This window comes from Lathyrus oleraceus, chromosome 1 (assembly GCF_024323335.1).
Source record: "Lathyrus oleraceus cultivar Zhongwan6 chromosome 1, CAAS_Psat_ZW6_1.0, whole genome shotgun sequence".
NCBI classification, from domain to species: Eukaryota; Viridiplantae; Streptophyta; class Magnoliopsida; order Fabales; family Fabaceae; genus Lathyrus; species Lathyrus oleraceus.
Window position 1 is genome coordinate 59,549,192 of NC_066579.1, and position 72,089 is coordinate 59,621,280.

At 39.0% G+C, this 72,089-nt stretch overlaps 2 protein-coding genes, 2 long non-coding RNA genes and 1 other non-coding gene across 5 annotated transcripts; 2 read left to right on the plus strand and 3 right to left on the minus strand.

Annotated features, from left to right (window-relative positions):
* Positions 1 to 17,283: 17,283 nt before the first annotated feature.
* On the minus strand, positions 17,284 to 17,937 carry LOC127115429 (uncharacterized). Its single transcript, XR_007800727.1, has 2 exons — positions 17,737 to 17,937; positions 17,284 to 17,648 (listed from the first exon to the last, which is right to left on the minus strand). It is a non-coding gene; the product is annotated as an uncharacterized LOC127115429 (long non-coding RNA).
* Positions 17,938 to 50,423: 32,486 nt separating this feature from the next.
* Positions 50,424 to 52,207, plus strand: LOC127114051 (uncharacterized). Its single transcript, XM_051046518.1, has 2 exons — positions 50,424 to 50,742; positions 51,662 to 52,207. The coding sequence occupies exons 1-2, from the start codon at positions 50,532 to 50,534 to the stop codon at positions 51,961 to 51,963; spliced, it is 513 nt and encodes a 170-aa protein (XP_050902475.1). The 5' UTR covers positions 50,424 to 50,531; the 3' UTR covers positions 51,964 to 52,207.
* A 162-nt stretch (positions 52,208 to 52,369) lies between these two features.
* LOC127114189 (uncharacterized) lies at positions 52,370 to 54,408 on the plus strand. Its single transcript, XR_007800163.1, has 2 exons — positions 52,370 to 52,926; positions 53,840 to 54,408. It is a non-coding gene; the product is annotated as an uncharacterized LOC127114189 (long non-coding RNA).
* On the minus strand, positions 53,144 to 53,224 carry TRNAL-CAG (transfer RNA leucine (anticodon CAG)). The gene has a single exon. It is a non-coding gene; the product is annotated as a tRNA-Leu (tRNA).
* Positions 53,350 to 54,906, minus strand: LOC127113895 (reticulon-like protein B9). Its single transcript, XM_051046512.1, has 5 exons — positions 54,769 to 54,906; positions 54,378 to 54,558; positions 54,149 to 54,290; positions 54,006 to 54,075; positions 53,350 to 53,901 (listed from the first exon to the last, which is right to left on the minus strand). Exons 1-5 carry the CDS (start codon positions 54,869 to 54,871, stop codon positions 53,732 to 53,734), a joined length of 666 nt encoding a protein of 221 aa, XP_050902469.1. The 5' UTR covers positions 54,872 to 54,906; the 3' UTR covers positions 53,350 to 53,731.
* Positions 54,907 to 72,089: the final 17,183 nt, after the last annotated feature.

The window sequence follows — 72,089 nt, forward strand, 5'->3', positions numbered from 1 at the left end:
ATTGAATTAGGGTTTCCTTGGGATACAATCCTCAAGCCCTTTGGGTTATCCTGATCACATTGGCAAATTGAGATATTTGGGAGACATATATGAGTATTAGGAGCTTTTTGGACCCTTGTCATGCTTTTTCTCATCTTCATCTAGCCATTGTATTGAGCTTAGGGGCCTCCTAGGAGCATTGGAGCACATGATCACTTAAGCTTCAAAACAAAAAGAGTTAGTGACATATTTTTGTGCTGTTGGTTAGTAATAAAAAATAAGAAAAGCAATAATATACAATGTAAGCATGCTTGGTGGTCTCAAACCACTCACACAAGTCCCAACCCTAGGGTTAAGGAACCAAACATGCTATGATCCTTGAGGCAATGCACTTGTGCAATGATATGATGCCATGAGGGATCTTAGGGTCAAAATTAGGGTCTTACAGATGCCCCTATTTAAGGTCATTCTAGTCGGAGAAATGAAGGTTAAAATCTTCGTCTCGACGAGGTAGAATGGGCTTAAATAATAACAAAGAGACGGATTTTGGTCCCTAAGAGACCTCATGATGCAGATGTATGCAAAATAAAATCTTTCTGGTGAATAATTGCCATGAAGGAAAAGAAATCAGGAGAAACTGAAAAATCCATAGGAGTAACACACTCACTAGGGAAACAGAGACTCTTGGGGGGAAACAAGATAAAATGCGTGAGCAGGTCACGTCTTGAAAACTTGCTGGGAGACACGAAGGGATTCCACGAAAATGAATCGATGGAAAGACTCGAGCTGACGCAAAGATGCATGTATTGGGGAATATGCCATTACAGCGCAATTATCCACAATGGATACATCGGATAAAAATCTGGATTCAGACGGGGATGTCCACAAAGGACTCAACTGAGGAAGAAACAACGAGATATTACCGGTTACTAGGTAATAAACTCAAAGGGAGACATATTGTCAAAGCACCGGTTACTGGGTGAGAACAACACGCTCAGGGAGAAAGAATATCTAAGACCGGTATAAGGGTGAGAAATATCAATCATCCGAAACATCTGAGGAGAACCCAAAAGGCACATCTCAACTCAGGAAAATCTGACTCCATAGGGGACAAAAAGTCATAATAGGGAGCAGAAGGAAGAAACACCAAGGATACCGGTTACTGGGCATATAATAGGTGACTAACCAGGCGTGAATTGGGAGCATATCCAAGACACTCATCATCCGAAAGGAGGGCTGGAAAAGCAAACTCGACTTACAGGATGGGCATTCGATTCCACAAGGAAATGCGAATCTTACTCAACTGGGGAAGAAAAAGACTTCAACCGAAGAGCGCATGAGACATATTATCTATTACCGTTATAACATAGATAACATACTCGCATGGAAGATTATCCACAACCGGTTACTGGGTTAATAAAGGATAAATCAACTGACAAGAAAGGACATCGGGATACCAGTTACTAGGTATAAAATGATGACCAATCAGAAGGAGAAACAATCATTACCAAACAAGGGTAAATGAAAGATAACTCACAAGGGATAAATTGCCTGACAAAAGCAATTATCATGGAGATATATCATCGGTTACTGGGTGGTATACTCAAAAACAAAGGAATATCAATACCGGTTACTGGGTAAGGATAACCAACAAAGAGGGGATTACATCTACCGGTAATTGGGTAGAAAACCACAGAAATCCGCTGGGGAAGAAGATAAACAATTACTGGTTACTAAGCAATTGAACAACTGAACCACAGGGAGCTGCAGGGTATAACAAGAAAAGAAAGTCAATCCAGGAACAAACTAGAAAGACACAATCAACAAAACTCAACCCGATGAGGACATAACTCAGGGGAGTAATTCCATCCCAGTACATAATTGGGGTGGAAACTGAAACAATAATCATCCACGAGGACATAACTCAGTGGGGAATAAAGAAGGAAAGATAGACACTTTCTACCTATGGGGCTGACTCTATATAGAGAGATCAGACACGAGCATCTGCATGGGGAATAACATTTCACCAACAACAGGAGATAACAAGCAAAGATATATGGCAAAGAATGCAATCATGAATATCTGAATGCTATGATTATGCATGGTTTGTGTATGATTAATGCTGACAGACAAACATATCTAACATAAACAAGCTCAAGAGCCACAAACGGACATCCGACGCAACATCTCAAAAAGAAGGGCAAGGCCTACAGGAGAACTCAGTTCTGGTGAGGGTGCATCAAATACTGGAAGACACTGATCACCGTTGGGGACAAGCAAAGTCACAGTTGCCAACCGCAGGGAATTCAATTCTCGGGAACAGGTGGCTGAATATCAATAAGATCCGTCGGAGAAGAAACTCTAATGGGGAACTTATCAAGGAAAGATGTGAAATTCCATGGGGAAACAAATGCCAAACAGATACCCATCAATCAAAATACTCCCTTCTAACTGTTGGAGAGACATCTCTGCTAAGGGGAGAAAGAACAATTTGCTCCGCTGGGGAAGGAAACAACACATCTTCCTCATCATCTTTCAATACTTAGAAGAAATCTTTAAACACGGAGGGGAAACAAATTATCAAACTCGGGTCAGGCAACCCTGTATGGGATAAACTGTAGGCAACCCTCAAAGGAAACTGCCTCTGCTGAGGGAATCGAGAATGAATCCTCTGTCAACACGTGACATGCTAGGGATGAAAAGGGAAACAAGCCCTTCACCAATTGCTCTAGACAACTTCTTGCCGAGGAGACAAGAGGATATAAACATGCCAAAATATGAACAAATGTCTTACCTTTTGGAAATCGTACTATCCTTGGGAAAGCACTGAGGATATTCCATTTATCCTTTCTGAAATTCTGGTGTAGTCAAATTTCAGATGTTCTATTCCAAGTCATGACATCTGATCTAACATTGTAACTAATACAGCAAGATAGTTATTAACCACTGTACTAATATGCACACGTTCACAGATGTCACGACATCTCATTCTATGTCACCCTAGAATGGATGAACACCTGGTTCTGTGCATCAGGAAGAAAGACTCAACAGAGATCAATCCTAGCACTCACTTCTGTTGTTTTCTTATACAGTTATCAGCATGATATCGTACTGTTGATTTTGGACATCATCTGTTACATTGTTCCAGTGTGTTTGTTTTTTACTTGTATTTCCTGAATTAAAGGTTGAACACGTTAATCTAATTTCCACTTATTAGATTGCTAACAAATAGGCTATTTGTTAGGTTCATTAATTGTAGGTTAGTAGTTGGTTTTCTGGATTTTAGCTCAGCTGTTGAATCCCTGAAGAATAGCCTGAGAAAAATACTGAACCAGAAAAACCAATCATCCTACACTTTAGCACCTGCTGTTGGGAATGAATGTCACAACATTCAGTTCGACATCTAGAACATATGTTGATTCTGTTATGTTCCTGGAAACATGCTGTGCTAAGTTTGCAGTACTGTAAAAGACCAACTAGTCTCTACTTCAGTATCAACTGTCAAAACATCCAGTTTAACAGTTTCACAATGATCCTTCGGCCAGGTCTGTTATCCTGGAAGAGAACAGACTTAAATAAATATTGAACTGAACCTAACCTGCTTATTGTTCAGTATACACTGTCACTGATGAACGTTACAACATTCTGATTGACATTCAAACAGAAGGCTATATACCAGGTCTGTTATCATCTTGATAAGCTGACTGGAATACCAGCTGAGTTATGACAGTAACAAAAACACATGCAGAAGGAAAACAAACACAGGAAATTGTTAACCCAGTTCAGTCCAACATGACCTACATCTGGGGGCTACCAAGCCAGGAAGAAGATCCACTATCAGCAGTATTAATTCAGAGTTAAACTCCCCCGTTTACAACTCTTCACTTAATCCCTACCCAATGCAATCTATACCTAGGAACTTCTAGATAGAAACCTCCAGTTTCCATTCCTATTGTAACACCCTTCTAAATACCCCAAATTTATAATTAAAATACACATATATTCATCAGAGTAATTATGCCCCGAAGGGTGTCACACAATCATTTCACTACATTCATCAAATATCCTGTCATGCTCATTTATTTAAATCAAAATAAGGTCTTTTGCATAATTCGCAGCGGAATCAAATTCAACATCAAGGTAAAACATGTAACACTATACATGTAAATCATCCAACAACCAATATCAAATTAATTAAAACATTCCCTCCCGATGTTACATCTATCAGAGCATGACCCATAAGAAACTACTCTAGACTCCAAGCATAAACTTCTACTCAACTTATTTCTCGATACCTGAAAAATAGGCGTAAGGGTGAGTTCCTCAATCAATATAATAAGCATTATAGAACAACATGTAATGCCAAGTAATTAACACATTAATTCACCCTAATCAGACTACGCATTCAGCAACAGCAACCTCCATTCAAGCATCATATTCAACGGTAGAATCTCAATCACATTCAACCTTAACAGCACAACATACAACACACATATAATACTGGAATACATCCATTCATATTATATGCCATACATTCATTATGCAATGAGACTCTATGCATGCGGTACCGACTATTTGTGAACATATAGTTCAACCTCACCGTCCAAATCCAGGCACGGCTACCAAGCTCACTAGTCTCACTCATTTGAGACATAGTGACTCACTCACTAATTCCTCACCATGGGAATTAGCTACCACCCCAAATGGGCCATGAAATGCACGCTAATCACCTAGCATGCAAACATCAACAACAACAATCAAATGATATACTCACTAATTCCTCACCATGGGAATTAGCTACCACCCCAAATGGGCCACAACATGCATGCTAATCACCTAGCAATGCAACATCAACAACAATCAAGAATAGACACATGCTCACACTCTAAGCCATAATACAGTCTATTCACAAACGTATACATTCACCTCATCATGTATACCATCACACATTATCAACATAATTAATCACAAAAGCATATCATATCATGCCACAAAATCAAACACAGTACTAGCCCGCTCTACTAATACCTATACCACTCAAAACAACGGGAAATGATCCCTACAACATCATATCTCAGCTAAGTACATCACTCAGCCTAAACAACCAAAAACTGCACAACAACAGTTCAGGAAAATCCCAACTCTGCCCATACGCGTACTGTCCATGCCATACGCGTATTGCCCAAACCTGGCCAACTCCATACGCGTAATGCCCACTCTCTTACGCGTATTGCGCATTTCCTCGCCCAACTCATACGCGTATCACCTGTCTCATACGCGTATGCTACGCGTAACAATCTCCCATTACGCGTACCAACAGAGACCAATTTACGTTCAAAATGTCATCTTTTTCTCCCATACGCGTAAGGCTTCCCCCCATACGCGTACCAACGTCTCATACGCGTATTGCCTAGTGCCATACGCGTATGACCAGAGACCAGAGCTCCCAGATCTGCAATGGCTTTCTCTGCTACGAGATCTACCCAATTCAACCTTCTACAGTCCAAATTTTACACACAATTCATTCCTATCATCTATCACTAATCATACACTTTCGATTTTCACAATTTGCTAACCTTTCCATCTCAAATTCCTACGAATTTCGTCAATTATAATCAATTTTCGTTCATCTCAAAAGTTTCACAATTCAGCATATATCATCCAATCAGAGGTAAAACAAATGGTCTATTACTACCCAGTACATATCATCCCATAATACCCGTTAATTGATGATAAACCCCCCTTACCTGAGTTAATCCGGCAAATTCTGCAGCTTCAAGCTTTTCCTCCCTTCAACCCTTGTTCTCTGGTTCTCTTTTTGCCCTTTTCCACGTTCTGCCTCTTTTCCCTTTTCACGTGAAACAATAAACCTTTTTACCAAATGGGACCTTTTCACTGATTTCCACTTTTATTCCAATTATAAAATAATAATCCACTAATAATAATCCCAATAATTATTATTCCAAAAATAATAATATTAATCCAAACTTCCAATTATTCAATTAAATTAATAAATAAAATATTAATTTAAATTAAATAATTAGCTTATTTTAATTGGGGTGTTACAACTCTCCCCCACTAAAAGAGTTTTCGTCCTCGAAAACATACCTCAAGCAAACAACTCTGGATAAGACTCCTTCATCTGACTCTCAAGTTCCCAAGTCACATTGCCACCTGCTGGTCCTCCCCAAGCTACCTTCACCAAGGCAATCTCTTTACCCCGCAACTGCTTCAACTCTCGATCCTCGATCCTCATAGGTGATGCTTCCACAGTCAGGTTATCTCTCACCTGTACATCATCTACTTGGACGACATGCGACGGATCATGAATGTATCTCCTCAACTGAGACACATGAAAAACATCATGCAAATTCGCAAGCGACGGCGGTAAAGCGATACGATAGGCTACCTCTCCTATCCTCTCCAAAATCTGATAAGGACCAATAAATCGAGGTGTCAACTTCTTCGACTTCAAAGCTCGACCAACACCGGTTATCGGAGTAACACGAAGAAACACATGGTCTCCCTCTTGGAACTCAAGGGACTTCCTTCTCTTATCATGATAACTCTTCTGACGACTCTGAGAAATTCTCATCTTCTCCTGAATCATCTTAATCTTTTCTGTAGTTTGTTGAACAATCTCCGGTCCAACCACAGCACTCTCACCGGACTCATACCAACATAAAGGTGTCCGACATCTCCTACCATACAAAGCTTCAAACGGTGCCATACCAATGCTCGAATGAAAACTATTGTTGTAGGTAAACTCAATCAAAGGCAAATAACAATCCCAAGCACCTCCCTTTTCCAAAACACAAGCTCTCAAAAGATCCTCTAGTGACTGAATCGTCCTCTCCGTCTGACCATCAGTCTGCGGATGATATGCAGAACTTAATCTCAGCTTAGTTCCCAAAGCCTTCTGCAAACCTTCCCAAAACTTCGATGTAAATCTAGGATCTCTGTCCGAAACAATACTCGACGGAATACCATGCAAACTTACAATCTTCTCAATATACAACTCAGCCAACCTCTCTAACGGATAATCCATTCTGATCGGAATGAAATGAGCCGACTTCGTCAATCTATCAACAATCACCCAAATAGCCTCAAAATTCTTACTTGTCCTCGGTAAACCAGAAACAAAATCCATACTGATACTATCCCACTTCCACTCTGGAATAGCCAACGGTTGCATTAGCCCAGACGGCTTCTGATGCTCAATCTTCGACTTCTGACAAGTCAAACAGGAATACACAAAACTTGCAATTTCTCTTTTCATTCCCGGCCACCAAAATAACCTTTTCAAATCATGATACATCTTCGTAGCTCCAGGATGAATACTCAAGCCACTACGATGTCCTTCTTCAAGAATACTCTTCTTAAGCTCGGCAACATCCGGAATACACACCCGGTCACCAAATCGCAAAACACCATTCTCATCAACTCGGAATTCACCACCTTGACCTTGATTCACTAAAGTCAACTTATCAACCAAAAGCATGTCGGATTTCTGACCCTCTCTGATCTCATCCAGAATACCACTCGTTAACTTCAACATTCCCAATTTAACACTATTGTGAGTACTCTCACACACCAAACTCAAGTCTCTAAACTGCTCAATTAAATCCAATTCCCTAACCATTAACATAGACATATGTAATGATTTCCGACTCAACGCATCAGCCACTACATTTGCTTTACCCGGATGGTAATTCAAACCAAAGTCATAATCCTTTAGAAATTCTAACCATCTTCTCTGTCTCATATTCAGCTCTTTCTGATCGAACAAATACTTTAAACTCTTATGGTCACTGAAAACTTCAAATCTCGACCCATACAAATAATGCCTCCATAACTTTAGAACAAATACCACAGCTGCCAACTCTAAATCATGCGTCGGATAGTTCCTCTCATGAACCCTTAGTTGTCTCGAAGCATAAGCTATAACCTGCTTATTCTGCATCAACACACCACCTAAACCCAACAATGAAGCGTCACAATAAACCTCAAATAGTTCCGACGAACTCGGTAATATCAGAATAGGAGCAGTAGTCAACCTTTTCTTTAACTCTTGGAAACCTTCTTCACATTTTGAATCCCAAACAAATGCTTGCCCCTTTCTAGTCAACATCGTCAACGGTAACGCCAACTTAGAAAATCCCTCAATGAACTTCCTGTAATAACCAGCCAAACCGAGAAAACTTCTTATCTCAGAAACTGACTTCGGAGCTTCCCACTTAGACACCGCTTCTATCTTAGAAGGATCAACAGCAACACCACCTCTTGAAATCACATGACCAAGAAAACTAACCTCTTCTAACCAAAATTCACACTTTGACAGTTTAGCAAATAACTTCTTTTCTCGTAGAACTTCCAACACCACTCTCAAATGTTCAGCATGCTCTTCTTCAGATTTCGAATACACCAAAATGTCATCAATAAACACCACGACAAACTGATCTAGATACGGATGAAAAATCCTATTCATATACTCCATAAATACTCCAGGCGCATTAGTCACACCAAAAGGCATTACAGAATACTCATAATGTCCATACCTCGTTCTGAAAGCAGTCTTCTGAATATCCTCAGTTTTCACACGTATCTGATGATACCCAGATCTCAAGTCTATCTTGCTGAACACACTAGCACCAACCAATTGATCCATCAAATCATCAATCCTCGGTAAAGGATACCGATTCTTGATCGTCACTTTATTCAATTGCCTGTAGTCCACACACAACCTCATAGTACCTTCCTTCTTCTTAACCAATAGCACTGGTGCACCCCACGGTGACACACTCGGACGAATAAATTTCTTATCCAACAAATCTTCCAACTGACTCTTCAATTCAGCTAGCTCAACAGCAGACATACGATACGGAGCCATCGATATCGGTCTAGTACCAGGTACCAAATCAATCGAGAAATCAACTTCACGTTCTGGTGGCAATTCATTCACTTCTTCCGGAAACACATCAGGAAAATCACACACTACAGCTAGATCGCCAATCACCAGTTTATCTTTAGCTTCCAAAGTCGCTAACAGCATAAACAACTCTGCCCCATCTGCCACTTCCTCATTCACCTGCCTGGCTGATAGAAACAAACTCTTTCCTTCTTCAATCTCAGGAAATATCACAGTCTTATCAAAACAGTTGATAGAAACTCGGTTGAACACCAACCAGTTCATACCCAGAATAACGTCAATCTGCACTAATGGAAGACACACAAGATCTATCCCAAAGGCTCTACCAAAAATACTCAAAGGACAATTCAAACAAACAGAAGTAGTAGTCACTGAACCCTTCGCAGGAGTATCAATCACCATACTACCCAACATCTCAGATATCTCTAACTTAAGTTTCACAGCACAATCCAAGGATATAAAAGAATGAGTCGCACCTGTGTCAATAATAGCTACAAGAGGAAAGCCATTAATATAACACGTACCTCGGATCAAACGATCATCTGCAAAAGTCTCAGAACCTGATAAAGCAAAAACCTTGCCTCCTGACTGATTCTCTTTCTTCGGCTTAGGACACTGTGGACTGATATGACCCAACTCTCCACAGTTGAAACAAGTCACAGTCTTCAACCGGCAGTCTGCAGCCAAGTGACCACCTTTTCCGCACTTGAAACATTTCTTCTCAGCACTGGTACACTCATGGATACGATGTCCAGCCTGACCACATCGGTAACACTTAGCAGGAGCACTAGAGTCTCCCCCACTAGGCCTCTTCATCCCACTCTGCCTCTGAAAACCTTTGCCAGTTGCATACGGTTTTCCACGATCAATCTGATTCTTACCTTTCCTATCAACCCTCTGCTGATAGCTCTCAGCTCTGGCCTTGGAATCCTGTTCAAAAATCCTGCAACAGTCAACCAAATCAGAAAACACTCTAATCCTTTGATACCCAATAGCCTGCTTGATCTCGGGACGCAACCCGTTCTCAAACTTCACACACTTGGAAAATTCCCCAGCAGCCTCAGCATAGGGAGTATAATACTTTGACAGTTCTGTGAACTTGGCAGCATACTCCGTAACAGACCTGTTACCCTGCTTCAATTCCAAGAACTCTATCTCCTTCTTTCCTCTGACATCCTCGGGAAAATACTTCCTCAGAAATCTCTCTCTGAACACAGCCCAAGTAATCTCAGCATCTCCAGCAGTTTCCAACTCAGTGCGGGTAGCAACCCACCAATCATCAGCTTCTTCTGACAGCATATGTGTACCGAACCTGACCTTCTGGTTATCAGCACACTCAGTTACTCTGAAAATCCTTTCTATCTCCTTCAACCACTTCTGGGCACCATCTGGAACGTATGCTCCCTTGAACATTGGAGGATTGTTCTTCTGGAACTCACTCAACTGACGAGCAGCTCCCATTCCCACAACATTCGGATTTCCTCCAAGCACACCAGCCAGCATACCCAGAGCCTCAGCAATTGCAGCATCATCTCTACCTCTTCCAGCCATCTCTATTCTGAAAACCCAAACAAGCTAAACAATAAGTACTGATAGGGTTAAACAACACCTATCCCGTACAGGGGAAACAGAATAACTACGACTCGACACGACCGACTATGCTCTGATACCACTAATGTAACACCCTTCTAAATACCCCAAATTTATAATTAAAATACACATATATTCATCAGAGTAATTATGCCCCGAAGGGTGTCACACAATCATTTCACTACATTCATCAAATATCCTGTCATGCTCATTTATTTAAATCAAAATAAGGTCTTTTGCATAATTCGCAGCGGAATCAAATTCAACATCAAGGTAAAACATGTAACACTATACATGTAAATCATCCAACAACCAATATCAAATTAATTAAAACATTCCCTCCCGATGTTACATCTATCAGAGCATGACCCATAAGAAACTACTCTAGACTCCAAGCATAAACTTCTACTCAACTTATTTCTCGATACCTGAAAAATAGGCGTAAGGGTGAGTTCCTCAATCAATATAATAAGCATTATAGAACAACATGTAATGCCAAGTAATTAACACATTAATTCACCCTAATCAGACTACGCATTCAGCAACAGCAATCTCCATTCAAGCATCATATTCAACGGTAAAATCTCAATCACATTCAACCTTAACAGCACAACATACAACACACATATAATACTGGAATACATCCATTCATATTATATGCCATACATTCATTATGCAATGAGACTCTATGCATGCGGTACCGACTATTTGTGAACATATAGTTCAACCTCACCGTCCAAATCCAGGCACGGCTACCAAGCTCACTAGTCTCACTCATTTGAGACATAGTGACTCACTCACTAATTCCTCACCATGGGAATTAGCTACCACCCCAAATGGGCCATGAAATGCACGCTAATCACCTAGCATGCAAACATCAACAACAACAATCAAATGATATACTCACTAATTCCTCACCATGGGAATTAGCTACCACCCCAAATGGGCCACAACATGCATGCTAATCACCTAGCAATGCAACATCAACAACAATCAAGAATAGACACATGCTCACACTCTAAGCCATAATACAGTCTATTCACAAACGTATACATTCACCTCATCATGTATACCATCACACATTATCAACATAATTAATCACAAAAGCATATCATATCATGCCACAAAATCAAACACAGTACTAGCCCGCTCTACTAATACCTATACCACTCAAAACAACGGGAAATGATCCCTACAACATCATATCTCAGCTAAGTACATCACTCAGCCTAAACAACCAAAAACTGCACAACAACAGTTCAGGAAAATCCCAACTCTGCCCATACGCGTACTGTCCATGCCATACGCGTATTGCCCAAACCTGGCCAACTCCATACGCGTAATGCCCACTCTCTTACGCGTATTGCGCATTTCCTCGCCCAACTCATACGCGTATCACCTGTCTCATACGCGTATGCTACGCGTAACAATCTCCCATTACGCGTACCAACAGAGACCAATTTACGTTCAAAATGTCATCTTTTTCTCCCATACGCGTAAGGCTTCCCCCCATACGCGTACCAACGTCTCATACGCGTATTGCCTAGTGCCATACGCGTATGACCAGAGACCAGAGCTCCCAGATCTGCAATGGCTTTCTCTGCTACGAGATCTACCCAATTCAACCTTCTACAGTCCAAATTTTACACACAATTCATTCCTATCATCTATCACTAATCATACACTTTCGATTTTCACAATTTGCTAACCTTTCCATCTCAAATTCCTACGAATTTCGTCAATTATAATCAATTTTTCGTTCATCTCAAAAGTTTCACAATTCAGCATATATCATCCAATCAGAGGTAAAACAAATGGTCTATTACTACCCAGTACATATCATCCCATAATACCCGTTAATTGATGATAAACCCCCCTTACCTGAGTTAATCCGGCAAATTCTGCAGCTTCAAGCTTTTCCTCCCTTCAACCCTTGTTCTCTGGTTCTCTTTTTGCCCTTTTCCACGTTCTGCCTCTTTTCCCTTTTCACGTGAAACAATAAACCTTTTTACCAAATGGGACCTTTTCACTGATTTCCACTTTTATTCCAATTATAAAATAATAATCCACTAATAATAATCCCAATAATTATTATTCCAAAAATAATAATATTAATCCAAACTTCCAATTATTCAATTAAATTAATAAATAAAATATTAATTTAAATTAAATAATTAGCTTATTTTAATTGGGGTGTTACACCTATCACTACAAATACAATGTAATGTTACCACACCTTGAACTTGCTTCACAGCTTCATTCAAGAACAAAATCACTCTTGCCTACAGGCTTTGAGTTACAAATATTCTCAGCTTTGACCACTGAGAAACACATGGTAACCTTCCCACAGATTGGGAGGTTTACCTCACACACACCCCTAAATTTTCATTCTAAGAGGCTTACAAAAACTAGATTACAATAAGCTATTTATAACCTAATCACCCAACTGGATTTGGGCCTTCAGAAGTTGCAACAGACTTGTTCTTTGCTGTTACAACTTCAGCAGAAAAATTCTGCTACAAACAAGGTCTTCAAGTTCCTAAACTCTCTCCATATATATCTCCATATTTAGAGCCTATATATATTCTGATTGAGTCTTCAAGACCTCCACATGGGAGTTAGGATATTCACCAGATATCCTTGCTGATCCCAGAATATATACTGAATTAATTAACGTTTTCTACACAAGTGCGATGTCACAGACCTGATGTCGTGACATCGTACAAGACATGTTGGTCCAGATGTTGAATTTCTTCAACCCAACATATTAAAACAACAGAGGTGATTACATTATTTGTTTTACTAAAATTAATGCCAATCCTAAGGTATTATCACTTTCAGTCTTTGTGAATGTTCATTTTGTTTAAAACGGTTTACGAAAACTTTATTTATTTAAAACAATGATATTTATCAATTACAACATGCAAACATTTGTTAAGCAAAAACAAGTAAGAGTGCCAAGAATTGGATAAAGGCTCAAATTTATTTAATGGGATGGTAGTCCACAAATGGAGAGACTCCATAGATCTTTACAAATTTGAAATTGGCGATATACATGGAAAAAGGGCTACATTGAACATAATGACCGCTTCTTCACCAACTCTGAATTTACTGTATTCGAAGCTTCACTTGACGATGACTGAGCGAGAATCTTTGATAGATGACAGTTGTAGAACAATGTCTTGTCAGGATGCAGTTCCTTGCCAAATCCCTCATTTTTGCCTAGATTGCCCCAGGGTGAGGTACTCAATCTAGCGGGATATGTATATTCATTTTTTTTCTAACTTTTGCTTGGACCGCCCTTTCGGGTTTTCAATCCACCGAGACGCTCATTTTTGCCTAAGTCGCCCTTTCGGGTTTTCAACTTAGCAAACTATTCTGTTTTTATTTTTAGGCGAAGTATTTCTTGACTGCATCTTGTCGCACCTCGAAAAATGGGGATACGACTACAAAGCGAAGCGCGATCGCACGCTTGCAATGATGACTGAACAGAGTCGCCACCGAACTTTATTTATTCCTAAAAAGGAAAGGGGAAATATCGATAAAACCCAAGACAAAAAGAAAGGATAAGATATGGTCATCGCAACCAATATCAGGGTTCGGGAGTCGATTACGCGAGGGGAAGGTATTAGCACCCCTCACGTCCGTTGTACTCAACGGGAACCATTATGTCAGTTGTGTTCGTTAATGTTAGTTTGAAATGATAGGCTTTTCAAGTTATTAGGTGGGAAAGAATGAATATAAGAGAGAAGAAATGTTTTTGGATTTTTGACGAAGGACTAAACCTAAGTTTTTTTATTAATGGGCCTGACAAGATTTATAAATCCTGCTCCTACGTATCTCAAAAGAGAAATCAAGGCTTACGTAGTTCTGGGTAGAAAAATGTTTGTTTGTTGGTCGATTTTAGCGAAAGCTATATTGTATTAATCGACAAAAACATCGTTTTACCCAAAACAGATGAGGAGTGAACGCATACCACACATCGAACGGATTTATAAATCTACATTCGGAAAAGCGTCATTTATCTCTACTCAACAATCGTGGCCGAAACATTGTTTTGTATCTCTTAAGACAATATATCTTTCATTTATGAAAAAGGTTTTTGATTAGTCGCACGGTGGCGAGAAAAAGAGTTTGATTGGTTGGATGTGTTTTGAGTGATGGCGAGAACTTGGATGAGCGAGATATACATCTCGAATCCTAGCCTCAGGAGTGCACGGTATACACCATGTTCCATTTCCATCTTTATTGAAAGAAGTTAAGATAGGAATTAAGTATTTTTTGGAATTTGATTGAGAAAGGGTTTGAAGAAACCGCATTGACAATTTTAGGCGATGGCGAGAGTTAAGATTGGCGAGGCATACGTCTCGAATCTTAACCTCAGGAGTGCATGGTATACACCATGTTCCATTTCCACCTTTATTGAAAAAGTGTTAAATAAGATTTAGGTATCTTAGATTTGATTGAGAAAGGGTTTAACGAAACCACATTGACAATTTTAGACGATGGCGAGAGTTAAGATTGGCGAGGCATACGTCTCGAATCTTAACCTCAGGAGTGCATGGTATACACCATGTTCCATTTCCATCTTTATTGAAAAAGGTTAAATAAGAATTAGGTATTTTGAGTTTTGTTGTGAAAAAATGACTTGACCTAGATCAAGTATTGATGGACGTTTGAGAAAGATTTGACTGGGTGTTTGAGAAAACAAAGTGGGTAAATTGGATGATGGCGAGAACTAGGATTGGCGAGATATACATCTCGAATTCTAGTCTCAGGAGTGCGTGGTATACACCATGTTCCACTTCCATCTTTATTGAAAAGGTCTTAATTATGGATTAGTATTTTTTGAGTTTTTGATTACGAAAAATGGCTTGACGTTGGATCAAGCGTTTGATGAAGCTTTTTGAAATGGGATGGAATAGGAGGGAGAAAAGAGTTGATTTGTTTATTGAGAAAATACTCGACGTTGGATCGAGTCATTTTTTGTATTTTTAGAAATGGTTAATTTTAATCTTGTGTTAGTATCTAAAATAGAGAAATAAAACAAAGACAAAATTATATACACATTGGGGAAGTGGGGTACATTTTGTCACATGGGGATTCAAAAATCATGAAATAATTAAATCGGGCCCAAACAACAAATGATGCGAAATATGAGTGTAAGTGTAAGAGAACCGGCTCATTGTAAGAAAGCCCAAGAGTAAGCTATGTGAGGTTGATGACGATGCTTAAAAAAGCAATCGACTTACAAGGGTGTGGAAATGGGCTCGATATTGAATCGAGAAAAGAAATGATTTTTATAGTTTTAAAATGGTTTTGCATGCATGACGAATTTAATAAAGAAACATGGACATAAAAAAAATATTAAAAGAAACAAAATTCTAAAAGACAATAAAATACTAAAAAAATAAAATGCTAAAAGAAAATGAAATACTAAAAAAAATGAAATATAAAAAAGTGCTACATACGAGTATTGAACCCACTCCTCTTGAGACTATGGAAACCACCCCTCTCCACCAAGCCACTTATGACTAGTTGTTACTTAATACTAACTTAAATATATAAACTAAGATAAACTAAAAATAGGATTAAAATAAAAAAACTAAATAAAAAAGGAAACAGTTGGTCTAGCCTAATTAAAACCAGCCGCTTGGCTGTTGGGTTTCCAATGGGAATAAGTTGGAAATAGAAAAATAATTATTACCTAATATGCTATGAACTTTAAATTTCAAAACATTCTGTTAAAGAACTAAATTAAAGAAAAGAATTAAATAAAAAAAATGGAATAGTAACGTGGCCTTTCTCTTCATCCTCTCCATCTCACGAATCCCTCTCACTCCTTCGCTCTCTCTCATTCACTCTAACTCACGAAAACCACTCTCAAACGCTCTCCCTATCTCACGATTTACACCAAACCCTCAATCGCACTCACCTCTCTCAATAAGAAACCTCTCAATCGCGCTCACCTCTCCCAATATCTTCTCAATTGCTCGCGTCTCACTTAAATACCCTGAATCATGCAAGAAACCGTGGTTGAAAAGAAAAAAAGAGCTCACCTCCGGTGGTGGCGATGGCAACGATGAGATTCGAACCTCCCTCCTTCGCCTCTTCAAAAGGTTTGTTTTTTGATTGATTTCTTTTTGATTTTGGGTTTTCTGTTTGGCCGCCTCCCTCTCTCAATTTTTTTCGTCCTCTGATTAGGGTTTTTTCCTTCTATTTATGTTCACAGCTAGGGCTTTGGTTTGGTCCCCCAAAGGTTTAATGGAGCAAATTTCCAGAAGAGCTTTTGTGTGCTCAGAATCAATTTCATCTTGTTTTATGCTACAATCCGGAAACGGTACTATGAACTCAACCTTTCCCTTTGAGTTTTGTCTTTATCCCGATTTGGGATTTTTTTTTTTGGAATTTTACCAATTTTGACTAATTTTGTGTTACTGCAGTGAATTCCTCTAGTAAAAACGAATTTTCTGGTTTCATTGTAGCTTGATGTTCAAATGGTTCCTGTTTTCTCTAGGACGGTCATTATTCAAGGCCTCCAATAGAGCTTCTTCTTTGGTAAAATTAATTACACAAATGCTGATTCAACACAGTGCAGTTCAAGGTGAGCATCATTTACATCATCATTTGATTCAATGCGTGTAATTATTGAATGACTGTTGTATGGTTTGGTTTACATTGGTAATGCAGGTGGACCGGGCATGGTGACGAATTTTTGGACAATGTGAATTATTATGCAAAATCATGGTTGCCGGCGCGGTCTATTGTTATGGAGTGTCTTGCAGCAAGAGAAACTATTGATTCTAGTGGGGAGATTATAAAGCTAAATCGATCTTGTCCTTGGAGATTTCACATACATGAGCTCCAGGAGGAAATGAAAATCAACCCTTCCATCAAATATGTTCTTTACCAGGATGATAGGAGCGAGAAATGGAGACTACAGGCAGTGGCAATTTCACCGGCAAGATTTGAGAGCAGAAAACCACTACCATATCTTTGGAGGGGTTTGGAAAATGACAGGCTATCTGAGGTTGCTGGAATCCCAGGTTGTACTTTTGTGCACATGAGTGGTTTTATCATTGCAGCATCCAACAAGGAGATAAGTGTTTGGAAACGATTTCTTGGCTTGCTGCTGTCATGCTACGTTTTTCTGTCATGGAAGTTTTGCAGGTAATTTTGATGTAGGACTAGTTTTGGTGCAGGATTGATTAGATAGAAGCTTGTTGTTTTGGACTTACCATCTGTGGTTCCGTTGCAGCTGATATACCGTTATGCCCATCAAAAAACCGCAAAGACAGAAAACGCAGTCGATGGATCGCCGGGAACCCTGTGGCAATCTGTTTTAATCAGAAAGTAATCCTCTCCTTTCTTAGCCAATCCAGCTTGTCCATACTTCACAAAAGGATTTTCAACTTTCCCATTCCGAAGCTCACGGCCAATCAAGGTATGCTTCATTGTCGGAGTGGTTTAGCATTTTGCTGCTGTTGGTTGTTGTACTGTTGTTATATTAATTATTGTTTGTTGCAGGTGAACAAATGGTGCTTGATTTGGATTATTACAAAGTTCTGTTAAATCATTATGCACTATGCCTTGTGAAGCAGCCCATGCTTTCATGACATCGGGATCCACCGAGACAACAGCTACCAAAGAAGAAATTAAAGCTCTCGCCGTATATAAAGCACTGTGCCACAAAATTGCATTTGACATATACATTTTCTATCTTCTCTGGAGCAATGTACTCGCCTTGTGCCAACTTAAAGATAATCTTCTTCCTATCAATGATTTTGAGACGACCGCCAGCTATCCATGTCCCAATATCTCTGGTATGCAGCCATCCCTCTTCGTCAATGACTTCTCTCGTTTGAACTTCATCTTTGTAATATCCTTGAAAAATAATGGGACCCCTGATGCAAATTTCACCTCAGGGGTTCGGCTGATCATCAGATGTATAGTTCATTTCCGGAACATCTACAAGTTTTATCTCACAGCATGGACTTGGGGAGCCAACGTGACCACTAAGTCTGTATCCCTCGCGGGGAACACTACAGAAAATAGTAGGCCTTAGAACTGCAAGGTCGTCTATTAATTTCATGTTATCCCCCTGGAAGAATCCCACCGCAATGCCAAAATATACTGTCATGACTTGATTTGCTCGCTCATAAATGTGTGCCAAAGGGAGATAGGATATATAAACATCATTTGGGTTGAATTTTTCACCCAAAGAGGTCCCAGCAACATTTGCAATAAAGTTTTGATGTAGTTTGGAACCAAATCAATGCAGTGTAAAGACATGGTTGGAATTGTATGGAAATGTGAAATGGTGCAAATGTACTTGAAATGTTATTTGTAATTTGATTTTGAATGAAATGAGAAGTGTATGATTATGTGATAGTTGTTATATGAACTTAGCATTTTGGAACATGGAATGATATTGATTTGAATTGGGATTGAAATATTGTATGGTTTAAGTGAAAATGTGAATTGATGTAGGTTGGATCAAGGGAAAGCCAAGTCCATGTTTATGGTTTTAAAATGTTTGTCCTTTGGAAGATGACTTTGCAATTCATGAAAATGTTGTAATGCTATTTTGATTTTGAAATGTACTATGGATATAAAATGGATTTTTTTTAGAAATACTCCAAGACTAATTTAAATATCAATTTAAATAATAATAAAAAATCAGTAGAAAACCCAATTAAAATCAAATTAATCCAATAATTTGTTAAAATTACTTTTGACATCAATTCTAACATCTATTTGAAAATTAAAATCAATTAGAGTTTTGAATCATTAGTAAAAATAACAATTAAAATTAAATTGAAATTTGGGAATTAAACTTAATTTGAAATTAAAATCAAAAATTGAAAAATTCAAAAGTCAAATGATTAAAATCCATTTTATAGCCAAAAGCACCATGATCAAAAAGGCATAGACAATGATCAACGTGTAACAAAAATATGGATTTGGGAATGAATTTATGCAAATGAACTTTAGGCCAAGTGCCAAACAAAAATAAAAAATTCGGGACCAAAATCGGGGTATGACACATCTGAATTCACAAGACGAGTGAAATCCTCCCCATCCATAGTTGTAAGCAACAAAGCACCGTTTGAAAAAGCTCTCTTAACAACATATGGGCCTTCATAGTTTGGAGTCCACTTGCCCCTGGAATTGGGCGCGAAAGGCAAGACTTTCTTGAGCACGAGGTCACCTTCTCGGAACACACGAGGCTTGACCTTTTTATCAAAGGCTTTCTTCATCCTTTGCTGATATAACTGACCATGACACGTGGCAGTCAATCTCTTCTCTTCTATCAAGTTCAACTGGTCATAACGACTCTGAACCCATTCAGCCTCAGTCAACTTGGCTTCCATCAAGACTCTCATTAATGGGATCTCAACCTCTACGGGGAGCACAACCTCCATGCCATATACAAGAGAGAAAGGGGTTGCCCCTGTTGAAGTTCGAACAGATGTACGATAGCCATGCAAAGCAAATGGCGGCATCTCGTGCCAGTCTTTGTATGTAACAACCATCTTCTGAATAATCGTCTTGATGTTCTTATTAGCAACTTCAACAGCCCCATTCATCTTAGGTCTATAGGGAGAAGAATTATGATGTGCAATCTTGAACTCGCTACACAACTCTTTCATCATCTTGTTGTTCAAGTTAGATCCATTATCAGTAATGATCTTGTCTTGCACACCATATCAGTATATGAGTTGATTCTTAATACACTTTACAACCACCTGCATGGTCACATTTGCATACGATGTCACTTCAACCCACTTGGTGAAGTAATCAATGGCTACGAGAATAAAACGGTGACCGTTCGATGCCTTTGGTTCAATCATGCCAATCATGTCAATTCCCCACATGGAGAAAGGCCATGGTAAGGAAATAACATTCAGAAGTTTCGGGGAATATGAATCTTATCCGTATAAATCTGACACTTGTGGCATTTCTTCACATATTTGCAGCAATCGGACTCCATTGTCAGCCAATAGTAGCCTGCTCTCAACATCTTCTTTGCCATGGCATGTACATTGGAATGAGTACCAAATGAACCCTCATGGACTTCAGTCATCAACAGGTCTACTTCGTGTCTATCCACGCATCTGAGCAGAACCATGTCAAAATTCCTCTTGTAAAGCACATCACCATTAAGGTAGAAACTGCTAGATAATCTCCTCAAAGTCTTCTTATCTTTAACAGATGCCCCAGGCGGGTAAGTCTGTCTTTGGAGAAAACACTTGATATCATAATACCACGGCTTATCATCTTTTACTTCCTCAACTGCAAACACATGAGCCGGTCTATTCGAGTGCATCACAATAATATTGGGGACTTCATTCCAATACTTCACTACAATCATTGAAGCAAGCGTAGCAAGAGCATTCGCCATCCGATTCTCATCTCGAGGAATATGATGGAAATCAACCTTAGTAAAGAAAGTTGAAATCCTCCTCGCATAATCTCTTTATGGGATGAGGCCAGACTGATTTGTCTCCCATTCACCCTTAATCTGATTAACAACAAGGGCCGAATCTCCATAAACATCAAGATGTTTGACCCTAAGATCAATACATTCTTCCAAACCCATAATACAAGCCTCATACTCCGCCATATTATTCGTGCATTTGAAAGTTAGCCTTGATGTAAATGGAAAATGTGTGTCTTGCGGAGTAATAATCACTGCCCCAATTCCATTTCCGTACTGATTGACATCACTATTGGACACCATACCCCATCGGGAACCAGGCTCTGGCCCTTCATCGAGCGTAGGCTCATCACAATCTTTCATCTTCAAATACAGAATCTCCTCATCAAGGAAGTCGTACTGCACATACTAATAATCTTCAATCGATTGATGCGCCAAATGGTCAGCCAAGATACTACCTTTAATAACTTTCTAAGCTCGATACTCAATATCATACTTAGATAATAGCAGCTGCCAACGGGCAATTCTCCCAGTTAAGGCAAGCTTCTCAAAGATATACTTGGTTGGATCCATTTTATATATCAACCAAGTCGTATGATTCAACATATACTGGCGTAAACGCTTAGCAGCCCAAGTCAAAGCACAACATGTCTTCTCAAGCATTGAGTACCGAGACTCAGAGTCAGTAAACTTCTTACTCAAGTAGTATATTGTGTATTCTTTCTTTCCTGATTCATCTTGCTGACCCAATACACAACCCATGGAGTCATCAAACATGGTTAAGTACATAATCAAAGGTCTCCCTTCAACAGGCGGAGACAGAATCGGAGGCTCAGACAAATACTCTTTGATACTGTCAAAGGCTTTTTGGAAATCTTCGGTCCAATCATGACGCTGATCTTTCCGGAGGAGCTTGAATATAGGCGCACATATGGCAGTCATGTGGGATATAAATCTGGAAATATAATTCAAGCGGCCAAGAAAACCTCGGACTTACTTCTCAGTTTTGGGTGCAGGCATCTCTTGTATTGCTTTGACCTTGGCAATATCAACTTCAATACCTCTCTCGCTGACAATAAAGCCCAATAACTTGCCGGAACGGACTCCAAATGTACACTTGTTCGGATTCAGGCAGAGCTTATACTTCCTCAAACACTGGAAAAGCTTCAACAAGTGTTCTACATGTTCAACTTCCGTTTTCGACTTTGCAATCATATCATCGACATACACCTCGATCTCTTTGTGCATCATATCATGAAACAAGGTAGTCATAGCTCGTTGATACGTGGCTCCGGCGTTTTTAAAACCGAAGGGCGTCACTCGATAACAGAATGTTCCCCAAGGCGTGATGAATGTTGTCTTCTCGATATCCTCGAGTGCAATTTTAATCTAATTATAACCAGAAAATCCGTCCATAAATGAAAAGACATTGAATTTAGTTGTATTGTCTACCAACATATCAATGTATGGTAGAGGAAAATCATCTTTTGGACTAGCTTTATTCAAGTCACGGTAATCCATACACATTCGGACTTTTCCATCTTTCTTAGGCACATGCACTATATTGGCCACCCATTGAGGATATGTAGAAGTCACCAGAAACCCCGCATCAATTTGATTCTGAACTTCTTCTTTAATCTTCACTGCCATATCAGGATGAGTTCTTCTAAGCTTCTGCTTCACAGGTACACACTCAGGCTTCAACGGCAAGAAATGTTGCACGATATCAGTATCCAGACCAGGCATGTCTTCATACGGCCAGGCAAAGACGTCGACATACTCTCGTAGCAACTCGATCAACCCCTTCTTAACGAACTCTTTAAGGAGTGTCCCAATCTTCACTTCACGAATGTAATCTTCAGACCCCAAGTTGACTGTTTCCAGATTCTCAAGATGCGGCCGAATGATCTTCTCCTCGTGCTCAAGCAGACGGGTAATCTCATCAGGAATCTCTTCAACATCATCTTCTTCTGCCTCAAATACAGGGAACTCAAAGTTGGGAGATGGTGTTGGATCATTATGTTCAATGGGTTTGATTAACCTGCATAATGATTTTGAGTATAAAAGAGATTTTAGAATTCAAACAAGGCAAGACTTTCTTGAGCACGAGGTCACCTTCTCGGAACACACGAGGCTTGACCTTTTTATCAAAGGCTTTATTCATCCTTTGCTGATATAACTGACCATGACACGTGGCAGTCAATCTCTTCTCTTCTATCAAGTTCAACTGGTCATAACGACTCTGAACCCATTAAGCCTCAGCCAACTTGGCTTCCATCAAGACTCTCATTAATGGGATCTCAACCTCTACGGGGAGCACAACCTCCATGCCATATACAAGAGAGAAAGGGGTTGCCCCTGTTGAAGTTCGAACAGATGTACGATAGCCATGCAAAGCAAATGGCGGCATCTCGTGCCAGTCTTTGTATGTAACAACCATCTTCTGAATAATCGTCTTGATGTTCTTATTAGCAACTTCAACAGCCCCATTCATCTTAGGTCTATAGGGAGAAGAATTATGATGTGCAATCTTGAACTCGCTACACAACTCTTTCATCATCTTGTTGTTCAAGTTAGATCCATTATCAGTAATGATCTTGTCTTGTGTAACACCCCGATAAAATATGATAATTATTTAATTTAAGTTAATAATATATTTATTAATTTAATTAAATAATTAGAATATTATTTGGAATTATTATTATTGGAATAATAAGTTGGAATATATATAAAGAGTTCCATTTTGGTAAAAAGGGTTTTCACGTGAAAACAGAGAACACGTAAGATTGGGAGAAAAGAGAAGAACTGAGAAAGGGAGAAGAAGAGGCTAGGGCTCAAGAGGAGGATTCACGATTGTTGAAGGTCAAAGAATCAATTGCCGGATTAACTCAGGTAAGGGGGGTTTATCGTCGTTTAATGGGTATTATGGATTAACATGTAATGGGTAGTGATAAGCCATTGATTTGACCCTAATTGGGATGTTGAATGCTGAAAAATTGAAATGAATAAGTTATGTTAAAGCTGTAATTGAATCTATAATTGGGTGAGTGGTGATTTTCCGAACGTGTAGCTTTTTACGGAATTGGAATCGGAGGTCCGAAAGTCCTCCAACGGCGGAAAATGCGGAGAATTCTGGATTCTGCTTCGTGTTAGCGCAGGAACAGCTTTCTGTCTTGCGTTAACCGGTTAACCCAGGGTGTTAACCGGTTAACACTGTTATGAATTGTGAAATATTGCTGTCTGTCTTGCGTTAACCGGTTAACCCAGGGTGTTAACCGGTTAACACTGTTAAAATGTGCCAGGAAGCGTGCTCTGTGTTGCGTTAACCGGTTAACCCAGGGCGTTAACCGGTTAACACTGTTGGAAAAGTGGAAATTTGATATCTAAATATTGTGGACATATTTGATGATTGGCCTATATTGGTGTATGATATAGTAGGGATCAATTTCCCGTTGTTTTGAGCAGTGTAGGTATTAGTAGAGTGTGCTAATACTGTGATTGATTATGTGGCATGACATAATATGATTCTGTGATAATTGTATTGATAATGTATGATGGTGTGCATAATGTTGTGAATATATCTATTATGTATGCTATTGTGAATGGACTGTTTATGGCTTAGAGTGTGAGCATATGTCCATTGTGGATTGTTGATGTTGCATGCTAGGTGATTTAGCGTGCATAGTATGGCCTTTATGGTGGTAGCTAATTCCCATGGTGAGGAATTAGTGATGAGTTATTGTGGATTATTGTTGATGTTTGCATGCTAGGTGATTTAGCGTGCATAGCATAGCCCTTGGGGTGGTAGCTAATTCCCATGGTGAGGAATTAGTGATGTGAGTCACTAGGTCTCAAATGAGTGGGACTAGTGAGCTTGGTAGCCGTATCTGGATTTGATCGGTGAGGTTGAACTATATGTTCACGAATAGTCGGTACCGCATGCATGGAGTCTCATTGCATAATGTATGTATGGCGTATAATATGAATGGATGTATTCCAATATTATACGTGTGTTTTGTGTTTGTGTTGAATATGATTGTGATTATGAGTTGGTGTTGCCGTTACTGAATGTATGATCTGATTAGGGTGATGAAATGTGTTAATTTACTTAGCATTACATGATATTTTATAATGCTTATTATATCGATTGAGGAACTCACCCTTACAACTATGTTTCAGGTAACGAGCAGTGATTGAGTAGAGGCTAGTGCTTGGAGTCTAGTGTAGTTCCTTAGTGGGTCATGCTCTGGTAGATGTAACATCAGGATGGGATGTTTTAATTTGTTTTCAATTGTGGATGTTGAACAGTTTTACATGTAATGTGATTACATGGTTTGCATGATTGATTTGATCTTTATCCGCTGCGTATTGTGCAATGTTTTATTTTGATAAATAAATGAGCATGACGAATTATTTTGATGAATGGTGTGAAGTGTCAAGTGTGACACCCTTAAATTGCATATCTACTCTGATTTATATTTTGTTGAATTAATTAATTATTGGGGTATTTTAGAAGGGTGTTACATTAGTGGTATCAGAGCATAGTCGGTCGAGTCGAGTCGTAATTATTCTGTTTCCCTGTACGTGATAGGTGTTGTGTAACCCTATCAGTACTTATTGTTTTAGCTTGTTGGGTTTTCAGAATAGAGATGGCTGGAAGAGGTAGAGATGATGCTGCGATTGCTGAGGCTCTGGGTATGCTAGCTGGAGTACTTGGAGGAAATCCGAATGTTGTGGGACTGGGAGCTGCTCGTCAACTGAGTGAGTTCCAGAAGAACAATCCTCCAATGTTCAAGGGAGCATACGATCCAGATGGTGCTCAGAAGTGGTTGAAGGAGATCGAGAGGATCTTCCGAGTGACGGAGTGTGCCGATAACCAGAAGGTCAGGTTCGGTACGCATATGCTGTCAGAGGAAGCAGATGATTGGTGGGTTGCTACCCGCACTGAGTTGGAAGCTGCTGGGAGTGCTGAGATCACTTAGGCGGTGTTCAGAGAGAGATTCCTGAGGAAGTACTTTCCGGAGGATGTCAGAGGAAAGAAAGAGATAGAGTTCTTAGAATTGAAGTAGGGCAACCGGTCTGTTACTGAGTATGCTGCTAAGTTCACAGAGCTGTCGAAGTATTACACTCCCTATGATGAGGCTACTGGGGAATTTTCAAAATGTGTGAAGTTTGAGAACGGGTTACGTCCCGAGATCAAGCAGGCTATTGGGTATCAGCGGATTAGAGTGTTTTCCGATTTGGTTGACTGTTGCAGGATTTTTGAACAGGATACCAAGGCCAGAGCGGAGAGCTATCAGCAGAGGGTTGATAGGAAAGGCAAGAATCAGAATGATCGTGGGAAACCATATGCAGCTGGCAAAGGTTTCCAGAGACAGAGTGGGATGAAGAGACCTAGTGGGGGAGACTCCAGTGCCCCTGCTAAGTGTTACAGATGTGGTCAGGCTGGACATCGTTTCCATGAGTGTACCAGTGCTGAGAAGAAGTGTTTTAAGTGTGGCAAAGGTGGTCACTTGGCTGCAGAGTGCCGGTTGAAGACTGTGACTTGTTTCAACTGTGGAGAGGTGGGTCATATCAGTCCACAATGTCCTAAGCCTAAGAAAGAGAACCAGTCGGGAGGCAAGGTCTTTGCTTTATCGGGTTCTGAGACTTCTGCAGATGATCGTTTGATCCGAGGTACGTGTTATATTAATGGCTTTCCTCTTGTAGCTATTATTGACACAGGTGCGACTCATTCCTTTATATCTTTGGATTGTGCTGTGAAACTTAAATTAGAGATATCTGAGACGTATGGTAGTATGGTGATTGATACTCCTGCAAAGGGTTCAGTGACTACTACTTCAGTTTGTTTAAATTGCCCTTTGAGTATTTTTGGTAGAGACTTTGGGATGGACCTCGTGTGTCTCCCACTAGTGCAGATTGATGTTATCCTAGGTATGAACTGGATTGGTGTTTAACCGAGTTTATATCAACTGTTTTGATAAGACTGTGATCTTTCCTGAGATTGAGGAAGGAAAGAGTTTGTTTCTATCAGCAAGGCAGGTGAATGAGGCAGTAGTAGATGGGGCAGAGTTGTTTATGCTGTTAGCGACTTTGGAGGCTAAAGATAAACTGGTGATTTGCGATCTAGTCGTGGTGTGTGATTTTCCTGATGTGTTTCCTGAAGAAGTGAATGAATTACCGCCAGAGCGTGAAGTTGAGTTCTCGATTGATTTGGTACCTGGTACTAGGCCAATGTCGATGGCTCCGTACCGTATGTCTGCTGTTGAGTTAACTGAATTGAAGAGTCAGTTGGAAGATCTGTTGGATAAGAAATTTATTCGTCCGAGTGTGTCACCGTGGGGCGCACCAGTGTTATTGGTTAAGAAGAAAGAAGGTACTATGAGGTTGTGTGTGGACTATAGGCAACTGAATAAAGTGACGATCAAGAATCGGTATCCTTTGCCGAGGATTGATGATTTGATGGATCAGTTGGTTGGTGCGAGTGTGTTCAGCAAAATAGATTTGAGATCGGGGTATCATCAGATACGTGTGAAAACTGAGGATATTCAGAAGACTGCTTTCAGAACAAGGTATGGACATTATGAGTATTCTGTAATGCCTTTTGGTGTGACTAATGCGCCTGGGGTATTTATGTAGTATATGAATAGGATTTTCCATCCGTACCTAGACAAGTTTGTTGTGGTGTTTATTGACGATATTTTGGTGTATTCGAAATCTGAAGAAGAGCATGCTGAACATTTGAGAGTGGTTTTAGGAGTTCTACGAGAAAAGAAGTTATTTGCTAAACTGTCTAAGTGTGAATTTTGGTTAGAAGAGGTTAGTTTTCTTGGTCATGTGGTTTCAAGAGGTGGTGTTGCTGTTGATCCTTCTAAGATAGAAGCGGTATCTAAGTGGGAAGCTCCGAAGTCAGTTTCTGAGATAAGGAGTTTTCTTGGACTTGCAGGTTATTATAGGAAATTCATTGAGGGATTTTCTAAGTTGGCTTTACCGTTGACGATGTTGACTAGAAAGGGGCAAGCGTTTGTTTGGGACTCAAAATGTGAAGAAGGTTTCCAAGAGTTAAAGAGAAGGTTAACTACTGCTCCTATTCTGATATTACCGAGTCCGTCGGAACCATTTGAGGTTTTCTGTGATGCTTCCTTGTTGGGTTTGGGTGGTGTTTTGATGCAGAATAAGCAGGTTGTAGCTTATGCTTCGAGACAACTGAAGGTTCATGAGAGGAACTATCCGACACACGATTTAGAGTTGGCAGCTGTGGTATTTGTTCTGAAGTTATGGAGGCATTACTTGTACGGGTCAAGATTTGAGGTTTTCAGTGACCATAAAAGTTTAAAGTATTTGTTTGATCAGAAAGAGCTGAATATGAGACAGAGGAGATGGTTAGAGTTTCTGAAGGATTATGACTTTGGTTTGAATTACCATCCGGGTAAAGCAAACGTAGTGGATGATGCATTGAGTCGGAAATCATTGCATATGTCTATGTTAATGGTTAAGGAATTGGATTTAATTGAGCAGTTTAGAGACTTGAGTTTGGTGTGTGAGAGTACTCACAATAGTGTTAAATTGGGAATGTTGAAGTTAACGAGTGGTATTCTGGATGAGATTAGAGAGGGTCAGAAATCCGATATGCTTTTGGTTGATAAGTTGACTCTAGTGAATCAAGGTCAAGGTGGTGAATTCAGAGTTGATGAGAATGGTGTTTTGAAATTTGGTAATCGGGTGTGTATTCCGGATGTTACCGAACTTAAGAAGAGTATTCTTGAGGAAGGACATCGTAGTGGCCTGAGTATTCATCCTGGGGCTACGAAGATGTATCATGATTTGAAAAAGTTATTTTGGTGGCCGGGAATGAAAAGAGATATTGCGAGTTTTGTTTATTCTTGTTTGACTTGTCAGAAGTCAAAGATTGAGCATCAGAAGCCGTCTGGGCTAATGCAACCGTTGGCTATTCCAGAGTGGAAGTGGGATAGTATCAGTATGGATTTTGTTTCTGGTTTGCCGAGGACAATTAAGAATTTTGAAGCTATTTGGGTGATTGTTGACAGATTGACAAAATCGGCTCATTTCATTCCGATCAGAATGGATTATCCGTTAGAGAGATTAGCTGAGTTGTATATTGAGAAAATTGTAAGTTTGCATGGTATTCCGTCGAGTATTGTTTCGGACAGAGATCCTAGATTTACATCGAAGTTCTGGGAAGGTTTGCAGAGGGCTTTGGGAACTAAGCTGAGATTGAGTTCTGCATATCATCCGCAGACTGATGGTCAGACTGAGAGGACAATTCAATCACTGGAGGATCTTTTGAGGGCTTGTGTTTTGGAAAAGGGAGGTGCTTGGGATTGTTATTTACCTTTGATTGAGTTTACCTACAACAATAGTTTTCATTCGAGCATTGGTATGACACCGTTTGAAGCTTTGTATGGTAGGAGATGTCGGACACCTTTATGTTGGTATGAGTCCGGTGAGAGTGTTGTGGTTGGACCGGAGATTGTTCAACAAACTACGGAAAAGATTAAGATGATTCAGGAGAAGATGAGGATTGCTCAGAGTCGTCAGAAGAGTTATCACGACAAGAGGAGGAAGTCACTTGAGTTTCAAGAGGGAGATCATGTGTTTCTTCGTGTTACTCCGATAACTGGGGTTGGTCGAGCTTTGAAGTCGAAGAAGTTGACACCTCGATTTATTGGTCCTTATCAGATTTTGGAGAGGATAGGGGAGGTAGCCTATCGTATCGCTTTACCGCCGTCACTTGCGAATTTGCATGAGGTTTTTCATGTGTCTCAGTTGAGGAGGTACATTCCTGATCCGTCGCATGTGGTCCAAGTAGATGATGTACAGGTGAGAAATAACCTGACTGTTGAAACATCACCTATGAGGATAGAGGATCGAGAGTTGAAGCAGTTGCGGGGTAAAGAGATTGCTTTGGTAAAGGTAGCTTGGAGAGGACTAGCAGGTGGCAATGTGACTTGGGAACTTGAGAGTCAGATGAAGGAGTCTTATCCTGAGTTATTCGCTTGAGGTATGTTTTCGAGGACGAAAACACTTTTAGTGGGGGAGAGTTGTAACACCCCGATAAAATATGATAATTATTTAATTTAAGTTAATAATATATTTATTAATTTAATTAAATAATTGGAATATTATTTGGAATTATTATTATTGGAATAATAAGTTGGAATATATATAAAGAGTTCCATTTTGGTAAAAAGGGTTTTCACGTGAAAACAGAGAACACGTAAGATTGGGAGAAAAGAGAAGAACTGAGAAAGGGAGAAGAAGAGGCTAGGGCTCAAGAGGAGGATTCACGATTGTTGAAGGTCGAAGAATCAATTGCCGGATTAACTCAGGTAAGGGGGGTTTATCGTCGTTTAATGGGTATTATGGGTTAACATGTAATGGGTAGTGATAAGCCATTGATTTGACCCTAATTGGGATGTTGAATGCTGAAAAATTGAAATGAATAAGTTATGTTAAAGCTGTAATTGAATCTATAATTGGGTGAGTGGTGATTTTCCGAACGTGTAGCTTTTTACGGAATTGGAATCGGAGGTCCGGAAGTCCTCCAACGGCGGAAAATGCGGAGAATTCTGCATTCTGCTTCGTGTTAGCGCAGGAACAACTTTCTGTCTTGCGTTAACCGGTTAACCCAGGGTGTTAACCGGTTAACACTGTTATGAATTGTGAAATATTGCTGTCTGTCTTGCGTTAACCGGTTAACCCAGGGTGTTAACCGGTTAACACTGTTAAAATGTGCCAGGAAGCGTGTTCTGTGTTGCGTTAACCGGTTAACCCAGGGCGTTAACCGGTTAACACTGTTGGAAAAGTGGAAATTTGATATTTAAATATTGTGGACATATTTGATGATTGGCCTATATTGGTGTATGATATAGTAGGGATCAATTTCCCGTTGTTTTGAGCAGTGTAGGTATTAGTAGAGTGTGCTAATACTGTGATTGATTATGTGGCATGACATAATATGATTCTGTGATAATTGTATTGATAATGTATGATGGTGTGCATAATGTTGTGAATATATCTATTATGTATGCTATTGTGAATGGACTGTTTATGGCTTAGAGTGTGAGCATATGTCCATTGTGGATTGTTGATGTTGCATGCTAGGTGATTTAGCGTGCACAGTATGGCCTTTATGGTGGTAGCTAATTCCCATGGTGAGGAATTAGTGATGAGTTATTGTGGATTGTTGTTGATGTTTGCATGCTAGGTGATTTAGCGTGCATAGCATAGCCCTTGGAGTGGTAGCTAATTCCCATGGTGAGGAATTAGTGATGTGAGTCACTAGGTCTCAAATGAGTGGGACTAGTGAGCTTGGTAGCCGTATCTGGATTTGATCGGTGAGGTTGAACTATATGTTCACGAATAGTCGGTACCGCATGCATGGAGTCTCATTGCATAATGTATGTATGGCGTATAATATGAATGGATGTATTCCAATATTATACGTGTGTTTTGTGTTTGTGTTGAATATGATTGTGATTATGAGTTGGTGTTGCCGTTACTGAATGTGTGATCTGATTAGGGTGATGAAATGTGTTAATTTACTTAGCATTACATGATATTTTATAATGCTTATTATATCGATTGAGGAACTCACCCTTACAACTATGTTTCAGGTAACGAGCAGTGATTGAGTAGAGGCTAGTGCTTGGAGTCTAGTGTAGTTCCTTAGTGGGTCATGCTCTGGTAGATGTAACATCGGGATGGGATGTTTTACTTTGTTTTCAATTGTGGATGTTGAACAGTTTTACATGTAATGTGATTACATGGTTTGCATGATTGATTTGATCTTTATCCGCTGCGTATTGTGCAATGTTTTATTTTGATAAATAAATGAGCATGACGAATTATTTTGATGAATGGTGTGAAGTGTCAAGTGTGACACCCTTAAATTGCATATCTACTCTGATTTATATTTTGTTGAATTAATTAATTATTGGGGTATTTTAGAAGGGTGTTACATCTTGCACACCATATCAGTATATGAGTTGATTCTTAATACACTTTACAACCACCTGCATGGTCACATTTGCATACGATGCCACTTCAACCCACTTGGTGAAGTAATCAATGGCTACGAGAATAAAACGGTGACCGCTCGACGCCTTTGGTTCAATCATGCCAATCATGTCAATTCCCCACATGGAGAAAGGCCATGGTAAGGAAATAACATTCAGAAGTTTCGGGGAATATGAATCTTATCCGTATAAATCTGACACTTGTGGCATTTTTTCACATATTTGCAGCAATCAGACTCCATTGTCAGCCAATAGTAGCCTGCTCTCAACATCTTCTTTGCCATGGCATGTCCATTGGAATGAGTACCAAATGAACCCTCATAGACTTCAGTCATCAACAGGTCTACTTCGTGTCTATCCACGCATCTGAGCAGAACCATGTCAAAATTCCTCTTGTAAAGCACATCACCATTAAGGTAGAAACTGCTAGATAATCTCCTCAAAGTCTTCTTATCTTTAACAGATGCCCCAGGCGGGTAAGTCTGTCTTTGGAGAAAACACTTGATATCATAATACCACGGCTTATCATCTTTTACTTCCTCAACTGCAAACACATGAGCCGGTCTATCCGAGTGCATCACAGTAATATTGGGGACTTCATTCCAATACTTCACTACAATCATTGAAGCAAGCGTAGAAAGAGCATTCGCCATCCGATTCTTATCTCGAGGAATATGATGGAAATCAACCTTAGTAAAGAAAGTTGAAATCCTCCTCGCATAATCTCTTTATGGGATGAGGCCAGACTAATTTGTCTCCCATTCACCCTTAATCTGATTAACAACAAGGGCCGAATCTCCATAAACATCAAGATGTTTGACCCTAAGATCAATACATTCTTCCAAACCCATAATACAAGCCTCATACTCCGCCATATTATTCGTGCATTTGAAAGTTAGCCTTGATGTAAAAGGAAAATGTGTGCCTTGCGGAGTAATAATCACTGCCCCAATTCCATTTCCGTACTGATTGACATCACTATTGGACACCATACCCCATCGGGAACCAGGCTCTGGCCCTTCATCGAGCGTAGGCTCATCACAATCTTTCATCTTCAAATACAGAATCTCCTCATCAAGGAAGTCGTACTGCACATACTAATAATCTTCAATCGATTGATGCGCCAAATGGTCAGCCAAGATACTACCTTTAATAACTTTCTAAGCTCGATACTCAATATCATACTTAGATAATAGCATCTGCCAACGGGCAATTCTCCCAGTTAAGGCAGGCTTCTCAAAGATATACTTGGTTGGATCCATTTTGTATATCAACCAAGTCGTATGATTCAACATATACTGGCGTAAACGCTTAGCAGCCCAAGTCAAAGCACAACATGTCTTCTCAAGCATTGAGTACCGAGACTCAGAGTCAGTAAACTTCTTACTCAAGTAGTATATTGTGTATTCTTTCTTTCCTGATTCATCTTGCTGACCCAATACACAACCCATGGAGTCATCAAACACGGTTAAGTACATAATCAAAGGTCTCCCTTCAACAGGCGGAGACAGAATCGGAGGCTCAGACAAATACTCTTTGATACTGTCAAAGGCTTTTTGGAAATCTTCGGTCCAATCATGACGCTGATCTTTCCGGAGGAGCTTGAATATAGGCGCACATATGGCAGTCATGTGGGATATAAATCTGGAAATATAATTCAAGCGGCCAAGAAAACCTCGGACTTACTTCTCAGTTTTGGGTGCAGGCATCTCTTGTATTGCTTTGACCTTGGCAATATCAATTTCAATACCTCTCTCGCTGACAATAAAGCCCAATAACTTGCCGGAACGGACTCCAAATGTACACTTGTTCGGATTCAGGCAGAGCTTATACTTCCTCAAACACTGGAAAAGCTTCAACAAGTGTTCTACATGTTCAACTTCCGTTTTCGACTTTGCAATCATATCATCGACATACACCTCGATCTCTTTGTGCATCATATCATGAAACAAGGTAGTCATAGCTCGTTGATACGTGGCTCCGGCGTTCTTAAAACTGAAGGGCGTCACTCGATAACAGAATGTTCCCCAAGGCGTGATGAATGTTGTCTTCTCGATATCCTCGAGTGCAATTTTAATCTAATTATAACCAGAAAATCCATCCATAAATGAAAAAACATTGAATTTAGTTGTATTGTCTACCAACATATCAATGTGTGGTAGAGGAAAATCATCTTTTGGACTAGCTTTATTCAAGTCACGGTAATCCATACACATTCGGACTTTTCCATCTTTCTTAGGCACAGGCACAATATTGGCCACCCATTGAGGATATGTAGAAGTCACCAGAAACCCCGCATCAATTTGATTCTGAACTTCTTCTTTAATCTTCACTGCCATATCAGGATGAGTTCTTCTAAGCTTCTGCTTCACAGGTACACACTCAGGCTTCAACGGCAAGAAATGTTGCACGATATCAGTATCCAGACCAGGCATGTCTTCATACGGCCAGGCAAAGACGTCGACATACTCTCGTAGCAACTCGATCAACCCCTTCTTAACGGACTCTTTAAGGAGTGTCCCAATCTTCACTTCACGAATGTAATCTTCAGACCCCAAGTTGACTGTTTCCAGATTCTCAAGATGCGGCTGAATGATCTTCTCCTCGTGCTCAAGCAGACGGGTAATCTCATCAGGAATCTCTTCAATATCATCTTCTTCTGCCTCAAATACAGGGAACTCAAAGTTGGGAGATGGTGTTGGATCATTATGTTCAATGGGTTTGATTAACCTGCATAATGATTTTGAGTATAAAAGAGATTTTAGAATTCAAACAAGGCAAATCATTATGCAGATGAAAGGATTGATTTTATTCTCTTTTTAGGGTTTTATAGTGATCACCAATTTCATGCAAAAAGCAAAAAGCAAAAATAATTTTGGAAAACAAACATTTAACATGCGATTATTGAATGAATATCATTGTATTAATCAAATTATGCCAACAATGTCTTCACTTCTCCTTTTGGCATGGGAGAAGGATTTTTGTTCAAAATGAACACATTACGTTGACTTATGGATAACTATTGGAACATCCACAACGACCCAATTATTGCAGATTCCTCCGGGTATGACAAAGTTGCCGAGGTCTTCCTCTTCATCATCTTCCATAATGGTAGCAACTTCCTGATCTTCAACGGTGTGGATGAAACCTCCACTCTAGAACAACCCAAGATCATTAGAAACACCAGAAGAGTACCTATGCCAGCTCGGGACTTGTTTTATCCAACTTGATCATTTTCCCCAAACCAGTAGTTGCACCATGCTCAATGGCCAACTTTGCATCATTATAGGAGACAAATGAAGAAAGTCCTTTCCTTGAAGGCTCAGCCATAGACAAAGCTTGGAACGGAGTCCCCACCTCATCCTCAACATCATTATAGGAGAAGGAAGATAAATGGCTGACCAAGAGAGCCTTATCTCCCCTATCACCACCAACTTCTTGTTCTTCACGAACTTTAACTTTTGGTGTAGGGTGGATGTCACGGCGCCTGCCTCGTGAATCCATGGTCTGCCAAGCAAACAGCTATAAGACGGATGAATATCCATGACCTGGAAAGTGATCTGGAAGTCACTAGGTCCAATCTTGATCGGAAGTTCTAATTTTCCGATCACAGTTTTCCGCGATCCATCAAACGCCTTCACTACCACTCCATTCTGCCTCATGGGAGACCCCTGATATGAAAGTTTAGCAAGAGTGGACTTTGGCAATACATTGAGTGATGACCCTGTATCCACCAACACATTGGACAAGGCGTCATCCTTACAGTTCATAGATATATGTAAAGCCAAATTGTGGTCTTTTCCTTCCTCAGGAAGATCAGTATCACATAAGCTTAAATTGTTGCAAGCGTTTATATTTGCAACAATGTTATCAAACTGCTCGATTGTGACATCGTGATCCACGTATGCCACGTCCAACACCCTCTGCAAAGCTTCACGGTGTGGCTCAAAATTCATCAACAAAGATAAGACAAATATCTTTGATGGAGTTTGTAGCAATTGATCAACAACATTATATTCACTCCTTTTGATGAGCCTCAATATCTCATCACCATCCTCTCTCAAAGTGCCAGACTGGCCAACCAGGATAGAAGTATTATTATTTTTAACAGCAACAGGGTCAACACCCTTCACAATAGGAACATAATTATTTGGAGAAGAAGTCCCCACGGGACCGGCAGGATTAACAGCAGTTCTCTTCATGACATCTTCATGGGATTTCGGCTTAGCCGAGAAAACACGACCACTACGGGTCATACCACTGACATCTGAAATGCTCACCACAGAAGTTGAGGGCAACGACACCTCCTTTCCATCCTCTAGCATGACTGCGTTATATCGATAGGGAACAACTTTATCTGATACATACAGGACATGACCCGCTGGCTTTATCACAAGAGCTGGCGATACTTTCTTCTTGCTGCCATCATATCTGATAACAACAGGCTCAGAAATCTTAAACACGGGGGTGATAACATCAACTTCATCCTCATTACGATTCTGAAGTATCTCAATCATCCCTTGATCTATCATCTCCTAGATGTCCCTTCTCACTTGACGACATCCTCTCTTATTGATAGTGCACACCTGGCACCTATCATAGTCATGCTCGTAATGGCTGTGTTCACACAACAGCTTATGCATCTCAACCAAGGATTGCCTTATGTCATTCACATAAAGGACTTTGTATTTTCCAGGGCATCCCTGGACCATGTTAACAGCTGCTTTCCCATGCTCGGGCAAGGGGTTCTTTTTTACATTTGGACCTACATCCTCAAAAAACAATATCCCACTTCTCACAAGGTCTTTCACCTTGGTCTTCAATGGGTAACAGTTCTCCACATTATGTCCGGGAGCACCGAAATGATATACACAATGAAGTTCGGGATTATACCACCACTAAGAATTGGTTGGTACAGCGGGAGGATCTCGTGGAGTTATCAGCTTCCTATCTATCAAGGAAGGATAAAGCTTAGCATATGTCATCGGAATCGGGTCAAAATTTACCCTCTTCCTCTCGTAGTTGCTGGTGCTGGTGTGATTATTATTGTGAGGCCGGTAGGCCTGTTGTTGACGATGTTGTTGTTGTTGATGAACTTCTCTAAAAGCAGGTGTTATATGAGCCACCTGGTGTTGGTTGACGGCTGGATGCACATCCTTCCTCCTTACAGAGGGCCTTCTTTTAATATGAGAGAACACATCATGAGTCTCTCCCTCATTCTTCCTAGCAAAGCCTCCATACTTCTTTGCTGAGGAACCGTCATATCGAGATAAACGTCCTTCACGGACCCCTTCCTCTAATCTCACCCCCATATTCACCATTTCGGTGAAGTCTGAGGGAGAACTGGCGATCATTCTCTCATAATAGAAAGAGCTCAAAGTCTTCAGGAAGATCTTTGTCATCTCATTCTCTTCCAGGGGTGGCACTATCTGAGCTGCCAGTTCTCGCCATCTCTGGGCGTACTCCTTGAAGGTCTCCTTATCCTTCTGCGACATTGCCCTTAACCGGTCCCTGTTTGGAGCCATATCCATATTATATTTGTACTGCTTCACAAAGGCCTCGCCTAGATCGTTGAAGGAGCGGATGCTCACACTTTCCAACCCCATATACCACCAGAGCGCAACACCTGTTAGGCTATCCTGAAAGTAGTGAATCAGCAGTTGGTCATTTTTAGTCTGTGTTGACATCTTACGAGCATACATCACAAGATGGCTGAGCGGACATGTATTTCTCTTATATTTCTCAAAGTCAGGTACTTTGAATTTAACAGGGATTTTCACGTTGGGCACCAGGCACAACTCAACAACACTTTTCCCAAAAAGGTCCTTACCTCTCAAAGTTTTCAACTCCTTGCGCAACTCAAGAAATTGATCTTTCATCTCATCCATTTTCTCATACACGTCCGGGCCCTCAGATGGCTCATAATGATAAATGGTGTCTTCAACACGGGGAAGGGTGTGCACAACAGGAGGTGGCACAGATATGATCAGGCTAGATGCCGACATAGAAGCGAGAGTAGGAGCAAAACCCTCTGGCATGAAATTGGATGGCATTCCCCAAGGGAACCCATCTGGCATAGTCGGAGCGAAGTGGGCCATTGCAGCAGGCACCGTTGAAGTAGCTACCTTAGATATAACCGTCCTCGCGGGAGGAGTTGCAGGAGTTGGTGAAGCTTAACTTTGTGCGGCCAGAACTGACTCCATCATGGCAGTCATCCTAGAAATCTCTTCCTTTAAGTCCCTGTTCTCTTGCTCAAGATGTTCCATTATCTTCGGATGATTGGCTCTGGTATTATACCGGTGTGTCAGCTTGTCTTCAAATTAACTGAAGAATAAAGAGTTAGACCACTGATCAAGAGCTTATAACAAAACCTGCTTATGCATATGATGCATGCAATGTTTGTGCATATGGTTTTTTTTATTAGAGGAACTTTATAGAGATCTATTTGCAAATATTTGAAAATATTTAACTTTGAAGACATATATGGAATACTCATAGTAATAATATTTGGAAATTTTTTACACCAAAGAAGTAATACAGTTTTGGTAACCAAATACAATACAAGAGAAAAGGAGAATGGACATCCTATGGAGCCCTAGAAACAATCGTCCAAAGCCTCTGAGATCGGAAGATAAGCTGCACGAAGCCTCTTCACCTTTCTCTCATAAGCTGCTTCCATATTGGCCTTCTCCTTGGCGAGCTGATCATACTTCCTCTTCCAAAACCTAAATGAATGAGGAAGAAGAGAAGTAACCACATCATCAGGCTCATCAATAACCTGATGATCTAGAAACTCTATCACTGCATCCTTATCTTTGAGCTGCTGAAGAAGTTCCTCACGTTCACGAACCCATGCACGCGACCAATCTTCATCTCTCAACTCCTCTACTCCTTGGTTAGGGAGGGTTGAAGGTCCAACCATAACCATAGGGGTAGGTCTCGGATACTCGTACGACATGCGGTACTCAAGAGCTCTCTTCCTCACCCAAGCAGTGTAGGGTTCCAAAGTAATGCAATTCTTCGGACCAAGCTCATTCCTCTCTTTCCTATGAACTTTGCGCCAGGTGATGCGTGCTTTTCACAAGTATACGAACGCGTCAGAGTAATATAAAAGATTGTCGAATCCACAAAGACCAAGTGTCAATCTATCGTTATCTATTGTTATGGTGTTTATCAAAGGCAATCAAAAAAGGTGTTTTTTAGAGTGTGCAATGAAAAGTAAAGTATTGAATAAAGTTTAATTAATAAAGACAGGATCGAATGTAATTCACATAATCAATTAATAATCCAAGTACTTGTTGATAGATCTACTTATGGGCAATGTTTCCTACTTTGAAAAGAACTAATTTAACGGGAACTATCGCTTTCGCGTATTCAGAATCGAGTTGTACTCCCTAATCAAACCCTCTTATTGTCACTTATAAAAAGGTGTGCACTGCGTTAGAGTATTAAACCTATTTTTAAGAAATATGGTATCTTGACTAAGTTGAAAAGTATTATAACCTGGATTTCTTAACCAAAAGAAGTTCTTATGAACCAGACTCTAAGCTTATAAACGCGTCCGAAAATAGTTTTAAAATCTCTTTTCTTCTTAAGTTAAAATCTCCTAATGAACTAAACAAAACGCTTTCGTTGTTTTTGAAATAGTTAAAAACAATTAAGTTTAGATAGACGTTGGACGACTTTCGATCTTACCCAACGGAATTGAAGTGCGGGAAAACTTAAGTTGAAAGTTAAAATAGCCCTTAAGTGCTTCTACGAACAATTGTACGGATTATCGGTTCAATTACGATCCTTACATTCTAACCTTATAAATTTAGTTAGACATGGTAAAGTAAAAGTGCATTAATTTAAATAAAAGTAGTGCGAGTGCGGAAAGTAAATAAAAGTAGTGCGAGTGCGGGAAATAAATAAAGTAAAGCGAGTGCGAGAAAATAAATAATTTAAAGCGAGTTCGAGGAAATAAATAAAAGTAAAGCGAGTGCGAGGAAATAAATAAATTAAAGCGAGTGCGGGAAAATAAATAAAGTAAAGCGAGTGCGGGAAAATAAATAAAGTAAAGACAAGTAATAAAAACCTGCTCCAATCGGAGGGTTGAATAAATTGTAAAGCGAAAATGAAAATGGTGGCAGGATTAACTTCCTTCCAAAGTGCTCCAAACTCGATTACAGACTCGATCACAAACTTGATTACACAATTGTGGTAACACTCCAATGCGAAGCGATTACCACTTTAAAATACTGAATATATGCCAAAGTGAAACAAAGTTGCTCTGAGTTTGCCTCTGCTCTAAGTTTAGATCTTCCTCTGCTCTAAGTTTGGATCTTCCTCTGCTCTAAGTTTGGATGATTGAAAAAGTGATTTCTAGTTTCTATTTATAAGCAAGTAAAAAGATGGAAATGACAAGGATGCCCTTCAACTTGAAAATGGGAGGGAAGACTTTTCCTCTTATGGCGCCCGCCACAAGGCCATGGCGCCCGCCACAAGGCCAATCTGAGGCGCCTTAGTGGAAGTAGTGGGGAACATGGCAGTTGAGGGAGGTTAAGCTTGGACACGTCATGACAGGGTCTATGGCGCCAGCCATGGTGGAAGCCACAAGTACAAAATGCTGAATTTTAGGGTTTTTAGCTCTTTTTCGCTCCTTTTCTCGACCGGGGCTCCGATTAAAGTAAAAACCTGAAAACAAAAAAAAAAACATAGTAATAACACAACAAAATAAAAATAAAACAACTGGAATGCATGTGAAATCGGAGTCAAAAATACAGTAAATTTCAGTGTTATCACCAGGCACGAACCATCCTATCCTTCAAGTTCTGGGGATCTTTACCCTCTTGAAAGAAGAAGCATTCCAACAAAATGTTGTTAGGTTTATCCTTTAAGGGGAACCCAAGCTGACGGCGAGCCAAAGCAGGGTTATAGTTAATTCCACCACACGTACCAAGAAGAGGTACATTGGAGAACTCACCACAAGAATCAATAATTGGAACGCCATCATAAACACGGTTATACCAAGAGATATCATCATTAGTGAGAGACATAAGTCTGGTGGACCACCGTAGACATCCCTTGTTTTCCTTGAAGGCAAGCGTCTGAGGCAAGTGCGAAATAAACCACTTGTACAACAGAGGCAAACAACACACAATGGAACCACCACCCTTTGCATTTCTCATATGCAAAGAGAAGTAAGTGTCACCAGCAGAGTCGTCACTTTTCTGTAGCGGGGTTTTCGTTACTTTTAGGTTTATTGACCAAACCAAAAGTAAACATACAATTCGAGTCGCCACCGCACTTTTATTTGTCCAAAGGAAAGGCTAAAAAGCGAACAAAAGCCAAGTAAGAAGTTTTTCAAATCAAAAACTAATAAAAATGTCAGAGATCTAGGTAAGGGGGTTGGTTATGAAATGGGAAGGTTTTACGCACCCAAAACATCCTTAGTACTCTAAGGGAACCCTTTTTGCCAATATGTGTTATAGGTTGGTATTTGTGAAAATATGTACAAAAGATTGGAGGGATGAGAAGAGAATAGATTATATTTACTAGTTTGTTGTTTGAATGGATGAACCCATTACCTACGTACCATCACAAAGGAGGATCAAAACCTCGTAGTTCGGGTATAGAACTCATCTCACAAGAAACCACCAAGCATACAAGCAATTAATATATCAAGCAATTCATACATTACAAACAATACAGTCATCCCAAATTTGCACAAAAAATATGTCACCAATAAATATAGACATACAACACACATAGGCAAAGAGTAGGCTAAACCCACTAGAGAATCTTCATCCCCAGTAGAGTCGCCATTTTTCTGTAGCGGGGTTTTCGTTACCTTTAGGTTTATTGATTAAACCAAAAGTAAACATACAATTTGAGTTGCCACCGCACTTTTATTTCTCCAAAGGAAAGGCTAAAAAGCGAACAAAAGCCAAGTAACAAGTTTTTCAAATCAAAAACTAATAAAAATGTCAGAGATCTAGGTAAGGGGGTTGGTTATGAAATGGGAAGGTTTTACGCACCAAAAACATCCTTAGTACTCTAAGGGAACCCTTTTTGCCAATATGTGTTGTAGGTTGGTATTTGTGAAAATATGTGTAAAAGATTGGAGGGATGAGAAGAGAATAAATTATATTTACAAGTTTGTTGTTTGAATGGATGAACCCATTGCCTACGTACCATCACAAAGGAGGATCAAAACCTCTTAGTTCGGGTATAGAACTCATCTCACAAGAAACCACCAAGCATACAAGCAATTAATATATCAAGCAATTCACATATTACAAATAATACAGTCATCCCAAATTTGCACAAAAAATATGTCACTAATAAATATAGACATACAACACACATAGGCAAAGAGTAGGCTAAACCCACTAGAGAATCTTCATCCTAACTAGAGTCGCCATTTTTCTGTAGCGGGGTTTTCATTACCTTTAGGCTTTTTGATTAAACCAAAAGTAAACATACAATTCGAGTCGCCACCGCACTTTTATTTGTCCAAAGGAAATGCTAAAAAGCGAACAAAAGCCAGGTAAGAAGTTTTTCAAATCAAAAACTAATAAAAATGTCAGAGATCTAGGTAAGGGGGTTGGTTATGAAATGGGAAGGTTTTACGCACCCAAAACATCCTTAGTACTCTAAGGGAACCCTTTTTGCCAATATGTGTTATAGGTTGGTATTTGTGAAAATATGTGCAAAAGATTGGAGGGATGAGAAGAGAATAGATTATATTTACAAGTTTGTTGTTTGAATGGATGAACCCATTGCCTACGTACCATCACAAAGTAGGATCAAAACCTCGTAGTTCGGGGTAGAAATCACAAAGATTGGTGAATTGATTTGATCAAAAGCCTTAAGGTCTTTTGCTATCAAAGGGAGAAAACTTAACCTAATCCAACAATCCACCATGTGAGGAAGGCTTCAAAATGCTAGTGAGGGGTTAACCCTATAATAAGTATGGAAGACTTATAATCCAATCAATATGGATAAGGTGAGATTCATATCAACCACTATGATAACTCAAACGTATGACTAATGTTTATGAAAAGTTTTAACAAAGGTGACCATTGGAACCACAAAAACAACTTGGAGTGAGTTATATTTACAAATTAGATTTTATTTACAAAATTAAGTCAAAGTAGGATTAAGATTCATTCACAATGAGTATTAATAAAAAGAGTTTGAAAAGTCAAAGGCATAAGGCCTAGGTTTCTAGTTTGAAACAAAGTCAAAGTTTGCAAGAAAAGATTTTAGCTTGGGTTAGAGTGGGGATAAGAAGATAAGGGTTAGTCCTAAAGCATACAAAGATAAGAGAGAAAAGATAAAACCCTTGGAGTTCCTTTTCTTGAAATCATAGAGATGATTCAAGATGCTCCTTTCCTTTGGACTTAGCACACAATCAAGCAATCAAAAAATTTGGCTTCAAGCTCCTAGGATCTCCATTTGGCTTGTCTCTCTTAACTTGGCTACTCATGACAATGATCATCTTTTCATAATCTCAAGATGGAATCCCTATCACACAAGAGCAAACATCAAAAAGTTCACAACACAATAAGGGGAATGGACAAAGAACAAGTTTGAATGAGAAGTCCTTTAAAGTCAACTTTGAAATTTAGCATTCTAAAGGCATGAGGCCTAGTTGCTCTTCAACAAGTTTAACATTTTAAAGGCATGAGACCTAGTTGCTCTTGAACTCCTTTAAGCATGGGTATGTCCTGATTCTAAGTCCTTTCTCCTTTTTGCATTAGGTTCACACAAAACAAAGACAAAGCAATCACAAGATAACAATATATTTATATACAATAATGAGCTCAAATGACCAAAAGAAAAATGACATAAACATAAAATATGTGCTCAAGTGAGTAAAGTGAAAAGCAATATGAATAAATGAGCAAGAAATAAATTGCATTAAAGAAAATTGCAAGAAATTAAATGCTTAAATTAAAGTTAGTAATTAGTATGGTTATGTTAGTTTGTCATAAGACAACGTAACGCTATGTTAAGCAATCGTAAATGGACTAATGTAGTAGTCACACCTATCTGAGGCTGGTCAATAAAACTATAGGCAAATAAACACAAGTTAGAGATCATGACTAGTAAGCCAAGCTCCACAAACTTGCCCTGCCAAAACAAAAGGGGAAGAACCTTGTATGGACTTTAGGTTTTTTGCTTGACCAAGAAGCAACCTATCTTGGACACAAAACAACTCACTTGATCTTGGATCAAGTTGAGTTTGGTTTGGATCAAAGAAGGTTAAACCTCTCATTTGTCAAGACCAACCATAAGAGATTAACTCATTGGCCAAATGATGAAAAGAATGGGATGAAGATGAAAGGGAGGGAAAGAGAATTCAAGTATCCAACTCAATTGGTCAAATGTGAACCAAGTCATCATCAATCAAATGCCAAACAGAAAAGAAATAAAGATTACAAGTCAACAGATCAAATTCATTAATTGATGTGGCATGGGTCAATGGCTCAGAGGCGTGGATGCATGGTAGACTCAAGTCAAACGCGCAACATGTTGCATTAAAATAAGTAAACATAAGGAATAGATGAGATTATAACATTGAAGCATGATCAAATGGTTCTGAAGATGCACACGTGGTGCCGATGATGGAAACCACCATCTTCTCCGGTGATCCAATAATCTCCGGCCACCAGTTGCAGAGAAAAATTTGTAATGAAAATAAAAAGTAAGGACATCAAAATGAAGCTCAGGTGATATACATCACCACTGTATCCATGGATCATCCTCACTCTTCCTATTTAGAGAGAAATATGAGATGGAAGATCATGTTATGTCAACTGGAATGGCACGATTTGAACAATTAAGACCACCGCTGGCCTGCCTCAAGTATGAGGACTTCAGAAAACCACATAAACCAAAGAAAATCACATTGAATTGCAAGATCTAGATTCAAAAAGTTTGAGGTTCTACCTCTGAAATGGAGCTTCTAAGGCCACGAATTCTTCAGGATCTTGATCTGCTTTTGCTCTGGAAGTGTGATGGAGATGATAGGTTAATGAATTGAGCTTTGAAAATCAACTAATGATGTTGAATTTCAAGCTTGAAAAAGAAAGTGAAATATGAAAATTCCTTTTGTGAGGGTTGGGATTTCAATTCTGTAGCACTTCAGGTCTCCACTTGGTTGAAAAATGAATGAGATTGAGTCTCTATTTATAACTGAAGAGGGTTGTAAAGCATGGTTCCCTCGTGTGCGTGGGATTTGAATCTTCCTTGCATGGGCCTGTACAGGCGCATGTAAGGCCCAATGATAGGTGATAAACCATGCTGAGATCAACTGGAATTGAATTGGACGTGTAATTGAAGTGGAATTGGCTTGCACATGAAGTTTTAACATGAAATGCAAAATTGAACATAAATAGAAAGCTCTTCGAAACTCACACATGGAAAGTCCAAAAAAGTAATGTGAGTAATGGTTGGAAAGCCCTTGAAATAAGGAAAAAAAGTCATGTTGGGAAAAAATCATTTGGCATTTGGAAATTAGTGAAACCTGGCTGTGAAAGTTTGGGCACAAAACATGTTTAAGTCCCCTTTGAAAATTTTCACCAAAAGTAAGCCTCTTTAAGCCCCTCTGTTTCCATGATGCAAGTTTCAAATTGAAAAACCTCCAACATAAAAGTTATAGGTATTTTCAAGATGATCAACTTAGACTCAAATTTTGAATCATTTGGATTTTTCATGAAAACATTATGGGCATTTGAAGTTGGGTACTTTTTCAAATTCAATGACTTAGGTCCAAGGTGACCTATAATATTTTGTATTATCACATGTATTTCTTTTAAGATTATTAAATTTTGTCCAACATAACATTTGAAGTAGAAATCGTAATATTTCCAATTCATTTGGTCTCACCTCAAAATCATAACAATTAAGGAAGTTAGGTCCTTGGGAAGTTGACCCAAAATTAGGGTTTTAGTCAAAATGACCTATAATTGTTTGAGATGAATGATGACCTTCCAAGTTTCAAATGGATTTTTGATGAACATGAAAGTTGTTTATATGGTTATTAAGAACATTTTTTCTCTTGGGGTCATCTTCATTTGACAAACACATCACAAGTTGTATCTCAGTGGACCTTAGTTTAGTCAGATGACTTGACTGGTCAACTTTTCAAGGAAAAACTTCCAATCTTGATGAATTAATGATTGAGGATCCTCAATAGGATCATATATGCATAAAATAATGAATGAAAGAACTTTGGTTGATTAAACTTTATCATAGGTTGAGGTTGCTTCATGAGCAAGGCACAGTTGAGGCACAATTGAATTAGGGTTTCCTTGGGATACAATCCTCATGCCCTTTGGGTTATCCTGATCAAATTGAAAAATTGAGATATTTGGGAGACATATATGAGGATTAGGAGCTTTGTGGACCCTTGTAATGCTTTTTCTCATCTTCATCTAGCCATTGCATTGAGCTTAGGGGCCTCCTAGGAGCATTGGAACACATGATCACTTGAGCTTCAAAACAAAAAGAGTTAGTGACATATTTTTGTGCTTTTGGTTAGTAATAAAAAATAAGAAAAGAAATAATATACAATGCAAGCATGCTTGGTGGTCTCAAACCACTCACACAAGTCCCAACCCTAGGGTTAAGGAACCAAACATGCTATGATCCTTGAGGCAATGCACTTGTGCAATGATATGATGCCATGAGGGATCTTAGGGTCAAAATTAGGGTCTTACAAGCAACAAAAAACTTCTTAGTAGGAACTTTGACATTTCTGTTCATGTAACTGTAGTCAAATCCTATAGCCTTTTTATCCATAATCTCCAAGATCCCATCTAACGAATCAGAACCACTATTCAACATATGTACAAATTTTGGCATATTGTCAAGTTTAGACTTTAACAATGTGACTTTCACCTCTAGATCTGCAATGGTTAAGCCAAACGTCTCCTTTCCTTGAGTAGAGCACTTATGATCTTCTTTTGTTACTCTTCTCTCAATCGAGATTCCTTCCCCTCAATTATTAACTCTATAACTTTTAGCTAGCTCTTCTACTGAGATATCTCCATCACTAGATTTATTGCAAGAGTCATATTTTCCAATGAAACCCATCACCTTATTAGCTATTTCTTCTTCACTCTCATCATAAGATTCGTACCAAGTGATTCACAATCCTCTTTTTGGTTTCTTCAAAAAGGTAGGACATTCAGTTTTATTGTGTCCAAATCCTTCATATTCATAACATTGCATTACTTTGCGTCTGTTCAGGGGACTGATGTCTAACACCTTGTCTGGGACATCTCTCCTCAATCTTCTATCCAATTTCTTAAAGGATTGTTAAAATTTATCCCAACAGGGGCTATAGCATCTGAAAAACTTTATTCAGTATCCTTATCACATCGATCTTCCTTTTCTTGAGTATTGTATACAAAAGTTACACATTTGTTCTTCTTTTATGATCTTCCATTTATATAAATTTTAAAGGTTTGAAGAGAACCAATGAGTCTATCAATCTTCAAGGTGCTTAAGTCTTAAGCTTCTTCAATAGATGTTACCTTCATGTTAAACTTCTAAGACAAATATTTAAGGATTTTTCTAACCATCTTTTCTTCTCACATCTTTTCTCCCAAAGCAAAAGAATTGTTGGCTATATCATGCAGGCGAATATTGAAATCAGATATGGATTCCTCTTCCATCAATCTCATATTTTCAAAGTTAGTTATGAGGAGCTACAACCTTGACATCCTAACCTTCAATGTGACTTCATGAACAGTCTTGAGAATCTCCCAAGCTTTTTCTAGATTCAATACAAATGTTTATTAGCCTGAACATGTTCTTGTCAACACCATTGAATATAACATTCAAGGCTTTGTCGTTTCCACGAGCTTCATTATCTTCATCTTTGGACCAATCGACTTTAAGCTTTAACCTTGTTGAACTATCTTGAGAAGTGATCACATGATGTTTCCAACCTTTAACCACAACCTTCCAAGTTTTGATGTCAATGGATTTGAGAAAATCAACCATCTTGACTTTCCAATAGTCATAATTTGTGCCATCCAAAATAGGTGTCCTGTTGACTGAAACTCCATCCTTAGTGTTGTCCATTTGAACATAAATTATCTTCCTTGGTGCTCACCCAAATAGAACAGGGTGCATGCTCTAATGCCAATTGAAATTCTAGTTATGATGGGACAAATGTTGGACATGACATTGGGCCAACTGGTCTAACTTGTTAAACCATTATGACAACAATATAACAACAAAAATAACACAATACAGAAAGAAATAACACAAGAGATTATAATCAAGTTCGGTGCAAACAACACCTACGTCTGGATGACACCCTACTCAAGAAAGGAAATTCACTACTTTGAATTAGTACAATTAGTCTTATAGGAACATCAACCCCATGATGTTCAATGCCTCTTCCTAATCCTAGTATCTTTCTATTTAAGACTCCCCCAAAATATAAGAACCCCTCTCACTTTCTCTCAATCATTAATCCCAAGTGATCAATAATAACAATATTGAATGTTGTATTTACAACTAAGACAAACCAACAACTATGCCAAGTGACTGAAGCAATAATGTGGTGTACACATTAACACTAATACTTTGTTCTCAAGCTTATGGAATTAGTATCTTGGACTTTTTTACAACTCAACAAGGAAAATAAACTCTATGCCTTAAGATGTGAATTTAGGCGCTAGAGTGGTGCACAACAATAATTCAAATAAAGCCAAAAAAATAGAAACCCCAACACTAAAAATCTTCAAAACGTGCACACCTCAAACTGTAAATTTGAGTCTCCTTATATAGCAATTCTACCTCTGAGATTTTCTCCTTGAATAAGATCACGTCCAAAAATATAGAGGATTTTGTTTTAATTTGTTTCACAAAATCCTTCAAAAGATATGGTTTGTTTTTTATTCAAATTCAAATTTAAACCTTCATTTAAATTGAATTGATCTCAGCCAATATTTAACAAAAAAACATTTCACATAAATGCATTGCTAAAATACAACAACAAATTTGATTGAAAACAATAAGAAATTTTGCATCTAACAACATCCATCATGGCCTGCTGACCAGGGCCAGATGTTGCACTGCACACATGCTGAAGCATCGTGTTCCACATGTTGCACCAAAGTATCTAAATTATCTCTCTTCATATAAATATTCTTTGTAGAGTAAATCTTGGATTAAATATGAACCATAACTGCAATAACATATGTATGTTGTCAGATACCAGATATTGCAGCATACATGTTGGAACATCGTGTTCCACATGTGTCCCTTATGCACCAGAAACAACTTGAACATACTCCATGTTGTTTTGCATAATGCAACTAGTCTAAAAGGAACAACACATGTACTACATTTGCGCTTCCTCATTGAGCGTTCCTGCCAAGAGTTTGCATTTGAGAGAGCCTGTTACACCGATTATGGCCATTTGGATATTGAGGGCGATGATGTTCTTTTGAGAACACTCTTGCCGTCAAACAGTGTTAACTAAGCCAATTTGAAAACTTCAAGGACATGAGCATCCTATAATTCAAAGGAAAAAGGTTGACGATCAATAAACTCTTCATCTTCCTCCACACCGACTGATTGTTGTTTCCTTTGCTGCAAGTTTTGCACAACGCCTTGCAAAACTTCATTTTCCAGCCGAAATTCTTTCACGACAACCAACATTTCTGTTACGACGTACCCATCATTGTTGTTATGACTTGCGATACTTCTCACCAATGGGAAACAATGATCTTGTTATGGAATTTTTAGAAGGTGTGGCTCCAAAAAAATTTAACAGGCCCCACAATGATCACCAAATATACTGGAAACTCTTGGCAGGAACACTCAAATGCAAACTCTTGGCCCCATAGTGGTCACCGTTTGTAGCCTTGCTAATCGTATAACCAATAAAGCTTAGTTTTCGTACTCTATATTACTCTATCCCTTTTTCCTCTGCTACCCCTTTGCCTTTTCTAACTTAGTTTTCCATCTCTTCTCGTGACGGTTACAATTGTTATTGTATTTATGTTGGTTAATGTTAATGCTCTTCTATCTGAGCATAACGACCATAACAACCATTAGCTGATGTTCTCTTGTCTGAACCTAACAACCACTAGGCTCATTAAAATTGTCGCCTCTCTTTATGTCAAACTCTTCGAGACTATTATTGTGTATGGCCGTAAATGGATTATTGATATTAAGCTTGCATCCCTTCCTTACCTTAAGCCGACCACGAGACCAAACAATCTTGTTTAAGAGGTATGATTCATTGATGTTCAGCTAATATCCGACCTTTAACTCAAGCTAAATTATGAATCGGACGAGCTCTTCACCTCTTTCAAACAACAAGCTCTTGTGGTTTTTTTTATAAAAAAAAATATTAAAAGTAGAAAGTAAATTTATCCCCACTTTTTTTCAAAATTAAAATGGATATTCACTTTACATTCTTTACTTAAAAGATATCCGTAATTCGTAAACGGGGTTTCTAAACACTGTGGGAACCGTTTTCGTGATCATTCAACCTAAGAGAAACAGCAATAACAACCTCTTTAGAACAAACACAATGAATACAATTTTTCTCAGAAACATCTCATTCCACGCACGCCGTATTCGTCTTTCTTATCCCTACAAATCTTCACCTTCACTTCTCTCTCCTTCCCAATCCACTTCGTTCTTCTCTTCTCGTAGTGATAGTGACCCACCTCCTTATATCCCACATACCCATGATAACAAACAACAACAACCACTAGATGTAGAAGAAATAAGCAATGAAGGTAAAACTACAAATTCCTCATTGTGATTCGGTTCTTTTGCTTCTACTTTTTGTATGTCCCCCACCTGTTTGACATAATGCTTCTATGAATTTTTATCCATAGCTTGGTTTTTAAAGCATTGCTTTTAAAACCCTATTTTGAGCTTGCACTATACTTTATGTCATAGTTTAATATATTGAATTAGCGTTTTTGTGATTTTCATAATTGGTGTGAAGTTTTGATTTTTATTTTCTGTCTTCGTGTTGAAGAGGCCTAATTTGGTATAATGCTTATGTGAATTTCACAACTTGGTTTATAAAGCAATATTTTAAAACCCCAATTGGAATATTCTAAGCATATGTTTGGTTTTATGTTTGGAGCACCCAAAATTGATTTATTGATTTGAATATGTTTGGTTGCTATCGAGTAAAATTGATTATGCTTTCTAGAATTGATTCTACTTAAGGTTGAAGCTGAAATTTGTAGTTTTTGAGTATAAACGTAATTTTTATACTGAAATTTAGTGTTCAACTCACTTTTGTAGCAATTTATCCAAACATAAATCACTTTATTTTCAACAAACTTTTAGACAAAATCAATTTTATAGAATTAATTTACTTAAAATCAATTTTCCACACTGCATAATCAAATACTCAGCAATATATTGAATAAGTTTGTGTTTTTTAAAATTGGTTATGTTTTGATATTTACTTTGAGTTCATGTTGAAGGGTTTTAAGAGGACTAGTTGAATGGTAAAATTTCTCTTTGCCAAGATGCAGGTTCAATTCTCACTATCTACATTTGCTTGTGCGACTTTTTTTCTAAGCAATGTCTTATAAAACCCATTTCAAGTATTCAAATATACTGAATTAGCCTTTTTGGGTTTTTCAAAAACTGACGTGAAGTTTTAATTTCGTTTTTTATGTGTTCATGTTAAAGAGTTGAAGAGGCGTGTTGCGAGGCTTAAGGAAGGTGACGATGACGCGATTCCAGCTGTGTTTGAGGCAGTATTGCAAAGATATTTGACAGGGAAACCTATAGATGCTGACCAAGATTTGATGAGGGAGATTCTAGGGAAGGGGACAGTGTCAAAAGATGATGACGAGGAAGATGAGGATGAGTTTGATTCTGATTCTGATTTGGAGGGAATGAGTGACACTGATTTTGAAGAGGAAGAAGATTTTAATCAAGATGTTAAATCAAAGATTGGATCCAATGAAGAAAAGACTAAGATGAAGTGATGAATGAATGAACTTGCATCTGCCAAATGCATTTGTAGCATAGATTAAAGTTAAAGAAACCTATTATATTGTTTAGAGTTGAATAAGTATTGAGAGAAGTCCATGTGATTGCTGTGTAAGTCAACTCGGTGTTCGCTTGATCGAAATTAAACTGTTACTAGTTTTTATTGCAAATTTTGATTATTTTTGTAAATCAAAATACTCAATTTAAAATCTAGACTGTTTGATATTGATTCAACTGTCACTAATGCATCGACCGCTGCGAGAATGTAGGAGATTATCCACCGCTGTTTGATTTTTATTATTTTTGTTGAATTTAAGAAGAAATGAAAATATGTTCAATTTTCATTTTTATGGAAATCATGAGGGCTCTGCCAATAGTATCCTTCAGAGTTAAGGTCCCAACTTTTCGAATAACTTTAGGTAAGTCCTATAGCACTTGCCTCTAGTGTCACCAATAGCTAACATTCTCTTCACCATTTTCGAATCTTGAATGTGAAAAGCACCCTTTGCAATTGCAACTAAAAATTCCTTGATAGCTAAATGCCCAAACCAAAGAAAGATGCAATATTAAAAGAGAAAGAAACTCTTCAAAAAATAAAATAAAATATCTAAAGCATGTTCTAAATGCTTTCCTAGGAAGATTTCCATGCAAATGCTCACACAACCTTTCAATAATAGTATCATAAATAATTTTTTCATCTTCAACAAATACATATAAGATGGTAAATTCATCTCAAATTCAAGGTACTACTAACAAAGGAAAGGACAAATTGATTGAGTTCCTTTGTAGCTGTTGCTTGCTATGTGTGTGTTGTCCACTATGCTGTTTCATCAAACCATCATGTATAATATGTCATCAAGCTCTGCGACGAGCGTGGCGTTGGTCTTGTTATGGTCGGAAAAACAAGGTGTTTGCAGATTATTCTTCATTTTCTGACCATGATTAAGATATCGATTAAGGTAAGGTTATGCTTAATGTATCTGTTTCAGAAAACAAAGTTGATAGACTTCAACTTCAATATTTGCAATGAATAAGTAGGTTGCAGTTGCATGTGCTCAAGAACTTGAGTTCAATTTCATTTGTTCTCTATATGTTTCTCAAATTTTACAATTTATTTATGATTAATATTACGAATTCAAATGGCTTTTGATGAAAAGGAATTTGGAAAAAATGAATTGTCAAGAATGGGATTCGAACCCATGCCCTTTCGGACCAGTACCTGAAACTGGCGCCTTAGACCAACTCGGCCATCTTGACTTGTGTGATATATTTTCAATTTGCAGCTATAAATATACTTTAGTTAAATTTAGTCACTATTTATAGTTTGGAATTTATCTGATAACTATGCTTATGTTCTCATCATCTGTTTATTGCATGTAAAATGCCTTGGAGTCACACTTGAACATGTTTCATAGATAAAATTATTACATTGTAGAACTTCCTTTTCTTGTAAAGAAAACTAGGACATGTTTGGATTTTACTCACATAAAAACTTATGACACTATTTGAAGAGTTTACATAAACAATCTATTTAGTGTCCATAAATTGTTTTTAAGCTTATTTCTATAAATTCTTCAGAATAGTTTATGAAAATAATTTGTATAAAACCAATTTTATTTTATTTTATCTGTTTCTTTGTGAAAAAAAAAGTTTGTACATAAGCACTTGTATGATAAGTGCTTATATTGTAAGACTTTATCAAACTTGTCATATTATTCTCGAGTTTCTGTCTTATCAGTTACTAGTTTTCTTCAATGTAGTAAATCATTGAGCTTTTTTGTCCTTCAATGGTCCTCTAGGAATTTTTCTGAGATAATTCTTTTCAAACATCCTATACATTTTCTTGAGTACTAACATGATATCTTCAAACAGAATGTTAATTTCTTCGTCGTACCGTTCGAACACAGTTGGCAATGTTTGCATGCAGAGATAGCCTTGTTCATTTAATAAACCATCAACAAAAAAAGATAACTTGATTAGTACATTTAACCTTTAGTGTGAAATAAAAAGGGAGAGAAAAAAAATAAGAACTTGTTACCGATGTATAGAAGATTAACGAAGCTGAAGTAGCTTCCAATCACTGAGACTATATAGAGGGAAACAATGATCTGAAATTGTTATGAGAAAATTAGTTCTGAAACTTTTTGAAGGGTTATGTTATATAATATTGGTGATATATACCATAAGAAAGAGTGGTAGGTTTCTTCCACATGCAATATGGAAAAGTATTGGTAATAACTGGTTGAGTCTTCTGTAGAGGATGAAAGCAAGATCATTGAAGAAAGACTCTTGTAAAATAATTTCTGGTATTTCAGGTATTTTCCTGAATATATATATTCAAAGAGAATCAAAAATATTATCTTATAGTAAATCAAATTAAATGTAACCATTGTGTATGTTAGATATATACCATTTTAATATATCAGCAAATTTGGAGCAAATGAATAGAACAAGCATCATGGTGATGAAAATTTGACAAATGATTGTCACAAAATTGTACTCAAGGATCTCGAATAGAAACCATATCACTGTCATCCCAAGAAAAAGTGCAGCAGATTCATATCTGTTCCTCCATAGTAGTATATCTCCCACTGTAAATGAAGTGAAGTTCTCAATTTAGCATAATCAATTCATTAATTCTTAAAATTCACAATATTTGATATTTCAACAGAGTCATAATTAATGTATAATGCATGTATATATAATTATAATATGAATGAAAATGATAAGAGAGAAAATAATAGCAATGTCATTAGCAATGTTAGTGTTGAGTATGAGTTATAATCACTTATTAGTGGTACCTTTTCCTCCTCCAAGAATTTCATGGATAGGTTTTTCATGTTCAAAGAGTTTAGTTCTAGTAGAAATTTCATTATCAGAATCAGATGATGTATTGTGTGCCATGTAAAGTATTTATTAACTGATGTTTGTGTCTTGTTGCTTGGTGTTGTTACTTATTGATCAATATTTATATACAAAGGAGGTTCTATGCTGTGTAGTAAAGTAAGGAATGACTTGGTGTTTTTGCTGAGGATGTCTTTTAAAAAGTCTAAAGTATCAATGCTCATATAGATCAGTCTTTTGTCTTGTCTTAGTAACTAATTTTGGGGATTTTTATGCAATCCATCTTCATAAGTTGTGATTATTTGATTGTAAAATTGTACTTGTGCTACTTTTGTAGGAATAACAATATGTTTTAAACAAATACAAAAAAATTGTTTTTTTTTTCTTTTAGAAATTCATCTCCACGTATAATAACTTATTATGATTGACCTAAAGTCTGCGTCGTTGTGGCTACGACGTGTTATCCACTTTGGATGTGAAAACTCGTTGGGTTGCCCTCCAGTCGAGGCTAAAGGATATGGTGTCTTATGAATGTTCTTCCTAGCATGTACGAAAAGTCGTCAATCTCAAATAATGTTCGTATATTAAGACAATTGTTTATGTTTCAGATGACGAAAGACACATCAATTGTGCAACAACAAATTTAATATTGTCACAACACAACTTATAAAAAAACTGTCACAACACAATTGAGTTCAGTGGGAATCGAATTTGACAATGAGGTAAGAGCATTAATACTTTTTTCCTCTCTATCAGACAACATGAATGCTACTATTAAGGCCGTGAGTAGCTTGCCATGAAATAAAAAAGATGAAATTTGATGATGTCCGTCATCTTGTTCTTAGTGAAGAGATCTGACGAAAAGAGTTTAATGAATCTTCATCCTCTTATGTATTACATATACATTCAAGAGAAATAAATTCAACTAGAGGATATGACATGGTAAATCAAAGGAAAGATGTTTCAAATCCAAAAATCATCGTAATTTCCATAACTCAACAACTTTTAAGTGTTGGAATCGTGGAATGAAGGGGGGACTACAAGTATCAGTGCAATCTCTCACAAAATAATCAATAGGTATAACATGAAGCAAATGTTCTTTCCACCTCAGGAGGAAAAGACACATTGATGTGTTCATTGGAGAGTAAGGAAGTGTCTTTGCGTGTTAGACTTTGAAGCATTATTTCACGCTAGTTCTAAGAAATAATTCTTTAAGAATTATGTGTCATGAAATCTCGGTAAACTTTACCTTGGTAATGAACAATCTTATGAGATTTTGTAAAAAGGCTAAGTAATAATTGTCGCATTACGCGAAAAACCGGCAGGAAACAAGAACAACAAAGCCGCCACCGTGCGTTATTTATCCCAAAGGAGGGAAAGGAAACGCTCGAAGTAAACCTGGAAAAGACATGGTCTCGCGACCAAAGAGAATGGGATCGGGAGTCGGTTATGCGAAGGGAAGGTATTAGCACCCCTACGCATCCGTCGTACTCGACGGGATCCACGCACAAAAGGAAGGGAAATGGTTGCTAAAACACTGCTCGTAAACATTACAAACACTGGCTGAAAGAGACACAAGGAAACAAACAAGACTGACTCGGCAGAATATCGCATCCTGGGCCTACTTAGTCTATCAAGCATAGACATCAGAGTCGAAGTAGTTCGGACTGGGAAAAACACATGCTCGCTAGGATGTCGCATCCTATGCATACGTATCTTCTCGGACGAAGAAGAATCAGAGCATCCGTAGCTCGGCTCACGCACGCCAAACACAACAGACACAGGTGTAGCGGTGTATTCGTCGCTATATGATCTATCGATTAAATCATAAGCTAGAGATACATTGAAATTTTCGAGTCGCCACCGCACTTTTATTTATCCAAAGGACTGGCTAAAAAGCGAACAAAAGCCTAAGAAGTTTTACACGTAGAAAACTAATAAAAAGATCAGAGATTCTGGGTAAGGGGTAAATTACGCAATGGGAAGGTGTTAGGCACCCATCACGTCCTAGGTACTCCTAGGGAGCCCTTTTCACACTTGTTGTAAAAGATTATTATTTGTTATGACATAAATATTGTGCAAACATGATTGGGATGATGAGAAAAGAATATACCTTTTTTATTGGGTTATTGGGTTATTTATTTTTGTGTTATTGGGTTCGAACGGATGAACCCGTTGCCTACGTACCTTCCATCAAAGGTAAGGATCAGAACGCCGTAGTTCGGCTAAAAGATTTCCAAAAGTTGGTGGATTCAGTTTTAAACACAAGCACTGAGGCTTTTCATTATCAATGGGAGAAAACTCGACCAAGAACAACATCCACCATGCGAGGATAGCTTCGACGTACTAGAGGGGTTAGCCCTGTTTTCAGTACGGAAGTCTTACTGTCGACTCACTAAGGATAGGCAAGATTTATATCAACCACAAAGATAATTGAAACCTATGGCTAATGCATGAAAAGATTAACAATGGACAAAGCCAAAACAAGTGAATCAGTGAAGTTAATTGATTGTGATTATGAAAGTGAAGTCAGAGTATGATTAAGATTGATTTGAAAGAAGTATTATGAAAATGGAGTTTGAAAAAAGTCAAGGACTTGGGGTCCAGGTTTTTAGTTAGAAAACATGAAGATGTTTGCACAATATTTATGTCAAGTTTGAAAGGTAAATGTGTGAAAAGGTTCTAAGACGTAATGAATGATGAATGGATGAAGATGGATTGTAAAACTTCTTAGAAGGTTCACTTCTTGAGATCATATGGGAAATGATTCAAGTGTGTCCTTTGGAATAGCAATAAACAAACAAAGCAAAAGAAAAGCGGATATCGGATGCCAATCAATGGTCTTATACCAATCTCCTAAAACAAAACGGGATATCAGAAGCCACTCAATGGTCTTACACTAATCTCCACAGGCAAAGAAATAAAAAGCGGATACCGGATACCAATAGATGGATTTACACCAGTCTCCTAAAACAGAAATGGATATCGGATGCCACTCAATGGACTTACACTAATCTCCACAGAAGAAAACAAGAATGAAACATGGAAGTCAACTGCCAATCTATCTGGACTTAGGTTAACTCCACAGTATGGTCCTAGGAAATCCAATGCCACATTACAGGGACTTACAATGGATCCTCACATACAAGAACAAAAGCAACAATATGATCACAGGAATGCAAATGCCAACTTACAGGGACTTATAATTGCAACCTCTCATACAAACTATGATCACAGGAAAGCAGATGCCAACTTACAGGGACTTATAACTGCAACCTCACATACAAATCAAACAGATCAAATTATGATCACAGGATAACAGATGCCAACTTACAGGGACTTATAACTGTATCCTCACATACAAACAGATAAAACAGGAGATATGAGTGACCAATGAGGTCTTACACTCTATCCTTCCATATCATAGGAGCAAATGCCAAAGCAATGGACTTACAATTGTCCTCAATGGGTAAACAACAATAACAAAAGTCTCACAGACAAATGATATGATCATGCACTAATGGCAATTGATGATGATGATAGATGCATAACATACAGGCAAACAAGTGCATATGAAGCAGACAATCAATCAATGAATATCAAACAGCACACTCTATAGCCAAAACAATGGGGCTCACACAAGAGGGTTTGACTTTGAAAGTCCACTGTGATAGGTGAAGGTCGCTCTTAACCTTGCCATTGAGAGGCTAAGGTGAAGCAGATGAATAGGAGATGAGGGGTGTGCCTCATTGCTTCTATCTCAGATCAGAGAGAGCATCAAATAGAAAGTGGGGGAGTTCAGAAAGATGGAACTCTTTCCCCTTTATTGACTCGATTAGATCTTGGGTTTTTATCTCAATGCTTCAACCATGTAATGGGAGCAAAGAGAGGACACACTGAATAGTGGGGGATAGATTTCTTATCCCTACCTTCCACCAATTGCCTTACTTGAAGGACTTTTCCTGCTTAGGACAAATTTAAACACACACAGGCATTGCCTCTTAAGGAGGACTTCAGACAATTTGCCCGGTCAAATAACAGACCGGGTCTCCAGACTACATGAAGAAGAAGTAATTATACCTCAAAGCAAATGCTAAATAGCAAAGCAAGCAAGCAAGTTCAAAGAACTTAGGCAACTAAAGTACCTGAAAAAGTCAAACTCATTAGTAAACAAGTCAACAATCAAAATCAAAAGGAAATGAACCAATAGTCAACCACAGAGGGACCAATTGTGCAAGGCACAAAGACTCAAGTATGTGAGTCACCTACAAAACAAAGGTTAGCACATTAAACAATCAAACTAAAACACATTTGAATGATCCTCAAGGCATTGGTGCTTAACCTGAAACAGATGAACTCAACATAAGCTTAGAAGACCACTAGGACTAGCCTAGGGTCAAAGGTGAAAGAAAAAGTCAAGGCAGCAAGGAAAAGTCAACCCAAACCAAGTCTAAACATTCAAGAAGCATTCTCAATTAGATTCATAATCAAATCATGCATCATTGTCATTTTGTAAACCAAAGAAGTCAAAACATGGCAATAGGAAGCACAAATAGGTCAACAACAAGACCTCATCCAAAAGTCAACCCAATCAATTTCAAAAATCATGAAATAAATCACACTCAATCCTAACATCTAGCATGGTATACATGTAAAATTTCATGGCATTTGGATGAGAGGAAGGCAGTCAAGTAAAATCATGAAGTCAAACCAAATTCAAGTAAGCATGGTGAAAGTCAACAAACATGGGTCAACTTCAAAAAATCATATCAATTTGAAAACAGAAGAGAAATGAATGAGATTAACACCAATACAAAGCTTGAGATGTCTAGTTATCACAAGTGAAATTTCATGGTCATACAATAAGATTTGAGAATTTCACAAAGGATTTGGCAATGTGTATCACAAAAAGTCAACAAATGACTAAACATGGAAGAAAATTCACAATCAAATTGGAAACAGCATGATTAATTCCAAGAAAATTCATATACAAACTAGACATGTGATAGATGATTCATGAAAAATTTGGGATCAATTGGATAAGAGGAAGCATGTGAACAAAAATTGGGAAAATACATGATCATGGTATAGCACCAAATGTAACACATAACTTCAGAAAATCATAACTCTCAATCCACAAATGATAAATGCACAAACTTTACATGGAAATGAAGGTCAATGTGTCTAGTTTCACCACAAAAAAATTCAAGCTCAAAGGATATAACATGAGTATTTCACAATTGAAATGGAAAAGGGTGTCATTTATGCATACATGTTGAAAAATCATTTATCATTTAAAATCCAGAACATGGAAAATTAATTAAAATTCACAATAAAATAGAGGACACCTTCATGAGTTTAATGCAAAAAATCCCACAATTTTTGGAGTAAAAATGAATTAGAAATGAATTATGGAAGTTGAGTGAATAATGGATGAAGTATGAACATGAAAGCATGGCATATGGGGTCAAACCGAGGTCAACCGTGGCATTCTAGTAATTCTGCAGTCACTTATTGAAGTGCTGCGTTTTGGCAAGGCAAAACGAAATGTTCTCATTGGCTCTCAGCCAATGGAACAGTAAATTGGCCAATGGAATGAATTTCTGGGTTTAACAAAACCCTAGGGTTTGGCCAACAGCAAGGCATCATGTTATCATGTTCGAAAAACAACAAACTAAAATCAAACCAAGCAGAAAAAGACCAACAGCATGGCATTATCAACATCAAGCAACATCAACCAATCGACCAAGCAAACAATTAACAGTGGAAATTCTGGACAGGGTAGGTTGCAAACAGCAGCATGTACACATTCATCATCATCATCATTCGACCAACATTTCAATAGTATGGTAACAGCATTCAACTGGCATACTAACACAAACAGAACATGAATCAATGTGGATTTCTGAGCATGTTCAAGGTTCAAGCAATAACAGCAGGGCATTAACAGCATGGTTTTCAACATGGTATCACCAACATCAACACAAAATCGCTTAGCATGGTAACAACAAGGTTCATGTAACTTTTAAGCAACCACACCAAACAAATCAAGTGGAATTTCTGGGCATGGTATAAGTTTGAAAACAACAGCATCATGGAATTTCAAGCAAGTTCATCATCATGAAAATGAATTCCCAACATAAACACACAGCAGCATGGCAATGGTACACATGTAGCATCAACATAAACAAACAAAACACGAGCCTGAAACATTTCTGGACAGTTTAGGGCTGCAGCTACAGGGGATCAACATCTTGTTCAATCGAGCTTAACAACAATTTTTCAGAAATGAAAATCAAATACACACAACTGACCAACAAGCTCTAACTAACATGAATCTACCAACCATTTCCCCTAGAACTCATTGGTTGTCACAAATCGAGCAAGAACATAAACCATTTCCAAATTTCATTTCAACATAACTAGCATGATACTTAACCATTTTTAGTAATTTCAAGCTTAATGTAACCACAAGAACATACTCTACACATGGCATAGCATTGATTTAAGAAATTAGAGTTTCGAAAATTTACTTGGATTTGAAGAAAAGTGTGGAGCAGTGGTTATTTGAAGGTTTGAAGCTGAAACAGATGAAGATGATGGTCCCAAATGATGTATCCCAGAAGGAATTGAGCTCAAACTTGCTTGAATCGCATCTAGCTCCAAGCTGCCATGGGAGATGTGCTTCGAAGAACAGAACAAAAGCTGGAGTTCCAGCTGGGTTTTGTTGCTTGAATGAGCTCACAAATATCGTCCAGATGATGGAGCTATGAAGACAACTCGAGGTCTTTTGAAGTTTTTGTGCAAAAAAGTGAAATCGAGCAAAATGCAAGAAAGAGAGAAAGTGTATTTTCTGTTTGGTAGGCTGCCAAAAACTAGGTTTAGAAATGCTGAAAAGTCCCTTATAAGGGTCTGTTTAGAGTTGGATTAGGGAGTGCTAATCTTGCTTAGTTCAAAATGAAGTTTTTGCATTTTTTGCTAATTTGGAAACAAATGAAAGAGGAGGTGTAGTGGCTGGTCGAGTGGGCTTGATACCAGGCTGGAAACAGACCAAGTTTTGCTGTTTTGTGTTGTACATGAAATGCTGCACTTGGTTCTACTTATTGAAGCCATTTTGCAAAATTGCCAAGTTTGCATTTTTATCCAAAATTGTGGTATGGTGATGGAATGTGCATGAATTAGGACTTGAGGCAAGTTTCAAATGTGATTTTAAACCTTTCCCAATTGGCCAAATCAAGAAAAAGTCCATAAATCAAAAAGTCAACTGTTAGTCAAACTTTGATTTTTAAAGGAAAAAGGTCCAAAAATGCCATTTTGATTGGCAAGGTTTTAGGTCATGAAATTTATATTTTTGGAAAGAGGATGAAAAATGTGGTTTGTAGGAAAAAACCCCACCAAATTTGGCCTTATGGTTTGAGAGATATGGCTCTTTGAAGTTCAAAAATTGGTGAAAATGATTTGATCATATCTTGACAACCACACATGGGATTTGGGAGTTCTTGGACTTTTTGAAAATGGGAAGACAAGATCTTCAACTTTCATGTTGGGCAAAAATTCATTTGAAGCTTGTATCATGATGTAAGTTGAGGATCAAGAAGTTTCCATTTTTGGCAGTTGAAATTACAGGTCCACTTTCTATTTCTGGAAAATTTTCTGATTCTACTTGATTTTCTTCCATGATGAGGTTGAACATGATAGATGAGACTTGTACAAGCATGAATGAGCTCCTTCAAATCAATTCTATCCATCAAATCATTGATTAAATCCACAGTTGACCAAGTTTGACTTTTCTAGGGTTTTGGATGACTCGACCACTTCTGATGAATTCCAAACCCTAATTCCTTGAGAACTTGACTTCAAATGATGTCTCAAGTTGTATGAACTTTTGATTATTGATCATGGTGCCCAAATTCTGCAAGAATGGCCACCATCCATTGCTTTGACTGACTGTTGACTGTCTTTGACCTAATTTCTGATGATTGCTTCAACTGCAAGCAACAAGGTTAGACTGACAATATTTTTGTACTTTTTGGTTAATAAACATATGAAAAGCAAAGATATACAAATGCAAGGCATGCTTGGTGATCAAGAATCAACCCACAAGGCAATCTACCCACTAGGAGGGAAACTAGGGTATGCAATGATCCTTGAGGTTATGATATGATATGATATGGGCCATGAGGGATCTTAGGGCCAAAATTGGGGTCTTACAGATGCCCCTATTTAAGGTCATTCTAGCCGGAGAAGTGAAGTTTAGAAATCTTCATATCGACGCGGTAGAATGGACTTAAATAACAGTAATGAGACAAATTTTGGTCCCTAAGAGACCTCATGATGCGAATGTATGTATGCAAAAGACACAAATTTTGTGGGGAATATGATTCACACAGAAGAAAAGACGATCCATCGGAGTAGTACACTCACCAGGAACAGAGACTCTAACAAGACTCTATGGGGATAATAAAAGAAAAAGAAATGTGTGAACAATACACGACTCTAAACTGGGGAAAAACAAAACTGACATAACGTGATCAAAACACGACTCTGATTAGAAGAATAGAAAACAGACAGGAGAACTCACTGGGGAGTGAAGGACTCATACTGGGGAAAAGAATTCCAAATGGAAAATAAATCCATTGGAGAGACACAAGCTGACTCCTGGGGAGAAGCAACACAAAGTTCCACTGAGGGAAGCGACAAAGAAATGAGATGTTATCGGTAAGGGTAACAAACTCAGGAAGGAACACCAAGGATACCGGGTTGTAGGTATGTAACAGGTGACCGACCACAGACGTGAATTGGTGTGTGTTCCAAAACACTCATCATCCTGAAGAGAGCGAAAGCAAACTTGTTTATAGGATGGATATTTGATTCTGTAAAGAATGCAAATCTTACTCTGAGGGGAAAGCAACAAAGGATTGACCCAAGAGTGAACGAGACATATTATTCATTACCGGCAGACCGTGAATAATATACTCGAAGGGAAAATTATCCTGAACCGGTTACTGGGTTGTTTATAGGATAAAATCCGAAGACGTGAATTGGTTTGTGTTCCAAAACACTCATCATCCGAAAGAAAGCGAAAGCAAACTTGTTTAAAGGATGGACAAAAAAGCGTGAATTGGTGTGTGTTCCAAAACACTCATCACCCGAAAGAAAGCTAGAACAGCAGACTTGTTTAAAGGATGGACAAAAAAGCGTGAATTGGTGTGTGTTCCAAAACACTCATCACCCGAAAGAAAGCTAGAACAGCAGACTTGTTTAAAGGATGGCTGAAAAAACGTGAATTGGTGTGTGTTCCAAAACACTCATCATCCGAAAGAAAGCTAGAACAGCAAACTTGTTTAAAGGATGGCTGAAAAAACGTGAATTGGTGTGTGTTCCAAAACACTCATCATCCGAAAGAAAGCTAGAACAGCAAACTTATTTAAAGGATGGACAAAAGGCGTGAATTGGTGTGTGTTCCAAAACACTCATCATCCGAAAGAAAGCTAGAACAGCAGACTTGTTTAAAGGATGGACAAAAAAGCGTGAATTGGTGTGTGTTCCAAAACACTCATCACCCGAAAGAAAGCTAGAACAGCAGACTTGTTTAAAGGATGGCCAACAAAAGCGTGAATTGGTGTGTGTTCCAAAACACTCATCACCCGAAAGAAAGCTAGAACAGCAGACTTGTTTAAAGGATGGCCAAAAAAGCGTGAATTGGTGTGTGTTCCAAAACACTCATCATCCAAAACGCAAACTGGTTAAAGGATGGGCAAAAAGCGTGAATTGGTGTGTGTTCCAAAACACTCATCATCCGAAAGAAAGCTAGAACAGCAGACTTGTTTAAAGGATGGACAAAAAACGTGAATTGGTGTGTGTTCCAAAACACTCATCATCCAAAACGCAAACTGGTTAAAGGATGGCTATTCGATTCTACAAAGAATACGAATCTTGCTCAGTTGGGGAAAATCAACAAAGGACTCCAACTAAAGAGCGCATGAGATATATTATTCATTACCGGCAGACCGTGAATAATACACTCGCATGGAAGATTATCCTGAACCGGTTACTGGGTTGTTTAAGGATAAAAATCCGAAAAGAAAGGCATCGGGATACCAGAATAGGTATATAATGATGACCAATCAAAAGGAGCAACAGACATTACCAACAAAAGGGTAAATGAAAGGCGAACTGCTGAGGATAAATTGTAAGCATCCGGCAATTATCGACAGGGACTAGCTGGGGATGCATTGGTAAACAACCAATGATCCGGGGAACAAATCACTAGCATACGGTGAAAAGACCCGCTGGGGATAAAATTGCTAGCATACGGCAATTATCCACAAAAGACTTGCTGAGGATATAAGTGCTGATCTGAGCAACTTATCCAAGCAAAGGAAAATCAACATCAAGAACTAGATGAAGATAACCACAAAAATTAGGGTTTACATCTACCGAATACGGGGTAGAAAACCAAAAACTCCGCGTGGGGATAGAACAAATCACAAATCCGCACGGGAAACCAAAATAGGGTTTATAACAAACCACCAACTGCTGAAGAGCAGGAAAATAGGATTTACAACTACCGGGTAGTAGGTAGAAAACCAAAAAATCTGGCTGGGAAATAAAAGGTGTATAACCACAAATTCTGTCAAGAAAGCCAGGAAAGATAGGACTTACAACTACCGGGTATGAGGGTAGAGGCCCAAAAACATTCCGCTGGGGAACAACCCACTGGGAAGTACAAGACATTTGACAAATAGTCAATTCGGGAATAATCCGAAAAGACAGACTGAATAAAGACATGTCCTAATGAGGATGTAACTCAAATAGGAAAATCCATCCCAATAGATGTGTTGGGAGGAAACGGAAGAAACCGTCATCCACGAGGATATATCTCAGTGGGGAACTGCAGAAGGAAAGACAAACATTTTCTGCTTATGGGGGTTGACTCTATATGGAGAGATTTATAACACCCGACATCTGCTTGGGGAGATCTGTAAAGAGATCTATATCACCCGTTGCAGGAGACACGACAGACAAAAGATATATGGCAAGAAATGCAACATGAATATCTGAATGTTTATGAATATGCATGGATATGCGTGATTTATGTTTGATGAATGCTGACAAAACAGACAATTCTAACACAAACAGGTTCAGGAACTAGACGTCCGGTATTATACTTCCAGGGGAAAAACCAACTGGAGAGTCAATCTGCGGAGATCCACATGCTGTAAAGCAAAGATCTGCGAGTACTGCTGAAGAAGTAGAGGATCAGAAATATCAGGAAACAACCCAATCAGGATACTGAAAGTCACAACGGGCGAAACAGCCACCAAGACGAATCTGTAGGGAACAAGAGACGTCCCAAAGGTATATCTGCAGGGGATCCCAGTGTCAACTGAGAAACAAAAGTGTGTTGCATAAACACAAACTGCTGTAGGAGCAAATCCACAAAACTCCGCTGGGGAATAACCCACTGAGGGAGAATGATATCATCCAAATAGAATCTGATTGCATAAACAACTCTATTGGGGAAAACTGTCAGCTACTCTCTTGGGGAACAAACCACTGAGGGAGGACAGGTCAAACAAATAGATTCTGCAACGAACCACTCCACTTGGGGAGAATATACAGCAAACTGATCACAACAAGTAGGTTCTGCAATATAAGCCACTCTACTGGGGATCACAAACAGTCAGGAAATCAATCCGTTCACTGGAGGCAAAAGCCATCATCCGACCATATTGGGGATTGAAAGAGTATTCAACAGGCAAAACTGCCACAACAAACAATCTGCAGACTAAGCTGAGGAAAAGATGGTTGCAATACTGGGATGTCAACCCAATCAACCACGGAATAGGAAAATAAATCCTGCTCTACCGAAGAGAATAACTCTGATGGAGAGATAGCAACAATTCCGCAGACGACTTCGCCGGGGAGAAGGTAAAGTACCGGGTATCAAACCACTGACCTACCGAGTCTTCAAAAGAAAACAAACGTGCTGAGGAAACAGACAAATCCTGCTGGCACACTGCATGGGGAAAAGCGGTAACAACTCCACTTGCAACCCTGGTGGGGATATCAATAACAGCTCTACTCGCGACTCCGAGGGGAGTATCAATAACAGCTCTACTCATGGCTGTGCTGAGGAGACAAATAAAGTCTGGGGATATGACCCACTGGAGAAAGTGACGGGGCACCAAGATGACAAACCATCAACCACCGAAACTTCTACAAGAAAAACACCCATGCTAGGGGAAAACTGCTGCTGGAGAAAGCGAAGTCTTCAACAACACTCTGCTTGCGACTGTACTGGGGAACAACCCCACCAACAACTCTGTTTGAGGAACAACCTCAACAAAGATCTGAAGAAAGAAGATACCACCAAACCAGGAATATGAACCAATGTCTTACCTGTTGGAAATCATGCCACCCTCGGGAGAGCACTGAGATATTCTTGAGTATCCTTTCAATCTTGTGAATGTTCACTTTGTTTAAAACAAAAATTTTGAAAAATTTGATTTGTTTAAAACAATGACATTTTATCAATTTAAAACATGCAAAACATTTGTTGAATTGAAACAAATAAGAGTGCAAATAATTGGATAAAAAGCTCAAAATAATTTGATGGAATGGTAGCCTGCAAATGGCAAGGCTCCATAGATCTGTACAAATTTGAAATCAGTGACATATATTGGAAGAGGGCTACATTGAATATAATGATCCTTTCTCTACCAATTTGAATCTCGATGTATCCGAAGCTTCAGTTGACGACGAATCGAGAATCTTCTGACGAAATGACGACTGATGAACCAGAAAGTCTTGTCAGGATGCAATTATTTGCCAAATCCCTAATTTTTGCCTAGATTGCCCCAGGGTGAGGTACTCAATCTAGCGGGATGCAAATATATCTCTTTTTTTTCAAGTCTCTAATTTTTGCCTGGATTACCCCTGCGGGTTCTCCACCGAGACGCTCATTTTTGCCTAAGCCGCCCTTTCGGGTTTTCAACTTAGCGAGCTATTCTGTTTTTTTTTTCATTTGTTTTTTCATTTGCATATACTTTTTTTTAGGCAAAGTATCTTTTAACTGCATCTGAATTCACAGGACGAGTGAAATCCTCCCCATCCATTGTTGTAAGCATCAAAGCTCCGCCTGAAAAGGCTCTCTTAACAACAAATGGACCCTCGTAGTTTGGAGTCCACTTGCCCCTGGAATCGGGCGCGAAAGACAAAACTTTCTTGAGCACAAGGTCACCTTCTCGGAACACACGAGGCTTGACCTTCTTGTCAAATGCTTTCTTCATTCTCTGCTGATATAACTGACCATGGCACATGGCAGTTAATCTCTTCTCTTCAATCAAATTCAACTGGTCATAACGACTCTGAATCCATTTAGCATCAGTCAACTAGGGACTTGAGGGTATAATTTTTCTTTTTCTCTTTGGAAAATTTTTTTGAAAAAAAAATTTTTTTTCCTGATTTTTGATTTTTCTTATTATTATTTTTTCCTCTTTTTTTTTTTTTTGATATCCCCCAGTTTGACTGTTTTGCTGATTTTCATGATACAGCTGAATGAGCCTCTGTTGTGCTCAAGAGGGCGGGTAATCTCATCAGGAATCCCCTTCAACATCATCTTCCTCTGCCTCAGATACAAGGACTTCAAGATTGGGAGATGGCGTTGGATCATTATGTTCAATGGGTTTTAGGATCAACCTGCATAATGATTTTGGTTAAGAGAAAAACTTTAGCATTTAGACAAGCAAATCATTATGCAGATGAAAAATGTTGCTTTTACAGCTTTTATTTTTTTTGTTTTTATGGTTTTTTGTGATCACTGATTTCATAAAGAAAAGCAAAAAGTGAAAACAAAGGAAAAACAAATGTTTAACAATGCATTAATTGAATGAAAATATCATTGTATATATGCTTTGCCAACAATGTCATCACTTCTCCTTTTGGCATGGGAGAAGGGTTTTTAAACAAAATGAACAATTACTCTGATCTATGGATAACTGTAGGAACATCCACAGCGACCCAATTGTGGCAGACGCCACCAGGAATAACAAAATTGTTCAAGTCTTCTGCATCTTCTTCTTCAATGATAGCAGCAGCTTCCTCTCCTGCAGGTTGATCAGCATGAATGAATCCTCCACTGGTGAACATACCTTGCTCGTTGCATGCCCCAGAACCATAGCCAATGCCAGCCCGGGAACGGTTATCTTCAAGTTCAAGCACTTTCCCTAATCCAGCAACTGCACCACATTCAATGGCCAACTTTGCATCACGGTAGGAAGTGAATGAAGGAGACTTCTTCTCGATTGGTTTATCAATAGATAAAGCTTGAAACTGAGTTCCAACTTCATCCTCTGCATCAATGTACGAGAAGGAAGACAGATTACTGACCAGGAGAGCCTTTTCTCCCCCTACTACAACCAATTTCTTATTTTTCACAAACTTCAGCTTTTGGTGTAGGGTGGATGTCACGGCGCCAGCCTCGTGAATCCATGGTCTGCCTAAGAGACAACTGTAAGATGGGTGGATATCCATTACTTGGAAAGTGATCTGGAAATCACTTGGTCCAATCTTGATCGGGAGATCAACTTCCCCAATCACGGTCTTGCGCGACCCATCAAAAGCTTTCACAACAACCCCACTCTGCCTCATAGGAGGACCTTGATATGACAGACGAGAGAGTGTGGATTTTGGCAATACATTCAGAGAAGATCCAGTGTCCACCAACACATTGGACATTGCATCGGATTTGCAATTCATGGATATGTGTAAAGCCATGTTGTGGTCTCTTCCCTCCTCAGGGAGATCAGCATCACAAAAGCTCAGAGTGTTGCAAGCGGTGATGTTTGCAACAATGCTATCAAATTGTTCCAGGGTGACGTCGTGATCAACGTACGCCAGGTCCAAGACTTTCTGAAGAGACTCCCTATGAGGCTCTGAATTCAGCAATAGAGAAAGAATGGAAATCTTGGAGGGCGTGTGTAGAAGCTGGTCTACAATATTGTACTCACTCTTTCTGATGAGCCTCAGCATCTCATCAGATTCTTCATCAACAATGCCACTCGGGCCAACTGAAGAAATGGGAGTCTTTTGTACAGAGGAGGAAGGCTGGGCAACAGCAGGTGCCGGATTCTGAACATTCACAGCATTCCCTACAGGGTGCACAACAGTGTCAGAAGCAACAGCCTTAGCAGGCGCAGAAAAGACACGACCACTGCGGGTCAATCCACTAACATCAGCGATAGTGGTCACGGAAGTGGAAGGCAAAGGTACTTCAACCCCATCCTGGACAGCAACAGGATTGTATCTGAAAGGTACAGCTTTATCAGATGAATAAGGCACAGGGCCCGCCGGTTTGATAATCAAAGAAGGTGAAGCCTTAGGCTTGTTGCTATTGTAGCGAATAACAACAGGCTCAGGCAATTTGAACACCGGGGAGATGACACTCACTTCGGGCTCAACAACATCAACATTGCGATTCTGGAGAATCTCAATGGTACCTTCATTCAACAGCATTTGCAATTCCTTGCGAACTTGGTCACAACCCAAACGATTGACCGAGCAGACGCGGCACTGGTCATGGTTATGCTTCAAATAGCTGTGCTGACACAGCATCTTATGTAATCCAACCAATGACTGCCGGATATGACTGATGTACTCCACCTTGTACTTCCCAAGGTCTTCCTGGATCATGTTCACAGATTTCCCATGCGAAGGCAATGGGTTCCTGGTGACGTTCGGGTTTGAGTCTTCAAAACTCAGGATTCCGCTTCTCATAAGGTCTTGAACCTTAGTCTTCAGCTGGAGGCAATTCTCAATGTCATGGCCCGGAGCGCCGGAATGGTAGACACAATGCTGGTCAGGCTTATACCACCACTGAGGGTTGGCCGGTATAGCCGGAGGATCTCTCGGAGACACCAACTTCCGTTCTATTAAAGAGGGATACAACTCTGCGTACGACATCGGAATTGGATCGAAGCTGATCTTCTTCCTTTCATAACCTGCGTTCGCTTGATTACTCGAATTCCCACGAGGCTGGTAAGCCTGTTGCTGTGGACGAACTTGTTGATATTGAGGTTGTTGATATTGTTGCTGATGTTGATATTGTTGAGGTTGATATTGCTGACGTTGAGGAGCATTGTCCTTGAAAACAGGTGCTACGTGAGCCACCTGGTGCTGATGACCGGAATGTCGTGCAGGCTTCCTCTGAACAGAGGGCCTTCTTTGCTTTTGCTGAGACTGCACAGCATGCGCTTCGCCTTCTTTCCTCTTAAACGCTCCATAACGCTTAGAGGAAGAACCATCATCTTTTGCCAATCGTCCTTCGCGGACACCTTCTTCAAGACGCATCCCCATGTTCACCATCTCGGTGAAATCAGAGGGAGCGCTGGCCACCATTCTCTCATAGTAGAATGACCCAAGAGTCTTCAGAAAGATCTTGGTCATCTCCTTCTCTTCTAATGGTGGAGTGATTTGAGCTGCCAGCTCACGCCATCTCTGGGCGTACTCCTTGAACGATTCCTTGTCCTTTTGTGACATAGACCTGAGTTGATCTCTGTCAGGCGCCATGTCAACGTTGTATTTATATTGCTTGACGAAAGCTTCGCCAAGATCGTTGAAAGAGCGGATGTTGGCACTGTCCAGACTCATATACCAACGGAGAGCAGCACCAGACAAACTGTCTTGGAAGTAGTGGATCAAAAGTTGATCGTTGTCGGTTTGCGTGGACATCTTTCTGGCATACATGACCAAATGTGCCAAAGGACAAGTGTTCCCTTTATACTTCTCAAAGTCTGGGACCTTGAATTTGACTGGTATTTTAACACCGGGAACTAGACAAAGTTCGGCTGCTGACTTGCCGAAGAGATCTTTGCCTCTAAGAGTCCTCAATTCCTTTCTCAGCTCGAGGAATTGATCGTTCATAGCATCCATTTTCTCGTGAACATCTGAGCCTTCAGAAGCTTCAGAGTGATAGATGGTGTCGTCTACCCTAGGCATGGTATGCACGACAGGAGGAACGGGTACAGGGACCGGGCTAGATGCCGGCATTTGTGCAAATGTAGGAGCTGGCAGATCAGGCATGAAGCCAGGAGGCATCCCCCAAGGAAAACCGGGAGGCATGGCATTTGGCTGCTGGGCACTGACAGGCACCGTTGAAGTAGCTATCTCAGATATAACAGTCCGCTGAACCGGAGTTGCTGGCTGAGGAGCAGGCTGATTCTGAGCAGCGAGGAGTTGCTCCATCAATGCGCCAAGTCTGGCGACTTCATCTCTT

What these genes read in the sequence shown, in the direction of transcription:
- LOC127113895 (XM_051046512.1), bottom strand. Translation starts at nt 54,871, where the DNA reads ATGGCACACAATACATCATCTGATTCTGATAATGAAATTTCTACTAGA. An exon ending in TTTGCTGATATATTAAAATG is followed by an intron (nt 54,291 to 54,377) that starts GTATATATCTAA and finishes ATATATATTCAG; the next exon opens with GAAAATACCTGAAATACCAG. An exon ending in ACCTACCACTCTTTCTTATG is followed by an intron (nt 54,076 to 54,148) that starts GTATATATCACC and finishes TAACAATTTCAG; the next exon opens with ATCATTGTTTCCCTCTATAT.
- LOC127114051 (XM_051046518.1), top strand. Translation starts at nt 50,532, where the DNA reads ATGAATACAATTTTTCTCAGAAACATCTCATTCCACGCACGCCGTATT. An exon ending in AGAAGAAATAAGCAATGAAG is followed by an intron (nt 50,743 to 51,661) that starts GTAAAACTACAA and finishes TTCATGTTAAAG; the next exon opens with AGTTGAAGAGGCGTGTTGCG.